Source organism: Drosophila miranda, chromosome XL, assembly GCF_003369915.1.
Source record: "Drosophila miranda strain MSH22 chromosome XL, D.miranda_PacBio2.1, whole genome shotgun sequence".
NCBI classification, from domain to species: Eukaryota; Metazoa; Arthropoda; class Insecta; order Diptera; family Drosophilidae; genus Drosophila; species Drosophila miranda.
Window position 1 is genome coordinate 4,036,685 of NC_046673.1, and position 67,741 is coordinate 4,104,425.

Sequence of the window (67,741 nt, forward strand, 5' to 3'; positions counted from 1 at the left end):
GGCCTAAAGAAAATGCGCAACAGGTGATAGGGATGCACCTCACAAGAGTATTTCGTCCAGCAGCTCCGCCGTAAACGCGCATCCAAAGCAAGGTGGTTCGACACGTGCACCGCACAGAGGGACTGTGGCTTTGACTCTAGCTCTGGCTGGGCCTGGGACTGGGCCTGGACTTTGGCGCACTGAAAGGGGTGACAAGTGCGCGACAGGAAATATACGAAGTCATTCGGGGATGGAGGCTCGGCCTTCGCGCTCCTGCGTGATGCTGCCTGTTGGTTCTGTCGCTGTCGCTGTCCCTCTGACTGTGTTTATGGCTGTTGCTGTTGCTGTTGCAGGTGCTCGCTCGGGTAATGGCAGTGCGTCGTCGTCATCGGCAGAGGGTGCATGGGCAACTGGTGGCCCTCGACAAATATGTACATAGTTCCAGGGCGGCAGCTCTGCTGGGGCCCGAAGCGTGCTATGCTTGAGCTTTCGTAGGCGTGCACGTTTCGGGACGGATGATGGCTGTGGGTGCTGGCGCTGAGGTGCAGGCGCGCCCATCCTCCCACCTGCATCGGCAACACCGAATGACGTCAAACAGGGCCAGCCGTCGGGTTGGCAGTGTCTGTTCTTGTCATTGCACAGCAGTTTCCCGGAGCGCTTGCCCGTCAGATGCTGCAGCCATTTTCGGATCCGCTGCCTCTCGAAGAGGTTGCGCTGGCAAGCCTCCTGCAGGCGCCCCATTCTGCTGGGATCCAAACCAAAAAAATTGTGTTTATATATACATACATACATACATATGATATGTATGTATTTACACCGCTCGAATTTACAAAAGTTGCCAAAGTAGCCAAAGTAGCCAAAGTAGCCAAAGTTGCCAAAGTTGCCAAAATTGCCAAAGTTGCCCGACATTTTCCCAATTTCGCCGGCACGGAAATCTATCGCTATCGATATAGTTGTTTCGATATACCATAACGTTTCATCAAATTGACAGTTCCAGATCTTCCTGACATTTCAAATTCCCCGGAAGTGCGGAGTCTAATTGTGTCACTTGAATACGACGAACGAGGCGAGCGCAAGTGTCGAGCGCAGTCGAACAAAAAATCCGAGAAATCTTCAACCATCTCTTCTCGGTTCCCAAAATAACGCGAGTGCAAGGGGAGCCGAAGTTTTTGTGATCGAATCGGCTTAATCTTTTTAGTTGATTGCCCCCGGTGCGCTTTCTGTGAAACTTAAATCGGCGAAATCACCGAAATGTCGAAAAAAAACGTAGGGCTTCGTAAGAAAATGGCCGGCTATCAGGCTTTCGCGCAGCAAACAGGTAATCCCCTCTCCCATATCGCAAACACGCACAAATAATAATAATCTGAATAAAAACACGCGTTCAGGTCTTGATCTGGACCCGGAACTGGACATCCTAATCCCCGGATCGACTAACGAGAGGAACTCGCTGATCTGCTGCCAGCACGTGCACAGTTTGATGCATTCAATGAACTCGCTCTCAAGGGCAAAGCTGCGATATGTGCCGAATCTGCGGAACTTGGTGGTGCCGAAGAGCACAGATCTTGCGGTGCTGATGCTGCTGTCCGTGGAGCATTATCCACACGATCCGGACGCCGCCAAATTGCTGAAGGAGGAGAAGAATTGCCTGTGCTTCGAGCTGCCGGTCGAACGCTTTCCGGTGCACACGCCCATCAGCAGGATGATCTTCCTGTCGCCGAAGCTACTGCCGCCGAGCTTCGATGCTGGCGGTGTTTTCGGACCCGGGGTGCTGCCGCGCAAGTTTTACCCCATCGGGATGCTGCCGTCGCAGCACAAGGGACCGACACCGGCACTGTTCGTCGGCCGGCGCGTCCTTAAGGAGATCCTAAAGGGCCTGGAGACTGACCTCATATGTCCGCTCTCCACCACCGTGGGCATGTCGTCGGCTGACACCCAACAGCGCCTATCGCGCTGCAAGGTGGCGATGGGCTTTGTGGGGGCCGATCCCAACACAATGGCTATGATGAAGAAATACATCGACAATCCCGTTCCGACTCAGTACAACATCTACGTGCCGGACCTGACCGACATGAGAGTGGTAATGGCCAATGCTACTGATGCCATGATGCCATACGCCATGACGGTGATCTCGACGGTGGTTCAGCCACATGTCCCGAACGTATCCCTGGACACCATGAACGCTCCAGGGCCTAAATTCCAGCTGCCCAAGGAGCTCTTTCCGCCGGAAATCATCGGCAGAAAGCCTGTTTTTATACCCACCCGCTATCTGCCAAAGAACTTCGATGCCGGCTGTGTCTTTGCGCCCGGCGCACTGCCATACGCTTGGTTCCAGGGACTCCTGCTGCCCCATACGGCACCGGTTCAGCACAGCTCCGTGATGTCGCCGCCCCTGTTCTTCGGGCGCTGGAAGGCCAAGCAGCAGAAGCTCAAGGACAGTGCTTACGTGCCACCTGGTCAGCCGGTGCCTTCGGTCTCCAATCCACCGGTCTCAAGTCCTCCGAGCAGCGTCAAACCCGAGAAAGAGCTAGTGGATCTAATCTTCGGCTTGTATGGCAACGAGAAGGAAATCGAGGTGGGTTCCATGACTATCCGCCGTTTGGCACTAGATCTGGTGGCCAAAAATAAGGTGCCAGCTGGTACCGACGTGGAGGTGGTCGTCGGTCAATACCGCTCCATTATGCGCAGCCGTGCGGCCAAGCGCGATAACCCGGCGCCTCCACCTCCACCTCCAACTCAGCCTCAGCCTCAGCCGCAGGGCGCCCAAGTCGGCTCAGCCGACATCCAGCCGCTGCAGAAGATGTCAAAGTGTAAGCAGCGGTTCCGTGGAACCTGCTGCCATTGTGGAAAGAGCCAGTAACTCTACACATCTGGAGACATTGAAACACGGATTTCCTTCATTTATACTTTTTTTTTTATTATTTTTTTTCTAAATTTTCTGCGTTTTGTTTGAATTGATTCCATGATTTTCGGTTTGTTTTGCTAATCAGAATGGATACATATTTCGAGTTGCGTGCTGCTTGCGTGCTATGTGCCATCGAATCCTGCGGATTATCCGCCAAGATTATAGGCCCAAACCGAACCGAAAAGTCTAGATTTACGTAACTACTAAAAAAAAAAGAAAAAACTTTGTGATTTATATTATATATAGTATACATATATATGTATATAATATGTATTATGTGTGTACACAAATATGCATCTATGCATCACTCCGGCTCCGCCCCTTGTCACATTTACAAAATGATCCTTCGCTTAGTTGTATTTACAATGCGCAACAGACCCGGGAGTACAAATTTTTCGGAGTAGAGAGAACAATAAAAAAGAATAACACTGAATCAACCATTGAGTGGGTATTGGGGATTAAGAGAGCATGGTATGGTATGACTGCCTCCGAAGTTCTGTTGGATTATTGGCACCGATGGAACGAGGCAGCAGAGTCCAGAGCAAGTAAGTAAATACATATGTATGTATGTACATATGTACATATATTCAAAGTAGATTCAATTGGTTTGCAAATAACTTTAAGGAATAGGAATAGGAATAGCAGATGCGGCTGCTGCTGCTGCTGCTTCGTTTGGCCCAGTGCTTAACGAGATGAAAAATAAATGGATGGAGAGCTTGCGGATCGATGCGATCGATTGCGATCTTGCCCTGCCCACTGTCCCGTGCACTCCTGTCCCTTTACAATATTTAATTACAATAATAGATTTATAGTACAGTTTGTATATTAAAAAATATCAATTTGCCATAGCAGCGCGTTATAATAACTATTAAACAATATCAATTTGCAAATTGCAGCTTCGCCAGCGCCGAGGACAAGTCCTACACGCCTAAACGCCTAAACGCCTACACGCCTACATATGTATGTAACACACAATCGGTAAAAACTAATAACAAATTCACCCTAACACCTCTCCTAGTCCTCTGGCTAGTCGCCCAGCTAGTCAGCGCTCGCTCTCTCCATTGTCCTCTGTTTGCCCATTGCACACTCTGCTCTTCTCCTCTCTCCCTGCTCTCTATATATCCTAGATATATGCATATATCATATGCATGTTCAGCTCTATTTTCTACGCATTTCACAATTCGCTTTTCATTTCATTTCGTTTTGTTTTGCTTCTCAATTTTCTTTAACTGTAGTATTTATCATCGCATTTAAGTATGGAATAGACATACTATAAATTAACTATCTCATCTCATATATATATATATATATATTTATATGTATATGTATATGTATATCAATATCATATTCTTTTTCGTTTTTTACATGCACAAACTCATGAGGCCAAAGTAGACAGTTTCGTTTCGTTTCTTTTCTGTTATTTTTGTTAGCTATTTTTCTTGCTGCTGCTGCTGCTGCTTCCTTAGAGATTAAAGATATCGCGATACTAGACTTAAAACTTAAAGGCTTCCATAGGTAGAACACGAAACACAGATATCTATATATATATCTATATATATATATATATATATGTATATGTATATATGCATATTATTCGAATATATTAAATAATTTCTTAGATCTTGCTGCAGAGATTCACATACATAGATGCGGGGTGCGATCGGTAACAGGCAGATATATATTTACTCGTACATATGCACATACATATATGCGATCATATAGGCGTAATCGTAATCGTAATCGTAATCGTGTGTGTTTTGTGTGGTTGTGTTTGTGTTTATGTTGTGTGTGCGAGTGTGTGTGTTTTCTTATCAATTAACTTGGACCTGGAGCCCATAAACAGTTACATTTTACAACATATGTCATTTGCATTGATTAATAATTATTTGATACAGATAATATCATTGATTTGATGCCTTTGTTGACGGTGCGGTTTGCTATGTGCGGTGCCAGTACGAGTTGAGATGCGTATAACGACAGATTACGACCGATTAGTGTCATGTGGGGCTCGTCGCCATGTACATACATATGTGTAGATGCATCCGATATATCCAATATATATATATAGTAGTCTGTCTTGAGTGCACACTTCTCCTCCTCCTTCCACAATTTGGAAATATGCTGCTTGGGGGGGGGGGGGGGGCAAATAACGAACTAACTTAAACCTAAGGGGGCGGGGGAAGAAGAGACAATTTTGAGGAGAAGCCTCAGATCAGATCAGATCAGATCGGTTTGAGTCGGGTCGGGTCGGTTTCTTGGGTTTCTGGGGTTTTTTGGGGGTTGTTGACTGGTGATGGACGACTAGGCGTGGCGCAGACAGCAAACAGGAAACTGGTAACTGAAAACTTGACTTGACTTGGCTTTTTCCCGCTAGATCTGGCCAACCAGCTCCTGTATGCTGCGCAGTAAATCTTCCATATTTCACAAGAGATCGCGATGAAACACCCAGGTGTGATTTGTGTGAGCAAACTTATGCGAAAGCCACTGCGACTCCAGCAAATTGAACCGATCCTGGCTCAGATACAATGGTTTGCCGCGCCTAAAGACAGGGAAGCAATCATTTAAATAATCTCGTGCTCACTCATGCTCATTCGTGCAACATTCAACTCACTTGAGATCGCGATCCTCCTCGTCAAAGTCATCCAAGTAGAGCGATCCCCACAGGCAAGCGCGTCGACCGCGTATGACAATGATGTACGTGGAGGTGACCACCAGGAAGATGCCAATGCCGCCGCCACAGGACAGCGTGTGCTGAGAACGGCGCGACACGTATAATTAGTGAGTGTGCAGGGCGATAGAAACTGTGAACAACTCACCCGTACAGCCTCACAGCAATCGTTCTCCGCACAGCAGTTCTGCTTGAGGCACACAATCGTCCCGCACAGCAGGCAAATGGAGCTTTCCTTTGGAACTTTGTAGCAATTGAGGCAGGGCCGCTCGTGGTAGTACTGCAACGACAAAAATATGTAAAGGTGCATGAGTCGCACGAGTCGAATGCAATGGAATGGCAGTGCAGTGCAGCGTACCGTGAACAGACGCTCGTACTCGCGTGGCAGCTCGAGCAGTCGCGGCTGCTGCCAAAGCGAATGCTGGTTGATCAGCACCAGCTCCCGGATGGTGTCCGAGGGCGGGCGTACCTCCCGCAGCTGTTTGCACCAGAACTGGGGCAGTGTGTGCTCGGTGCCCGGTATGAAGCACAGGCCTTTGCTGGCATTGAAACAGTCCCAGTCCATCGAGTCGGTGACCAGCTCCAGGTAGTAGACCAGACGCACAAACTCCAGACCCGGCGCCGATATCTCCGGCATCTCATGGCGATACAAATGCTGACGCAGCAGGGCCGCCACCCGCAGGAATGGTAGGCACAGCGACTGCAGCTGCAGCTCCATCGATTTTAGATTCACATCTGACGACGATGCTGTCCCTCCGCTCGTTCCGGGGCCCGGGCCGGGGCCGTGGCCGTGGCCGCTGGCGCTGCTGCTGGCGCTGCTGCTGCTCGCTGCCGCAGAAGTGCTGGCTATGCTGTCGCGACGCAGATTGATCAGACAATCGGTCTCGCCCAACACCAGTGCCATGGCCCGTCCCAGCTGGGAGGCGCTCTGCTGCTGATGGCCGCTGAAGCGGCTCGAGCTGCTGCGGCGGCTGTAGGACGAGAGCACAGAGCCGGCGGAGGCGGAGGCAGATGCAGAGGCGCTGGAGCTGACAACGGCTGCAGTTTCCGCTGTTTCCGCTGTTGCCGGTGTTGCCGTCTCCGACGGCTGGCTGCCGGCGTTGTCGTTGGCGCTGGCGCTGGCGCTGGTGTTGGTGCTGGTAGTGCTGCTGCTCCCAGAGCTGCCGTATAGTGTCAGAATGTTTTCGCACTCGAGATCCGTCAGGGTGACGCACAGCTGAACGACAATTTGGTAGTACAACAAATTGTACATCACCTTCACCATGCAGGTGAAGTAGTCTGTTGGGAAAAGAGATTGGTAAACAATAGATGAGATGAGCGCCCGTCATCGGTGCAATTTGTTCCCTGCAATACTTGCCCTGGTCCAAGTGCAGCGGTGCCAAAAGAATGAACTTCAGGAGCAGTGCAATGGGATCCGCTAGCACACTAGGTATCAGCTCCTGGCAATGGGCCGGCAACGGCTCCGCATCGCTCACGGGTAGTCCCGCAAGCGAGGCCCAGCTGCTCCACAGCGGCCACTCGACCAGGACCCGCACATGCACCGATAGCACATGCAGAAGCGGCACAATGCAGTCCCTCTTCGGCTTATAGCGCGTGGCATTCGATGTGCACAGTGATCCGCCGCGTTGGATGATCTCCGCCTCCAGATTGGTGCGCGCTATCGACGTCACGAAGATGAACAGCTTGCGGAACGTGATGGAGGCGCACTTCACCTTTCGCTGCGAAATGTTGGTCATCACCTCCATGGCATGGCCCATGGCCTCCGTCAGTTTTGTGGGTGGCTGTGCGGATGAGACAATGTACACATATATATTTGATGGATGATAGATGATGGAACGAGAAGCACTCCTAACCCTTCTTACCGGTATCGTTTCATTCTCCTTGATCAGGTCCGAGAGATCGGCGACCAGCTGCTCGAACGGCTGATTGCCCGACCTGACCAGATGCGTGGGCCGGTCCAGTTGTGGACTGAGGGGCAGCACCGAGTTGGACAGCTGCCGACACACCGGGCAATAGAACTCGCCGCGGTCCTGTACCGGCTGCCGCTGGGTGGTGTACAACGTCTTGAGGTACGCCTCCAGGCAGCTCAGATGCACGTGGTGGCCGCACGACTGCACATGGACGCCGTTGTCGTAGGACATGTTGTTGGACAGATACCAGGACTCGTCGCCAAACTTCAAACTGAGCAGCTCGGTGCGGCGGCTGAACTCTGAGGCCAGGCGGGTGGTGCGGGCCAGCCGTTGCTCTTCCCCGGCGTCGAGGGGGAGCGGCAGACGCTCGGCAATGCGCCGACGATGGCCAACAATGCCGCTGGACTCGACAAGGACCACCAGGCCAATTGGATTGGTTTCAGTGCTGGGCGTCGTGCAGTTGCAGATGATGCAGTCGTACTCCTTCTCGCGCGGCTGCTCCTCGTACAGATCCTCATCGTCGTCGTCCTCCAACCCGTTGTCCATGTTATTGGCCGCCGCTGCCGCCGATTGCATGAACTGCATCTGCTTGTTGGCAAAGTCCTGCATCATCTTTTGCTGCCGCTCGCGCGCCTTCTTGCGGCGCTCTTCCTTCTCCTTGCTCTCCCGCGCCCTCGCCTCCGCCTGCTTCTCGCGCTGATTGGGCCAGAGGCGGGCCCGTATCTCGTCGATGCTCACTGCGCACAGCTCGTCCCGTTTGGCAATCTTGCGCAGCAAATTCCCAATGAAGAAGGGCCCGTCGCCGATCCGAGAAGCGGACACATAGATGTTGTTGTAGTTGCGACGCCCCCGCCCATGCCGTTCGGCCAGGGAAGTGCTCTCGGCAGCTGCCGCGGCCGTCGATGTGCTCGCCTCATTGCAGTCCACATCCATAGACTGCTGATCCGATGCCGATGCCGTTGCTGATCCTAGTTCCGAGTTTTCCTCACCATCGCTAAGCGAAAAGCTGTCAAGGGTGCCGCTCAGCTGGGAGTGCAGCTTCAGCAGCAGCGACAGAATGCTCTCGTCCATGTGCAGGTCGTCTTTGTTGTTGCCCCCAATGGCAATGTCGACGGACCGCTTGCGAGTCCCAGTGGCATCGTAGTTCATGCGCCGCCCGCTGCCGGCAAAGCTGCCCATCCCGAGGGCGTTCGAGGGTACAATGTCCATGTTGCCGCTGCTCGGCACCGCCACCGGTTGGACGCGCTGGAACGGCAGCAGCATACCGCTGCCGGTGGGAGTCGTGGGAGAGAACATCTCGCTGGGCGCAGCCAGCGCCGGGGGTCCAGTGCCAATGCCAATGCCAGCGCCCGCTCCAGCTCCTCCAGCCACATGATTGCTCTCGGCCAGGAGGAGGTCACGTCGTATGGCCACCTCCATGCCGCTCTCTGGGAGCGTGATCTGCTGCATGGGGAAGTGAAAGTCGAGGGCGGCGGGACCCAAATCCATGGCTGTATCCCGATCTCGCAGCAGGTCATCCTCGTTACTGTCCTGCCGGATGATCACTCCGGTCTCCGGCACAACGGACAGATCCGGCGGTAGGGCCACTTCCATTCCGGGCATTCGCATTGGCACCAGAGCCTGCGACATGTTCCTGCGCGCCACAGTCATGGCACCCGCTCCAGGTCCCGTTCCCACTCCTGCTCCTGCTCCCGCTCTCGGTCCGCCTCCGCCAGCCACCTCATCACCATCGGACTCTATCTGTCCGATCATCCGCATGCCCATTCCCGAGTCCGGCTCCACGTCGAACTCTAGATCGGAGTAGAACGGATTGGAGCGGTAGCTGGACCCAATCACTTGCGGATCGCGCGACTTCAGGGACAGCTTCTTGACCACGTGCCGCAGGTTGCAGCTGAGATTGTCCGTGGGATAGCACTGGAACAGTCGCGGAGGCTCCTGCCTGCCCTGGTTGTATCCGTGATGGTATCCCCCTCCGCCTCCACCACCACCTCCGCACTCAACCATGGCGGCCGCGGCCGCCGGCGGGCTGTCGCTGACATCGCTGCTCGTCTCCACCGCCATCTCCAGCAGAAAGACGGCCAGGGCCAGCAGGTGCTCGGAGACATCGCGCGTGTGCACGGCCCGGAAAAAGATCGAGAGGATGGTGGAGTGGAAGACGCGCGAGTTCAGTATGCGGCAGGGATCGGTGAAGGAGCTGGACGTGGGCAGGGCTTGTGGCAGACGGAACGGCGGCCAGAGGTTGCCACTGGCGGGCATCTTCTCCTTGGACATGACATAGTTTGTGAAGCGGTCCAGAGAGGACTGAAAGTCGCGCCGGTGCACAGCCCGCAGGAGGACGTGCAGCGGATCATAGTACTTCTCCCACACCTCGTCGATGGGTGTGAAGAGCCCCTGCTCGAGGTTCTCGGACCCACTCGACGGCGCCTTGTACACCGACAGCTTCTTGAGGAAGGTCTCAAAGTTCTTGGTATGGACATTGCCCGACCGCTCCGGCATCAGCTCGAGCAGCTGCGAGTGTGTCTTGTTCTCGGTGGCCAGCAGGGCGCTGATCTCGATGATGCATTGGGTGGCCTCATCGTTGCCCAGATTGGTGCGACTGGTGACCAGGGTGGCGAGGAATGTGAGGAAACCCTCCAGCATGGAGGACTGCTCTGCCTTTTGGGGCTGCTTCAGCGGTGCCGTCTCCAGCCACTGGGACACGTCGAACAGCTCGATAGTGTTCTGCAGGAAAAAGTATTGCGGCAGATTGGTTGCGCAGATCTGTAGGAAAAACAGGTCCATGTCAGCCATCGAGTTGCAGAAATTGGCCTGTATGTAGGTCATGGCCTGGCCCTTGATCTGGAGGCCATTTCGCACCCATTTGCCAGCCAGAATCTCGTAGAAGAAGCTCTGAAAAAAGGAAAAAATTGTACAAATTAGTGATTTGAAAATAACGGAAATATCGTTCAGTGTGCGATATATCCCCTCTATTGATGACAGAGCCATCAGTTATCGAAACGAGTTTGGAATGCAACTCTAAACTGCCCAAGCCAAGCAGACATACTGCTGGCTCACTTACACTTATGCTGCGACCCATGCTTGCATGCTCTCCCTTCCGAGCAGAAAGAACTGTAAACTGCAAACCAAAAGAGAAACACACAACCAACATAGTAATAACAGCACACAGACGCATTTCACATCCATGTGAATTGAAACTGTCTCGTGCCTGTCTGTATGCGTGCATTTTAATCAATCTAAGTTAGTATCAGTCGCAACAGCGAGAGCATCTCTGCTGTCTCTCCGTTGTTGTGGTATCCCGCATTCGTTTTTCAGATTTCAACGGGTGCAGTCGCGTGCGAGCGTTTGCGTGTGTGTCCGTCTCCATCTCCATCTCCGTGTCCCCGTATATAACAAATTTTCGTATAGTCAATCTCAACATTATAATTTCTAAGCGCACACACACCCGAACCCACACACGCAGCAGCTCAGCCCACACACCTGCCCAACTCAAGATGCCAGCAGCAATGAAATGGTGGATTTCCTTGTCTCTGGCCTTGCTGGTAACACTCCAGCAGCCCGCCCCAACAACGGCCGTGATCGAGGATGTGCTGGACATCATACACGTGGTGAAGGAGGTGTCCACGGGCATACTGAAGGCCTGGGACATTGTACAGTCCTCGCCTTTGGCGGCCAACATAGACTTTCCTCTAATGCGCGAAAAGCAGCGTAAGGTGCTGCAGCGCCTTAAAGAGGTCACCCGGCAGATAGACCAGACCGAGGAGCAAGTAATGCATTGAGAGATTAACCACTCATCATCGTAAAGTAATCCACCATCCGACCACTTTCAGCACGCGGAGTATGTGGCCCTGGCCATAGATACGGTGACCAGCCACATGAATCTGAATGCCCCCATCCTGGCCAAGATGAATGACATCGGGGACACTGTCAACCGGATTTCGTCGCGCTACCAGCAGATGCAGAAGTACGAGGCCCACAAGGACAAACTCGAGATGTCCACCCTGGTCACTTTTGCAGAGTGGACAGTCTCGCCGAATGCCCATTCGGTGCACCACCTGATGGACCGCCTGCATCTCACGCTCTTCGGAAGCGAGGAAAAGGCAAACACGACGGGCACCAGCAGCAGCCTGCTCGCCCATCTGGCGACCAGCTATGAGGTAACTCTTCCTAGACACTGATAATATGTAATTCCAGGCGGCATCAATCTGCAGAGTGTGTGCGAATAGTGAATTCATTTCCTAGATGATTCATTCGCGTTAGGTTAAGTTGTTTCCCAGAATTGGGCGGGCGTCTGGGTCCCCTAAACTAAACTCGACTTTCCGGTTGTGTCTTCGTGACGATCTGTTTGTATATTCCGTATTCTCTGGATCTCATCCCTCTTCATTTTCGACTTTCGGCTGGGCAAAAGAAAGTCCGCGCCGCCGATTAGTCATCATCGGCTTCGTCATAACGGTCAGCAAAACCAAGACAAAGCTGAAAGCTCTGAAAGCTCACGCACTTTATTCATTAATTTTGCTGTCCAAAAACTGGTACGCGAAAATCGTTGCAATTTTTCGCCCCCTCATTTCTTTGTGTGTATGTATACGCACAAAGAGGTCAAAGGTCTGGTGTCAACAAAGACTACACAGTCAACAAACAAACAAACAAAATGACAACAACACACGACAGAGGGCATTGCAGCAACGCCGCCCCCATGCAGAGCAGAGCAGAGCATAGGCTACAGCTCTTTGTTTGCATTGCGTCAAAGAGAGATGGATACATCGAGAGAGAACGAATGCTGAGGGAGAGCTTACGCACTGCAGTACAAGACCTGAGAGAGCGCAGACCAACAGAGTGAGGTGCTTGCACCTGAGAGAGCTAGCGAACAGCTGTTGTCCATGCCAATTAGATGGCGTGACGTCACTAAAACCCACTTTCTAGATATCGACTGGATTATTTCATGCGATGTGGTGCGGGGTGCGGTGCCAAAGTGATCGCAGAAAATAAAACAATCGTACAGCACGTAGGGGATACGAAATCTGCTCGAAATGTAGCGTACGGGAACAGTCTTTTCAACCGAATAAGAATCAAACGATTTTGCTCAATTTTTTTGTGGCATGGAATTACACACTGGGATTGCGGACGTTCGCTCACTCATCCATACACCAAACGCTGTCGATGTATGCGGGCGTGTCTGTGTCTGTGTCTGTGTGTTTACGCTTCCCATCGTCTGGCAAGAAAACAGAAACAGCTACAACAATACAAAAAGAGCTTCAGTCAGCGATTTTTAAACGCACCAATACAAACAAGCGAGCACTCTCAAACGAGCAAGCACACACCAACACACAGGCACTGGGAGCGGAGCCAAGAGCGGAGCGCTTTGAAACAGAAACAGAAAAATGACAGTGGCAGAACGGCACCAGCACTCAGAACACACACAGAACAAACCGAAAAAGTGAGCGAATTAAAATAAATCGCAAAAAGTGCGGACACACATTTATCCGTTTTGCTTTGGAATACAAAAAAAATATACAACTGCAAATGTGCCTGCACTGTGCTGTTGCCCACATTCCAGCCTCGTCGCCTCACACAGCAGCAAGCTACAAGCAACAAACAATACACAAATTGCAGCTATAAAAGCCTGCTACGGTCTTTGTCTTAAAACGAGACTCGACTCCAGTGCCGAGCTGGCCAGAGAGACAGAGATTCCACATCAACGACGAAAAGTAGTTGTGTCCAGCAGGAAGCACTGGCCAACTAGCAAGCAGAGCAACTGAACGGCCTTCCTGCCTTCCACGCAGAGTGTGAGGAAATCGTGTACAAAATAAACGAAAGAGTCGCGGAAACCCCCAGTATTTGCTGCGGATAAGTGGCTGCCTATCAGCACAGCACAGCACAGAACCGACGAACCAAGATGGCGGCAGCGTCGGCCGCTTTCCAGGGCCACAGACCCATGGATCTGGTCGTATTCGTATTCGTATTGCTTGCCCTGGCCACATTGGGGGGAGTCGTCAGCGTAAAACGCACACCCATGCTGCAGGTGGATGCCCTGCGCACCGAATATGTAAGCCTGGAGCGGGATCTCTGGGAGTATCTGAAGAAGACGGCCAACAGTCAGAACAACAAGCAAACGCAGCTGCGCAAGATCTTTGTCTCGCACCGTGACTTCAATGCGAAACCCTTCATGGAGCACACCTTTGGGGTGCAGCGCTACGAGATTCTTAAACACTACGAATGGTCGGTTCTGGAGCGAGAGCTGGAGCACATAAGCCAACTATTCGAGGAGTACAAGGTACAAAAGACGATCAAACACACGAGAGATGAGAAGTTAACTTTCTTTCTTTTGAATGGTACCGCCACCCCACAGGACACATTGGCCAAGCAGAACAACAGCGGCCAGCTGGATGAGAGTGACATTCTTGATCTGACCCAGAAGGTCTTTCGCGAGAGTAACACTGCCCGCATCCTGCAGGAGATACATCGTGTGATGGTCCAGCAAACACTCTACTACAGAGCCATGGTGGTTAGTCAGCAGCCAAGATCCGTTCCCTCCGTTCGCTCCGTTCGCTCCGTTCCCCTAGGCGACGCGAGGTACCAGGTACCACAGTGTCGGGCTCTGGGGAACATTCCGATAATTGGCATGTTATTTCAAAAATTTAACAGCCAGATGTGCGCTGATTAGGTGTTCCGTAATCAATAGGGGGGAATGCATGCGCGCCGCGCCTCACGGTTAATGGCTCTGCGGCCGGAACGGCAGAAACAGATGGCACAGGGCTGTTGATATCGTTTCGAGTAAATGCATTTTGTCCATTTTCCAGGCCTCCACGAACGAAATATGCAACACCCAGCAGTCGGCGCAGCAGTTTGTGCACTCTCTTTATGCGGACATCGCTCTGACCGAACTGAAGGCCTACACCATGATGGAGTTCTCGTGGATGATGCTCCGGGTCTATGGCAAGGGCAATTTCACGCAAGAGGCTGAACTGATGCGCACCGACTACGAGCGGCGCACGGAACGGACGCTGAAGCTGCTCAAGGACGTGATGACGCGGGCCGATCGTATTGTCTGGCGCTGTGATCCCAAAAAGCATGAGGCTGGCGTCACCTACGACGAAGTGACGCGCCTGCTCCAGGGCTACATCGAGAACGAGGTGGATCTAAACAACGAGGAGACATGCCGCGAGACCTGCTCCTTCTATCAGTCGACCCGCAGCGAAGGCTGCTACAAGGATCTCTACTGCGCCCGTCAGCCCAGGTGCTCGGGGCGGCTGTACGACTGCCAGTTTGTCGATTCGGACATGTGGGTGTGCCCCTCGCCCAAGAACAGCACTAGGCGCTACGAGTACATCGAGTACGAGAACGGACGCACGCTGGGCCGGCGGGCAAACTGTGTGCGTGGCACCACCAAGGTTGACAGCTGGTGGCGGTACATCTTGTGGCATTGCAGCTACTGCTTCTGCATGTGCGACGAGCAGGGCCTCAAGTCCGATCGTTTCTTCAATCTGCGCGAGGCAGTGTCCGATGTGAAGCGCAACAGGTGAGCAGAGATCCCATCCAGAAGGAGGGAGAAGGATCAAACAAGGCTAGCCTAACTCCCTAACTTTGATACTGATGTACTTTCTAGGGTCGTAACTGGACTGCGTTTTGTGAAGAAGAACCGCATTTTCCATCTGCAGATACAGGAGGGAGAGCTGCTGCCGCGCGGCGGCATCAACCATACGACTCTGTCGTGGAAGCCCGTCGAGAATTATAACATCTTCGACCGGGACGTGAAGAAGGGCACCGACTATCACACCCTCAGCTACGAGAGCCGCTCCGTTGATCTCGACGATGTCAACACGGACGACAACAGCTTTGTGGTCACCGGCGTGCGTTTTCGTGTGGTGGGGGCCCATCTAAATCTGGAGGCCTGCTACAGCGAGTTCGATTTCAAGACGGGCCAGCTGCTGCAGCCGGAGGCGAACAGCTATTGGAAGTCCAACGACAACACCGATGTCAGCGGCGACAGCAAGACGCGCAGGTGATTATCCATCATCCATCCAAGGCAGCATTCTTGAGCCAGAATCTGACGATCTCTCTATCTCTATCTATCTGTGCAGGGAAAAAGTGAGCCTTTCTAATGCGGACGTGTCCACTCGTACCATCACCTACTCCATACCTCAGTCGCGCCACAACCAGTACATCGAGTTCACAAACACGGGCCTCGATAAGGACGCGGCCCAGAGCACAGTCCCATTCATGGATGTCCAGGATGTGATCTCGAATCCCGCAGTGCCCCTGTCAGGCATTGGCATCTACTACAAGGGTCGCAACGGCTATGGCGGCTTCCTGGGGCCCAAGATCATCACCTACGACTTTACGCCCCATGTCCAGGTGCCCAAGAACAAATATTAGGGAGATCAGATCGAATGATCCACGTATTTCCATAGCTTTCCTACTTGTAATACTACTACCTACAGAATACACACCTTTTGCAATTACTTTCGTGTGGTCTTAGTGAGAGGACTCGAATCAAAGACAAGAACAAGAGAATATTAACTACAAAATATTGGAATTAGCCATAAATAAAGAGAACAAAACAAGCCTCGAAATAAGCTTCTACCAAGGACCATCATGCGGGTAGTACTGATCTCTCAGCTGTATATAACGTGGCGGTTTCACAGGGAGGGATTTCAACCACGGCGTCTAATATGTACGGCTTAGCCTCGATTAGTGCGATATATGTATATATATCACGCCATCACGCACCACCGCACACATACGCAGGAACCTGAATGAGGGTAGTACTGCAAGATATTGCAGGAGGAACGGGTACGGTACCGGCGCACGGGGTACTGGGCACTGGGCTATCCTTCGCCTCGCTTCGAGCAGCAATTTGTATACTGTTTTTGGATTCTTGGGACCGAATCAGCTGCCCAAGGCAGCCTCGAGTATTGAGAGGGACCCCGCCATAGAATATTGTGTAGTCTTTCACGGAGTGCAAACTGCAACCGAAAACTCACCTGAACACGGAGCGGATGAATCATCAACAGCGGCAAGAGGTAAGGACGCGAGGGCAGCACTTCGCTCAGGGGAATGCCCATTTTGGTGACCGCCTGACAGACAAAGGCGGCCAGATACCGATGCAGCGGAAAATGGAATGAGGCCTGCATCATTTCCTCCTGCAAAAACAAGTATGAGAAAAAGTATGTAAGAGATGAAGAGCAGAAGAGCAGCAGAAACGCACCATTGAGATTCTGACCTCCATAAAGTAAATCGAATCGAGCCACTCGTGCAGCGTCGTCACACAATAGTTGATGATCTTTTTGGCCAGATGGGCATGAGTGCCGTCCTGCAGATGGGATATGATCGACCACATGGGATAGGCGCTGGCCTCCAGTTCGCAGGAGAAGGCCGCATAGTAGCTGTTAGGTTCGAATTCCACATGGGAGCCCGTCTCCCGGACATTCACGTTCATGCCCTGAAGCATTTGGAGGAACTGAAACCACATGTCGATGAGGTTGTCGTCCCGAAGAAAGACCAAGGCCACCGACTCGTGCGATAGCACGTTATTGAAGTCCGAGACAAGCGGCCAATAGCAATGATCCTTCATCACCTGGCGCGTACAGTCGATGACAAAGTGAAAGTTCTTGGCGGGATCTACCAAATACAAGATACAGATACAGATACAGGTTCAGTGTGCTCTCTGGCGCTTCCCTTACCGTGCAGTGTATTCTGGATGAGAATCTTGGACATCATTAGCTTCAGGCTGATAATCATAACATGCAACAGCGACAGCTCGTTGACCATCTTGAGGGCCAAGCTCTCGTTGGAGAAGAGCTGAACGCTCATGTGGACCACGCGGTTGCTTAGCGTGTCCGGATCGCGTGACATCTCCAGCACGGACGGAATTCGGCTGTAGTGCATCACAAAGGTGCGGGTCAAGTGTTCCTTGAAATGGAAAAAAGTCAAATCGAAAAGTCAATGCATATGCTCGAGCTATCACTCACTTTGTAGTCCTGGTCGGGTAGCATATTGAGCAGAAAGCAGACGAGCGTCTGGGGGAACTCGAACTTGAATGTCCAGAATATGAACTCCTCGAGTAGAGTGGTGTGGACCAGCTTTTCGCAGAGCGCCGGCAGGTCACGGTACTCGTCGGGTGGCTCCGGATTGGGGAACCGATTGACCGCGTCCTCGTACTTTTCGCGATTCGCCTTCAGGAATCGTCCGTTGCGTGTGTCCTGACAGGGCGTCTCCATAAAGTAGGCGTACACCTCGTGATTGATCAGGGTGCGCGTCATCACCTTGCGCATGATCTCGCCCATGTTGTTCAGGTCGATCAGCATATTGGCGAACTCCTCGCACGAGTAAGAGGTCATGGCGTGCACCTGCAGTGAGGTGTCGCTATGCTCACGAAAGTGCTGCAACAGGCGGAAGAGCAGCTTCGGCATGATGGCCTCGGCCACGGCCAGCAGATTGTTGGGCACGGGATCGCGATTCACGCGATTATTGATGCCATGGTCACTGCAGAATCCTTCGGCCTTCATCACGGACGTGTCGCCGCAGTCGCAGGCGCCGCCAGCCTGGGACAAGAACATGTTAAAGTCATGGTTGGTGTGGTTGCCCTTCTTGAAGCAGTCCCGACAGATGGACATGCAGGGCGAGATCCCGCAGGTGCGGCACCGATAGGCCACCACATGGGGCACCCACACAAGGCCGCACTTGGCGTGGTTGTCATAGCTGCGCACTGCAAATGGAAATCAAGAATCGCTTAGTTTTTGGTATTGGTATTGGTATTGGTTTTGGTTTTGGTTTTGCTTTTTGGGGTAAATGTTTGATGATGCGGCAAGGCTGCGCTGCGTGCGAGTGTGTATGGCGCTGCCTTTGCCTCTTGCCATGGCTATTGCCATTGATTTGATAGGGTTCCTAAAATAAATGATGCACTCATTTCGGATTGCTTAGTTAATTTCTTCGTTTGTAGCTTGTTGCGTGACTTGTTGTTGTCTTGGGGCGTAGCGGACCTTGCTCGCTGTGGATGTGGCTGTGGCTGTCGCCATATCGCCATCGACGATAAAAAGGTCATGCGGAAGGAAATCAGTCGAAAGCAGCAACCAGTAAAGACAATAGCGAGCGCAGCGAAAAATTGATTGACAATTTTCGAAATGGCAATCGATCGCTCGATCGATCGCCAGACAAGTTGGCAACTCTCCGCACTAGCACACACACACACGCACACACGAAAATCCATACGCATACGCACACTCACTATACCCATCCCGCTCTGTTCAAGCAAAAGAACTTTTGGACAGAGAGTGAAATCCGAATGAATCAAAAAACGGCGAAAGCGCATTGGAGGTAACGGTGTGACAGGGCGGGGCGTGAGGCGGTACGGTGCGGGGGCCATGGGAACGGCGCATACAGAGGCAAGCAGAAACAATGAAATAACGGTCAGGCAATTTCTGTACACATGTATAAGCGTGTGAGTGATAAGGATGACATGATGTTGATGACAAACCGCAATATGCAATGGCAGTCTGATAACATTTTGGATTGTCGAAATCTACGCAGCAATGGACGGACGAACATGCGACAGAGTCGGGGTAAAGTTAGAGAGTCCCACAAGTGTCTGTGTGTCGTCTGAATGTTGGTACATTTTACATATGCAATTGTATAGATCTCACAAATGTTCTTCATTTCTAGCCATTAACATTCACACACACACACACACAGGCAAATACACGTTTTTTTAGTAAAACAATTGAAAACAAACACAAAAGGTAGGACACCTTCCAATGCTCTTTCGCCCTTTATTCGCCGCACAATGGGTGCAATCATGCGCGCTGCACGAACCTCATCTCCCCCAGTCGAGTGTACTATTTTCTGTAAAATAGAGCAACACTCCAGCAAAACGGTGACAGAGAGGTGCCAGATCCAGATGCTAGATGTGCATGCTTGTATGTATGTGTGCCTACGGTGGACGGATGCGCCTAGATGGGACGCTGCCTGCTGCTGCTTCTGCTGCTGGATAAGAATATTACGCAAGGCAAAACTGCACAAGAACAGCTGACACGGCGGCAGCGGGCGGACGGACGGCTACAAGGTGTCAAGCTGCAGTCCCCACTGTGCGTTTAGGGTATGTGTACACACACATGCATGCACACATTGAGTTAGTGTGTGAGCGAGTGAGCTGACAAGTGGGACAAACAACAGAAAAAAGCGCAACGATAAAAGCAACCTAGAGTTTGGCGACTTACGCAGCCTGGCACCAAAAATTATAATAATAATAATAAAATTGTCTGCAGCAGCAAATGCAGGAAAGCAGAGCATTGGCAAATAGATGATTAGTCGCGATTAAATTGGGCAAATTTGCGAGAGTGAACTCTGTAAATGCGGGATAAACTTATATGTACATACATATATTTTCATGTATTTGTTATGTATATGTTTGTAGGTATGTTTTTCTGTTGCCATGGTGGTGCACTCTTCACGCTGCCTTGCACCTTGGCTACCTTGCTGTTCACTCCCTTGCGTGCCCTTTACCATTTACCACAGACACGACACCACACACGCACACACTTGCACACACTCCAACTCATATATATGCTGCATAGAGCGCAGGCACATATGCAAGTGTGTATATCCCATCCCACTCACACCTCGGGGTCCCTCTTAGGGGCAACGGACTGCCTGCCGCCAACCGCCTGCCGATCAGCTGACACATGGATATGAACCAGTCGCCGCACTCTCCTCTCTCTCTCTCTCTCATCCTTCTTACTACGAATGAGTACTCACCAATCTTGACAAACTCCTGCGGTGTACGACCACCGGCGATTAGCCAGCGTATCCACTCGATGTTGTCGGGATTATCGATGGGCGTGCCTGGATTGAAGAGCGTATCCATAATGGAGTCCAGATCGGGTGTGGGACTGCCGCGGCAGCACTCTGTGTTGATGAGGGCGGCCACCTCCTTGCGGCTGCGTAGGCTGAATGAGGAGGTGCCAAAGAAAAAGCTCGGCTTGGCGCCAGCATCCTCGCCAGCTGCTGCTGCTCCAGCAGCCGAACTCCCGGTTCCATAGTGTCCACTGCTATTTGAGCTGCTGCCACTGCCAGTTGCACCGCCCGCCGCAGAAGCTGCTGCGGCGCTTGAGTAGTTGTCATGCAACGGCGAACGAGAATTGCCAGCTCTAGCTCCTGTGGCAGTGGCAGTGGCAGTGCCGCTCCCTTCCCCAATCGTGCGGGCAGAGGCGGCGGTAGCAGCGGCACCGCCACCGGCACCGGTTGCACTATCACCCGAACCTACGGACACATGGCCCGCCGCCTGCACATAATCCGATGACAAATCCATATCGGAATCGTCATCCTCATCCTCGTCCACCATGGGCTGGACCATGGCCCGTGCCCTGTCCCCATCATCGTCCTCGTCATCGATGCTGATATCGGCATTTGACAGGTTGTCATCCTCGTCCATGCCTGTTCCTGTTTGTGGACCACCTTCTGCTTCTGCGTTGTTTTGTATTTTGGTGACGTCGCGGACGACGTCGCTACTCTCGGGCGATTCTCTAGGAAAAGATGCCCAGAGATCCACGCCGATTCTGCTTCAGCTTCTTTGGGCGTCTCGTCTTGCGTCCGTCTTTTCGTTCCGTTCGGACTTTTCTTTCTTTTTTTTCAAACAAGTTTTTTTCTTTGCCGTTCTTCTTCTTCTTCCTATACTACTGCCTCGTTGAGCAGCAGTCGGTGATTCTTTTCTGGTTTTTTTTTTTTTTTTTGTGTGTTTGGCTCGGCTTAAACTTGAGTATAGAATTCACTTGAGAATTTAGACGTTTAGATGCATGGGAATGTAATCCCTAAAAGTGATTACGGAGAATTTCACAACACCGAACGAGAACACACTTGACTTTGACTCACTACTCACTGACACTGGGGATTGCTCAGCTCGAGCCGCTCCAACATCTCCGCCTTCTGTGTTCTATGTTCTTCGCTCTCTTGACGTTGTTCGCCCGACCTGCTACATCCCGTCCGTCCTGTGAATGGGGACGGTACGACACGGTGCAGTCGCACTCTGGACTCGGACTCGGTCTCGGTCTCGGTCTCAGACGCGGACTCGGATGGGGTCCGTCGCGTGGGAGGATTTCGATTTTACGCACTTTTCACGGCACTTTATCCAGGAGTTTTAGTGAATAAGAAATCGACACATATACTTATCAAGCACCAATACACTCACGCACACTCACAAATATAACCAAATATATTATTCGTGCATTGAACTTGCCAATTACGATTATTTTCTCGTATTATCCATCAATTGGCTGCACTCGTCGGCTGTCCCGTGTCTGATGCTATCAATTGCGTATTATTGATGTTGCTAAGGTCCTCGCTAGTGCCTTTATTACTGCAAATTTTGATTTGCTCTACGAACCTACACACCACAGGCTGTATAATTGTATATGTATATGAATTTTATCTGCAATGCTATGCGGAGCTGATGGCCAAATAGCCAGTCACAGAGAGGCGTCGACACGATGACGAAAAGAAGAAGAACTGCTCGATAAAAGTAACCTGCTATCGAAATAAAGGTGCCGATTCGTGGTAAATACCACCCTGCTACTTGGTCTGGCCAGGTTACCGGTAATCAAAATGCAGCTCGCCTAGCATTCCACTCCATTCCCCCATCAACAGATTCAAATTCCGAGTTCCCGCCCAAGACTCTCCAATGCCGAATTGCACTCACTTTTCAGATTTTTTGTGTTTCTTCTACATTATCAGATGTATTCATAGTTATATAAAAAAATAACGCAGCACCTTGCTTCTATTGAATCGCGTACATGCGAGTGCATATAAGACCAGAGCCGATACAATGAGGAACAAGCAATGTACAGACGTTTACAGACGGCGACCACGACGACCGCCCTTCCTGCGGGTGGAATCGGATGGAATTGGAGTGACATCCTCAATGCGGCCGATCTTCATCGACGAGCGGGCCAAAGCGCGCAGAGCGGACTGGGCACCGGGTCCGGGGGTCTTGGTCTTGTTGCCTCCAGTAGCGCGCAGCTTGATGTTCAGGGCAGTGATCCCAAGTAACTTGCACTTCTCAGCAACGTCCTAAAAAGGAAAGAAAGGCTGATTAGAAGGATATTTCTTCTGAATTGTGGGCAATAATTACCTGAGCAGCCAACATAGCGGCGTAGGGAGACGCCTCGTCGCGATCAGCCTTGACCTTCATGCCGCCGGTGACGCGGGCAATGGTTTCGCGCCCGGACAAGTCCGTAACGTGCACAAATGTGTCGTTGAAGCTGGCATAGATGTGGGCCACTCCGAAGACGATCTCACCGTCGCGCACCTGGGGTCCCAGCGAGACCTGCACTTCCTCCTTCTGAACTTTAGCCTTTCTGGGAGCCATTCTGCAGTGTGTGGTCGATCAGCAGCTGTTGAGGAGAAGTAAATGCGAAACACACAGTTCAGTTGTCTGCTTTTAGGTCAGTATGCGGCGATGTCACTAGCAAAACAACAACAAAAATTCGGCACCATAACAAAAATATAACAAAATAATTTGGCGGCATCGACCCTGCCCAATGGCATTTTGTCAGTTTTAAATTTATGTTTGCATAGTCAATCGTTAGCACTAGTTGCTGCATATTGCCGTTTGTGCCGATCAGTTCGAAAACCGTATTATTTTTATAAATGTAAGAGGGAGAGAATCACAAACGAACCAAATGCGTTAACCGGATACGAAAAAAGAAAGCGACAACTTCACAGCTGATTCAGCGATGGAATGGATGTCATGACAGGGCTGCATTTCAGGGCTGCAACTTCTATCGGTGGTTGGTGCAAAATACGACAGCCCTGCAAAATATGGCCAAATTTGTAAACATTCGCAAAAATGTTAACAAAAACCAATATTTTACCCCAAATAATGTGTAAAAATTTTATTTACCGCTTACATAGGGTTCTTCAGCTTTATTACAACGTATATATGCATGGAAAATCTATTTTTACATACATAAACGCGATATTTTTGTAGTTTCAATAATGAAAAACACTTCAAAGAATTCGCACCGCTTAGAGACGGCGACCACGACGACCGCCCTTCCTGCGGGTGGAATCGGATGGAATTGGTGTGACATCCTCAATGCGACCAATTTTCATCGACGAGCGGGCCAAAGCGCGCAGAGCGGACTGGGCACCGGGTCCGGGGGTCTTGGTCTTGTTGCCACCAGTAGCACGCAGCTTGATGTGCAAGGCAGTAATGCCGAGGGTCTTGCACTTCTCAGCAACATCCTGGGAAGACAAACACGCGCTTAGATTTGGCTTGCACTTGATTTAGATTGACACTAACCTGAGCAGCCAACATAGCGGCGTAGGGAGAAGCCTCGTCACGATCAGCCTTGACCTTCATGCCGCCGGTGACGCGGGCAATGGTTTCGCGCCCGGACAAGTCCGTAACGTGGACAAAGGTGTCGTTGAAGCTGGCATAGATATGGGCCACTCCGAAGACGATCTCACCGTCGCGCACCTGGGGTCCCAGCGAGACCTGCACTTCCTCCTTCTGAACTTTAGCCTTTCTGGGAGCCATTGTGAAGTTGTAAGTCGATCAGTAGCTGCATGGAAAGTATAATGGAATGCAAATGTTTTTATAAATGGGTCTGACATAGATCACAAACAAAACAAAAAAAAAAATTGCACAACAAAAATTAACCAAATACGTTCATGCTGGGCATTTTGGGTTGGTTTTTCATTAGGGCCACCAAGGAGCCGCCACCGGCACATATTAATTGAGCCTTAAGCGGCTTTAAAGTGCATTTTTTTACAAAAAATTGGTAGAAAAAACATTAAACAAACCACTTGCGTGAACCGGATATCAAAAAAGGAAGCTGTCGTAGCTGTCAGAAATCCAGGGTTGATTTTCAGTCACATAGGTATGGGTAGATGGCCCGCTCATGGTTGCATTTTACTATCGAACATATTTAATCCACACAATTTCTGCAATAGTATCGATATGAACCGCAACTCTTACTTTCGATAGATATTTTCCATTATCACAAGACTCAAAAAACCAAAACAATACAAATTAAGTCTTAACCTGGACAACGGCCTGCCTACGTGCGTGGAAAAATAATAAAATAAAAAAGCATAAGTATAATGTCGTGGGTTGCCGACTACGAATATACATGGGCAGAGAGGATTTCTATGCGGGCCCTTAGGACTTGTGGCCACATACCCAAACACGTCGCCTTCGTCATGGACGGCAATCGTAGATTTGCCCGCTCTCAGCAGATAGATAAGATAGAGGGACACTCGCGTGGCTTCTCGAAGTTAGCGGACTGCCTCCGCTGGTGCCTGGACCTGGGAATAAGCGAGGTGACCACTTTTGCCTTCAGCATCGAGAACTTTAAGCGGTCCAGCGAAGAGGTCGAGGGCCTGTTCAACCTTGCTCGGGACAAGTTTGCAAAGCTGCTGAAGGAGACTGACCGTCTGAACCAGCACGGGATTCGTATCCGGGTGATCGGCAACATTGGACTGCTGCCGCTGGACCTGCAGAAACTCGTTGCCACTGCCATGCTGAGTACGGAGGTCAACGACAAGCTCTTTCTGAACGTAGCCTTTTCCTACACCTCTCGCGACGAGATCACCCAGGCGCTGGAGACGGTGCTACAGCAGGGCAATAATTTCATCAGCGGGAGTAACATAAGCGAGCGCCTCCTGGAGGAGTGTATGTACACGCGGCACTCGCCTGCCCCGGATCTGATCTTTCGCACCTCGGGCGAGACCAGGCTGAGCGATTTCATGATGTGGCAGGTGGGTAAAAGTCACAGTACCCGACTATTGCATCGGCATTCATTGGGTTCATTGTTTCAGCTAAGCGGATCGGTTCTGTACTTCAGCAATGTCCTGTGGCCGCAGATAACGTTCTGGAACTTTTTGGCCAGCATCCTAGCCTACCAGCGGGACAGATACCGGCTGGAAAAGTTTAGGCGGGCGGAACAAATTCAGAGCGCACAATTGGCCAGGACGAGCGACTTCCACAGCGAGCGGGTGCAGCAGTTTCTGCAAAGCATGGATGAGGATCGGCGGAAACTGCTTGTCCGGCTGGCCTCCAGCAAAATGTGTTAGATAATTGTACATAAACTAATAAAAAATATTGAAATGCCACACATATTGTGTTTTTGTTTTGAACAACGAGGTTGCCACTGCTCTGCGATAGTCCGTGGGGACGTACTATCGCGGTGTAGCAGATGGTGTATACATCGCTAGTAGTGATGTAAATTTGAATGAAAACATCGATGTCGATGTCCATCGATGTTGTCAAAATCAAACATCGATGTTGGATTGATACATCGGATTTATTCTTCGATGCATCGATGTATGACCGCGAAATCAGGATCTGAAGACACGGCGACAGCCTCTGATGATTGCGATGGGAAAATTAGTGACAGGCAGTTGTGGTACTGTTTCTGATACGGAGTTTTATTGAACAAATGGATCTCCTTATATAGCTAGCAGTATAACTCTTGTTGTATGGGAAGGAACGCACAGGCTCCATGTGAGTGTATTTTTAGATAGGGTGCACTTACTCTGTACGGGGGTTACATTTCAGTGCATTTACTTAGGTACTTGGCAGCAATAGAGTAAATAGTTTATTGCTTCACCCTTTTTGTTGGGTTCGAGTTTACAAGTGCAATTGTCTATTCTTAGTTGCTAATGTAATTTTCGTGTCGTCATATTCATTGACATGAAGTTACATGGACAATTGTATTTATGAGTATTTGTGTATGAGATTGTACTGTATATTCTGTAATATTAATAAGGTATATGTCTGTGACTGAACAGTACTCTTCATACCTTCCCAAACACACAACGGGTTGCCTTCGAATGATGTTAACGGCGTTCGCAGTTTCATATTTAAACAAATGTATACCATCTATAGTAAATTTGATTCATTTTAAGTCAAATATGTTTACTTTATTTGACATTGCTGTGTTGCTGCTTACAGAAGACAAATACGCAATGATTTGAAATTAAACGATCGATGTTTTGCAAAACATCGATGCATCGCTCAACATCGGTACCAGCAAAAACACCGGAAAACATCGGTAAACATCGGCAAAAAAACATCGATGCTCGATGCAGCGATGGGTTTTTACATCACTAATCGATAGTAGCAACGATTGTTTTACAACTCAACTTGCTGCTACAAACGCGTTTTTTTTTGTTGTACAAATCTTAAATAGAATTAGTTTCGAGCTCATTGTTACCACCTCCGTAAACTTTAGATAGTTTTAATACAACTTTCTAGTGAAAGATTGAAAAATAATTAAATACCTCGCCAATCCACGGGCGTGAGCGTAACGACGACGGAGAGTACAAAAAAAAAACCGAAGAGGTAACGAGCAAATCGGACGAAAAAAAGCATAAAACCAAATACCAATATAAGCGTACGCATACATGCAAAAAAAGTCATCAAGTCGAGTTTAAAAGAGCTGGGAAAATTTCGCAAAGTGCAACCACAGGAAAAAAGGTAAGTCAAATGCATTTCTTGTATGTGCGGCTGTTCTCGGCCTTTACTCTCTCACTGGTGCTCTCGTCTACTCTATCCCTTTCTCGCTCAGACCATGCATTTTGCCGTAGCGATGCTGTATTGATTTTTTCTCCGTGGTGGGTGGGTTCGGGATGCGGTCAACCTGAGCCACACGCTTTCCTTGCCAGCGAATCAATTTTGGGCAGAGTTGCGTTTCATCCGCTGCATCTTCCTAATCATATTTGTGCTCAGGCGGGCAGGAATAGAGAGAGAGAGAAACAGAGATGGATGGCATGCAAGAGTGCTGATGGCTGAACAGTTATAAAAGTGCAAAGTCGCACTCTCTCTTTAATTCCGTTACGTCTCTCTCTATCCCACTCTTACGCTGTGTGTTTTGTGTTGTGTGTGTGTGCGTGCGTGCGTACGTGCGTGTGTGTCGTGTGAGCGGGTGTTTGTGTGTTTATTTCACTTGACTCTTCCTCTCTCTCTCTTTTGTCCCGTTTTACTAGCAACAGGAGCAGACGCGCCATCATTCACAAATCGATCGCAAAAGCCGAGCATAAAACACAGACATGTATGCCGGAGCATATGCACCCAACACTGGCGGCGTACAGCAGCACACAGGAGGCGGCTACTACGGCAATGGGGCCGTGGCTGGTGCTGGCGGCAATGGTCAGCGTCGCGACCGTCTTTGCTATCCACGCAACAATTTTGCCGGCGCTGGCAGCGGGGCCGCTTCGTTGAACGGAGCCGCTGGGGCGGCTGGCGGCATGCACTTTAGCCAGCACTATGGTGTGATGGCCTACGGCATACAGAGCGGCATCAGTATGGGTGGCGGTGGTGCCGGTACCGGAGGCAATCCGTATCGCGGCGGAAACACCGTACAGAATGGCGGTGCCTTTGGCAATGGAGTGGCTGGCGGTGGCGCCGGCTTCCAAGGCGGACTGCACGGAAAGAGTCCCAACTACACACAACGCTACCAGAAGCCGCACAACGGAGGCCTCGGCAACGGGGGCGGCGGCGGTGGTGGCTATCAGGCCGGCGGCTACAACGCCGCGGCGCTGGGCATGCTTTCCAAAGAGGAGCGTGCCGAAATCCAGCGCGAGAAGGCCAAGAATCCGGGCCGCAACCTGGTCAAGCCCAAGTGGGAGCAGCTGCAGCCCTTCCCCAAGAACTTTTATGTCATCCACCCGAATACGTTGAACATGTCGGAGCAGGCCGTGGCCGAGCTGCGTCGCGAGCTGGAGATAACTGTCTCTGGCAATGACCTGCCACACCCGGTGGCCAATTTTGAGGAGTGCTCGCTGCCGGCGCACGTCATCGACGAGATGAAGCGACAGGGCTTTACCAAGCCCACGGCCATCCAGTCCCAAGGCTGGCCCATCGCCCTCAGCGGCCGCGACCTGGTCGGCATTGCTCAGACCGGGTCGGGCAAGACGCTGGCCTACATGCTGCCGGCCATTGTGCACATTAGCAAACAGCCGCCGATACTGCGCGGCGAGGGACCCATCGCCCTGGTGCTGGCACCCACTCGGGAGCTGGCCCAGCAGATCCAGTCGGTGGTGCGTGACTACGGCCACCTGTGCCAGCCGGAGATCCGTCACACTTGCATTTTCGGTGGCTCCTCGAAGGTGCCGCAAGCCCGCGACTTAGAGCGCGGCGTCGAGGTTATTATTGCCACGCCGGGACGGCTGATCGACTTCTTGGAGAACCGCAACACCAACCTGGCCCGCTGCACCTACCTGGTGCTGGACGAGGCCGATCGCATGCTCGACATGGGCTTCGAGCCGCAGATCCGCAAGATAATCGAACAGATCCGCCCCGATCGACAGGTGGTCATGTGGTCTGCCACCTGGCCGAAGGAGGTGCAGGCCCTGGCCGGAGATTTCCTCAACGACTACATCCAGATCAACATTGGGTCAATGAACCTCTCGGCCAACCACAACATTCGCCAGATCGTCGAAATCTGCACGGAGATGGAGAAGCCGCAGCGCATGGTGCGGCTGCTCAAGGAGATCGCTCCGACCAACAATTCGGCCAACAATGGCAACAAGATCATCATCTTTGTGGAGACCAAGATCAAGGTGGGTTGTGGAAACTTTCGCAAGCTCAAGTACGCGTACAGGCTGTCGGCTAACGTTATTTTCCCTCCTTTCCCGTTTCTGTTCTGTTTAGGTGGAGGACATCTTGCAGATCATCCGCACCGAGGGCTATATTGCCACTTCGATACACGGGGACAAGACACAGAATGAGCGCGACTCGGTGCTGAAGGACTTCCGCAATGGCAAGTCCAACATATTGATTGCCACAGATGTGGCCTCGCGCGGTCTCGATGTCGAGGATCTGCAGTATGTGATCAATTACGATTATCCAAACTCGTCCGAGAACTATGTGCATCGCATCGGACGAACCGGACGCTGCCAGCAGCTGGGCACTGCCTACACTTTTTTCACGCCCGACAACGCGAAGCAGGCCCGTGAGCTCATCTCGGTTTTGGAGGAGGCGGGTCAGACGCCCTCGCAGGCCCTGCTCGATCTCGCCCGCTCGATGCCCAGCTCGGGCAACTATCGTGGCAATAAGCGCTGGAACAGCGCCGGCAACACCGGCGGCGGCGGCGGAGGTGGCAGCTACAACAACGGTGTCTATCAGCAGCGTGGAAATCCGCTCAACTATCAGGCCGGTGGAGGATACAACAATCGCGGGGGTGCCGCAACCGGTGGCTACCAGCAGTATGCAGCTGGCGGCAACGGTTACCAGCAGAATGGAATCAGCGCCGGAAACTGGAACCGCATGAACCAGCTGGGACAGGATGGCGGCAGCCGCAACGGGAGCACTTACCGCCCACGCGCCCCCTTCAACAATGGGGGACCGCGTGCCATTATGGGACATCAGGGCGGTGGCGCCGGTGGTACAGGAGGGGGCAGCCCACAGCCGCATTTGGGCCAGCAGGGCGGACCCTTCATACAGCAGGCGTACCGCAGTCGCGGCCAGTTCGTACCGCCGAATGCCGCCACCGGAGGCATGCCACCGCGCTTCCAGCAGTTCCCCAAGCGCGATTACCAGCAGCAGGGTGTGCCCCAGCAGCACTACCAGCCGCAGCAGCAGCAGCAGCAGGCGGGCCAGCAACAGCAGAAGTCCTCGAAGGATGAGACGTACGCACAGCAGCCGGCCGCAGTGGCCGGCTCCATGGTACACTATACGCCCACCAATTCGCCGCCGATTGCGACCGTGACCGCAGCAGCAGCAGCTGTGGCTGGACGCGCCACCGTGTCCGCTGGGCCGGGGGCTGCTTACATGTACGACGCCAACGGTGTGCTGACCACCACCGCTGCTCCGGGCACCAATCCGTATGCCAATCAGTTCAGCATGCCGGCCACCTACTATACGGCCCAGCATCACCAGTTCACGGCGACCGTGGCTGGTCCGGGACCGGGTCCGGCGGCTGCCATTGAGCAGGCGGGTCAGCATTAGGACTGCCTTATTATGCAGCCACCCACACAACAGCCGTAAGAATGACACCAATAACCAATAACAGCAGCAACAACAACAACATCAACATCAACAACACGGACACAAAATGGCAACAATTACTGAAGGAAGGAAAGAAAAAGGAAAAACATTAGCAGGAGGAGCACGAGCACGAGCACTCGCTAATAGCTACTCGCTAATCGCCGCTACTCCACACACACTCGATAGATAGCTCGTTCGATCGGACATTTTGGTTTCGTTTATCAATCTTAGTTATATTTCCGTCTCACTCAACCTATTCATATTCTCTGTTGGCTGTATATATGTATATGAGCAAGCGGGATGACAGCAGTGCAGAAGCTGCTGCGGCCACACAACATCAACAAAACACGGGGTAAGAGACCGCGAGTGCAGCCGTACATAATGCTTTAATAATCGTATACTCTATACATCCCCATTCCATCCATTCCCCCAACCCATTCCAGAGCAGGCGCAACAGTAGCAGCAGCAGCAGCAGCAGCAACAGCAGCAGAATCTGGAGCAGCACTTTATCATCGCCATCCTCGACCTCCATGATGAGGTAACGAATCAAAAGAAAAACAAAAAGAACGTTGATAATTATTAGTTATAGTTTCCCACTCTCGCATGTCCTTTGAATGCTTCGTAACGCTCTCGGTTAAGTAGGGTTTTTTACTTTTCGGAACGCACAGCAGACGCGAATCTAAAATGTAATCAAAATTGTTTCATTTGTTTTGTTTTTTAATGTGTAAACGAAAACCAAACCTACACAAACTCACAGACAAACACACACAAATACACAAACACCGTTATACCGTTATACCGTTGATAACAAAAGTTATATTCATGTTTAATCATGTACAAAAAACCACAAGAAAGTAACTTTTGTTGTTACTTTTCAATGTAATATACATTGGAGGGGGACTTCCCTTTCAACAAAGCCACTTGGTTGGTAGGAAATTAACGGTTTACTTGAAAAACAACAACACCCATACAAACACAGAAATTTGTAACAAACAGACACACAATTACAACAAAATGAAAACCGATCGAACAGCTCGACCAAAGAATGCAAGGTATAAGGCATATTTTGTCCTAAAAAATCAATAATAATAATGAAATGAAATGAAAAACCACAAAAGAAAATAGTTCAGATTTTGGGCAAAGGTTGAGGACAGGCAGCGCTGCTTTGGTAAAAAAAAAAAAAACAGTATGTAGAAATGGATAAAACAAAATCGAAAGAAACACATGCACACATATACATATACACACACATACAACATACATGTACACGAACACCAAAGCCAACACGCACGCGTATTACGGTTATCGTTTAGTTCCCGTTTTAAAGGCATATCATATGAAGAAATACCATATGCCCATGCCACCCATTCAAGCTTGATTTAATATGAAGATTGCAATACAACAAAAACGCTCATTTTTGAAACGAATTCGATTGTCCAACCAAACCCAAATCCAATCCCAATCCCACAACCAGAACCAGACCCAACGCCCAAATACTTCCCACAGAACATTCGCCTAAATTAATGATGTTTTTTCAAAAGTTCTATGCAAATACTTGACAAACAAAAACTACCAAGAAGCAAGAAGAAATTCAAATACAAATTTCAATTTCAACCATTCCAAGTTTAACACGAGATTTGAGTCAAAGAACAGGAAAGAACGTATAAAAAGAAAAGACGCCACATTCATCCATAAAGACAAGAAAAGCGAAAACGAAGAAAGTATTCGACGAAGACGAGGACAAAGACAAAGAAGAAGAAGTTGTGGAGAATCGAATGAAAATAATGATAATGATAATACAGTACAGCCAACATAATGCATATTCCAGATTATTCCAATTGAATGATTTTCCTTTAGCCAAATTTATTTGATTTGAAATTTTGATTTCGGTTTTCGAGTACGAGTTCGAGTTCGGTTTCGGTTTCGATATCGATTTTTCCTTTCCCGATTTCGAAGAAAAAACAGATCATTAAGAGTTTCATTGAAGTAGCAGTAAGTGGCGATAGCACCAGTAATACCAGTAATACATAGCTAGCAAGAAACCAGAGTAGAGTGGGCCTTCAGCAGTTGTCGCCTGTCGTCCAGTAGTAGATGCTGGCGCCTCGATCATCAGCAGCGTCGCCACACCACAGTACACCACAGCACACCATTTTCTACCCACAAATCAGTACAAAAGATGACGGAAAGATTTTTTTTTTCATTTAGCCGTAGGACAGAACAGAAACGAAACAAGGGATTATACAACAACAAAAAAGTAAAAGTAGATTAAATGATATACTACATGCATACATACAAACATATGTATATTCGTATATATTCGTTAGCCGAACCAAGTTTCCTTGAAACATTTCTCATTTTTAGTCCTCTATATACATAATACGTTTCTGTTTAGTAAATAGCAAAAGGGAAATAAGGGCAACCAGAGAGGGAGGAGGGTTAATGATGTGCATAAACACAATATACATTGTACACCTGTATGTACTACTCGTCTGTATCGAATCGTATCGTATGCCAACACAAGGATCTCTTTGAAAACAACCCACAAACCACAAAATGGGAAGGAAAACTAGATTTTTTACAAACAATAGATACTTAGTATCGATCGATGGACGACGGACGGATGGATGGTATAGAAGAGACATTGTTTGGATTATTGATAACGATTCAAATTGTTACCATTACATTACATTTCATTTCGTTTCGTTTCGTTACGTTGAGTACTGAATACATTTTGGGGTCTTTTTGAGTTACCGTTTTGAAGGGAGTATAGTACATATAGACAGGGTCCACTAAAATACTATTATTATTATTGTTATTATTCTTTGTATGTAGGGAGGATCCTCGAGGACACATATGCCAGGCGTAAGGAAGGTTTTGTTTTGTATTTTGTATTATTTCTTATTTCTTAATTATTATTTCGATGCAACCGAATTGTGATGATGTGATAGACTTATATAAACAAACAAAAATACAAAAAATACCAATTAATAACCAGTTTAAATGCAGCTTAGCAGAGCAAACCGCTGCAGGAGAATATGAGAATACGAATATGAATATGAATATTAATATGGATATATGTTATGTATTTGTATTATTGTCGTTGTCGCTAAATAGACAATGTCTGATGGCTATATATATGTATTATGGATGACTTGAGGCAAACATTCTTTTTTGAAGAAATAAAACTATAGAGCGCGATATTTGTATTGTATTTATCTATAAGTTGTTGTGTACACACTGCGAGACGGGGAAATCAAACAACAAATGACAAATCACAAACAAACAAAACAAAAAAAATCGAAAAACACTAAAACACGAAAAAATGAGAAAAAAAAGAGCAAAAGCCGTTGAAACTGATAAAATTTAAGAGAGTTACTAAAACTGAAATCCCCGAGTCCCGATTCCCGATCTCCGACCCCCTACTCCCCCCACCAAAAACAAAACAGAAAACGAAATGAAAAAATAACAAAAACAAAAAGAAGTTCCAATCCCCAAAATGGATGGGATTTATTGTTGTTGTTATTTCCTTTTTGTATGTTGGGGCACACTCTTCCACCTTGTCTTGATCGCTCTCTCTCTCTCTCTCTCTCTCTCTTCATCTCCCACTTACTCCGTCAGTCTCTCTCTCTCTCTCGCACTCTCCCAGTCTCCCTAGTCTCTCAATCTTCTTAATGATTTATGTATATATACATATGTACATATACAAGGACGATCGTGAATCGCAGATCCATATATACATACATACATACATGCATATATTTTTGAAAGTATAGAAATGCAACTTTTGAAAAACATTCAACCAAAAAGTATAAAACAACGTAACTAGAACCAAAAACAAATTGAACTCAATCGCCTGCGTGCCGCGTCCTGTCGCGTCACGTCGCGTCGTTTCGCCATGTGTTCAGAAAGCTTTCAGAAAGAAAGCACAGAAACACACAAACACAAAGTAAAACACGAGAAATTAAAAGGAAGACCGTTATTTCGTTAATTTGTTGTACAACTCTGTTTTGTGTTCGCTGAAACGCATAAATCTAAAATCGTTTCTCCACGCTTTTCGTTTAGTTTTTGCGTTGTAGCTGTTTGTTTTTACGTTTACGTTTTCTTGATTTTAGTTTCGGTTCAGTTTTCAACAAAAAAATGGAAAAACCAATATATATGTACATATGTGCATGCCTATGCATGCAAGCCAGGGCTGCCAGAGCCAGGGCTAAAAAACAAAAAACAAAAAGTGAATTGCATTTACCGTTACGATGCGGAGGTCGCCGCCAGACAGTGCGCGTCTCGCACAAGTGCCAAAATGCAAAAGAGAACGTGAACAAACTCTCGCACATGCCCACACACAGACGCACATACACACACACACACACACAAGAAACATACATACATACATACATAAATGCATAATTACCTAAAAGCATAATTTTAAGCGCCAAAGTTAGGAGTGGCTTGTGAGGGTACTGTACCACATACACTCGATGATTAGCAATGGACGCAAGAGCATTAGAAACTGTTGACAGAACAGTGCTGCTTGTTGCATTGTAAGTTATACACACATACATACATACATACATACATACATACGTTATATGAAAATTTGTATTCGGCCATAAATTGAATCAAATTGAAGCGGAAAGCTTACAAGTAACGTCAAAGAGTGGAAGTAAAAAGTAAACCAAAACCCATTGTGATACAGCTGCAAAATATAAAGAAAACAAAACACGTTAGAACCTAACGACGATAACAAGATGGTTTTATTGTCATTTACATACTTGTATTTCGATAGCGATTCGAAAAAGTAAGCAACCTACTGAGTCGAATCTATTATGAATTCAATCAAAAAACAACAACAAAAAGAACAAGAAAGCCAACAATTTATCCAAACTTGTTAAAAACATAACAAACAAAAACAAAAACAGAAGAAAGCACACACAGATACTCTGTTGATTTCGAATTTCGAACAATGAAAATAATGGTATGGAATGCAATGCAATGGAGAGCGCATGCGCGAATTTTTCTAGATTTTCATTTGTTGTGTTGAGCATTGCAAATTTTATCATCAAGTTGAGGAAAATGCAAACTCTTAGCCATTTTGAGGTAGCGTGCATTTAGAAGATAGCAACCATATTATACACAAACAAAAACGAAACATGGAGTACGAGTAATTTCGAAATCGTTAGCTTAAGATTACCACCACATAAATAGATGCAACATGCAACTGGTGGATCGGTGGACAAGTACTCGATTCTATTTGCAATCGATGCAAATTATACTATGAAGAGCTGAGCAAACATGTTTGAAGTAAATGTTAACAGCTTATAGTTAAGAACCCACAGAACACAAACACACACACACACAGACACATTCACCTATACCTACTTATATTTAAACACATTATTATAATAATTATAACAACAAAACATATATGTATACATATATATATATATATGTTCATATACATATACATACATATGTACGAGTATGTATGTATTTTATGCAATTCAATGCATATTCGCAAACAGTTGATTCGCCCGCCTCGCCTCGCCTCGAATTCGATTTGGAATTTTGCGAGCAGCATACCGGAAGCGGAGATAAGGAGAAACTACTGAAGAAGCCTAAATTGTAATCAATTTATCTTATGTACTAGTTATTAGGCAACACGAACACGTACACCCAGCCACGTACCCTGCCCAAGTCCCAAGTCCCCAGTCCCCAGCCAACAACCAAGCGCCTTTCCCCTAGCCTCCCCCATCCCCACCAGTCGACTAATGTTGAACACAAAAGCGTATAAAATGCATCAATATGAATATGTAACGATCATGTTTACAGCAAGCAAAATGGATATCTTCTTTGTAATAAACAAAAAAACTAAAAAAAAAAATATCACTTTTAAAACCACAGATTTATTCAATTTTATTTTATATGTGGTTGGGTATTATTATAAATGCTTCCAGATCTATTATTATTCGACGCCAGCAAGTCGTAGATGCACACAGTTCAAAAGGTATTGCACGAGAACCCGAGAATGCAAAGACATTATATGTACATGATGTGTGCAAAACGTCTGCTCGTTAATGCCCTGGCCAGCTCCTACAACAAGTACACAGTCTTTGGTAATGTGCAGCCGATCGCAGTCTCCGATCCCAGAAAATATACTTCAAATATGTTATACTCTTCATGTCCAAGACATACAATTTGCTATTGTATTACTCGTCATTTCGTTTTGAATTATTCGCTCATGCGAGAAAACCGACTTATTTGTTGTAGAATTCTGGGACCGACTCAGCTGCCAGACGAGCTGAACAGAGTAGGTAACGGTCAGAGACGAAGCATAGGTGAAAAGAGAATTGATACCCCGCGCAGAGGGCGTGCGTTATGGAAAACCCCGCCATAGAAGAGCTTTTTGGTCCCTAATGCAACATCTTGGTATTGTACATATATTCTTTGGTGCTACCCTACCATATAGCTTTGCAGCACCATCTGGTAATCCTGGTGGGACTTAATGCCATTTTGTACAACAAAAATTGGTTGGTTAATGTACCAATAAAGTATAAAGTATGATTGTAACTATTTTAAAGAGAATAAGCCTCATATGTTAATAAAATATTATTTTTAATTTAGACTAACTCCCTTCGATTGCAAAATACCCAACACCAGAACCCAACAGAATTTGATGCAACATCTCCCCCAGAAGTCTTCGGCTCACGTCTTCTGTGCTAGCGAACGCATATGATTGGGATACGGTTTGACGGAGAATAATTCCAGTTGGACGTGACTGCTTTTTGGTGCGAGTCGCTAAGCTTCGAAGCCCCCTATTATAATAATATAAAATATAAATGCATCATTGGCGTTCACCAGCACTCGAATACATGACACTGTAAAGTCGTTGGGTTGGCGTGATTTTGACTACGCCTCGTATATGAGTCAAAAAATTTTTGGATTTTTATTTATTAGAACTGAATAAAAAATGTTTTTATACCCGATACTCAAAATGAGTATTGGGGTATATTAGATTTGTGGTAAAAGTGGATGTGTGTAACGTCCAGAAGGAATCGTTTCCGACCCCATAAAGTATATATATGCTTGATCAGCATCAATAGCCGAGTCGATTGAGCCCTGTCTGTCTGTCCGTCCGTCCGTCTGTCCGTCCCCTTCAGCGCCTAGTGCTCAAAGACTATAAGAGCTAGAGCAACGATGTTTTGGATCCAGACTTCTGTGATATGTCACTGCTACAAAAATATTTCAAAACTTCGCCCCGCCCACTTCCGCCCCCACAAAGGACGAAAATCTGTGGCATCCACAATTTTAAAGATATGAGAAAACCAAAAACGTAGAATTGTAGAGAATGACCATATCTTTAAGACTGCGGAATCTGAATTGGATCGTATTATTATTATAGCCAGCATCAAGAAAACAATTTCATTTTTTCTCGCCCTGTCTCTCTCTAACACTCACGTAGCATAGGCGGCTTTGCTTAGAGTAAAACATTAGCGCCTAGATCTCAGAGACTACAAAAGCTAGAGCAACCAAATTTGGTATCCACACTCCTAATATATCGGACCGAGACGAGTTTGTTTCAAAATTTCGCCACACCCCCTTCCGCCCCCGCAAAGGACGAAAATCTGGGGATATTCAAAAATCTCAGAGACTATTAAGGCTAGAGTAACCAAATTTGGTATCCGCACTCCTGTTAGATGTAACTATAAAACGTGTATCTCAAAATTTCGCCCCACCCCCTTCCGCCCACACAAAGGACGAAAATCTGTTGCATCCACAATATTGCACATTCGAGAAAACTAAAAACGCAGAACAAATCAATTTGCAGTGGCTACGCAGTGCCCGACGTCACGCTCAGACTGATTTTCTGTCTCTCTCGCACGCACTCTTTGTCGTGTCGTTTAATATTAGCGGCGTCTGCCGGAGGAGAGCCATACTGACTTAGTATCGGGTATAACTGTAGAGTTGCGGTCTCCGCAGCAACTCACAACGTTCCCCCTCGTTTTTTTTTACTTCCAGCTTTTAATATTTTTATTATGGAGCCCAGAGTTTGACTGAAATAAAAAATAAAAATACATATAGAAGTGTTTATATTACTTAGAGTCCTTGTATTAGACATTACCTTGCTTTTGGAATCATTCTCGACAGTATTTTTCGAAAGCAGTCCGCTGTGGCCATGTATCAGACATTAACTTGATTGTGAAATCATTTTCGGCAGCTTTCAGCAATACCAACACTTTTTTGGCAACTTCTACCGGATTGGCCGTTTTGCAATCGCTTAGAGTCATACCAAGCGCTTCACCTACAAACATACCCCTCTTTGGTTTTCTTTCGCCGTGGCCGTTCGAATTCACGGGTCCTGGATTATTCGAGATAAACCCGCCGTTGCCGTTCGCATCGGAGGTATTGATATGATTGTAGCGCAAATTTAAATTATTAGTATAGAAACTGTCATTAAAGCTGGGTCCATTGCGACCAAAGTTTTCAATATGAACATGATTATTTGTGATGTTTAATACGTTTTGCGATTGATCAAAGCTTTCGTTACGCTCACGTAATTCTTGACCACGATGGAAACTGTTGCCCTCGCCAAGCCGCGATTTTCCGATCCGACGAGTGCGTTGTTTTTTGTGAATTTCGTTTTTGCGTACTTTAATGTCGATGTATTCATCTGCGAAAAGAATTATTTAATATAAGCATACAAGCTTCGGAGTGTGTTTAATTTTATATAGCGAAAACTAATATAAAATTGGCTTACCCAAGCTCTGCAGTATGATTGTTGAATTGAACTTCGTCGTTTTGTTACAAAACTCAGTCTTATGAAGCGTCCGAGATTTAGGTTAGACTATTTGTTCTTTTCTGCAAAGAGAGAAACAGATAGATAGCATGAGGGGAGAAAACACACAGACGACCAGTAAAATTTCATTTGAATATCGATTTCTGCGTAGGCGCTGCTACAGATAAACGGGCAATCCGAGCTGAGGCAAATATATCTCTCGCTATCACTGCATTCTTCTCCCATAAGGCTTACTTTGTACATCCAGTTAGTCAGCTAGCAAATTCTAATGTGTGTTGCATGCGAAGATATCGATAGGTGATACCCCATAGAAGCGGTGAGGAGGAAAGAAGTTTGAACAGAGCGGCAAGGCCAAAATTTAAGGGGAAAAGGTTAGCGAAGAGTGGCGCCACCTGGTCCTGGAGAGTGAGAGTTCCGCGCGCTCTCCGGAGCCGTTAGGAGAGAGGATTTCCGATCTCATCCCATAACGGAGTCCCGAAGCCAACTCACCCACACCCCAAAGAAAGAGAGCCGCCAGCAGCCCGAATCAGGCCATGCCCTTGAACCTAGTTCAAGGGCGATAGAAAAGAGCGATGGGGATCAGCGGCCCAGGAGCATCATACAGAGCAGCTAAGCAAAGAGGGGGTTCAGAGTAAAAATTTCCCGCAACGGAGGAGCATGCGCGCCGGTTGACGGAGAAAGTGCCGTGATTTTTTAGTTTTGAAAGAAAAAGTGAGTGGGATGAGGATAGAGTAGTGGCCATCACCCGATAAAAAGATAAATAAATCTGTGATTCCAGGGGATCAAGATCAGTGAAACACCAGGAACTTTAGAGGTGACCAGCGGGACGGAAAGTAGACCCAGAAAGCACAAGAGTGAGTCCGCTCCAAAGGGGGAGTAAAGAAACCCCAAATTTATTCTTTTCATTGGCAAATCCATAGGGAATAGGTGACAGCTCCGCCATCCTGGCTTGCTTTTTGCTGGTCTCGAAGAAACTATCCCGGCCACGTAGTGCGGGTCCCTCGCCCATTTAGGGAGAGAGAAAAAATCATCAATTAACATATTTACTCCCTTTATTTATTTTTGTTAGACGTCTCCATTTATATGTATATGTTAATCCCCTAATTTAAGTCCGTCCATATCTATTTATATATGTAACTTATTTATTTTTATTATATATATTATTCCTATTTATCTATTTATTTATTAACCGCCCGTAATGATAAGATGAAGGGGGAATGAATAGGCAGGCTTAGTTTAGCAATGTAAAAGTAGGAAATTAACGTGAAAATTATAAGAAAGAAAATGAATTGCTAATCGTTTCGTATGGGGGGAAGAGGAGCCACAGCATCGGGAGGGTAAGGCTGCTGCACATGGCAGGGAGATCCAGAACGTTGTGATTCGGATCTCAGGTAGGGTGGGTACGTCAGAGGTAAAAAAAATCGACACCTCGACCTGGTCCACGTCTGTGTTGAAGGAAGTTACTGTAATATTGTTTGTCGATTAGAGTCCGTTTGCAGTTTTTTTTTGTCGGTTACTTTTGTTGTTTCAATTTGTTCGAGATGTCCAATTAGTTGGTGTATTGTGCGACCTGAGGGCTTGGGAAGTACCCAGCCCTGGGATGACTGGCTAGAAAACAGAGGTTCGTAACATGTGATATGACATTGTCATAGCTAAACATCGATGTTCGTCCCAAGCAATCGATGTTTATAGTGGGACGATAGTGGCATCGATGTTTCTCCACCTCTATTTATGAACGACAAATCCAACACTAAGAGAAATGGTGTAGAAAAATTGTTCGGCAAAATTTTAAGCATAGAAATATCGTAGATTCGGAAGTGACGGGCGAAAATGAGCCACGCGATGCCATCAATGTTTCCCCTGCATCCCAAAATCGATGAGCAAGTGGCTCTGGCTTTTTCCGCCAACGAAGATGAGGAAGAGCAGCACATTCAGAAGGTCCAGAATGCCTTTCTATACTATGGGTGAGTGTTTGCCTTTATTGCTGTCAGTGAAATGGTCTCCGGCCAACTGTGATTGAATGCTGATCGAGAGAAGTAGGGTCGGGGTGAAGAAGCGCTGTGACATGTGCAGACAAGTCCGCCGGCACCTTAACAAATTACCGTAGTTTTGCGCTGTGTGTGGGTGCATTTTTGAGCGTTCGTGCGTGCGTGTGTGTGTGTACATGATAAGCAGCCTGCATGTCTGTTCTTGTACGGGACATGCAGTTGTCCCAACATGATTCGTACCACCAAACACACGGCGTCAATGACTGATAATGAAAATCAATTAATTTATCTGCCACTCATCCGCACCCCGTATCCACAGACCATATGCATGCCAGCGGCTGAGAAGAACCCTGGATTACCTCAACAGCCTGCCAGCCGATGATCAGCGTCTGCTCTCCAAATACCGGGCCCATCTGGACTGTGTACGCACGTGCATTGACCGCAACCAGGCCGTGATCCGACAGATTCTCCGCGAACGGCTCCTCTATCCGGCGGATGGCTCAAGCAGCCCCACATCAGAGGGGGACAGCGAGTTTGATGAGCCGCCAGCCCACGTTCGACATGGCGACATGGACCAGGTAGCCACCCAGCGAGCAGGATTTGGGCTTAAGCTCGAAGACGCTTTCATTTCCATTCTCTCTGCCTTTTACTCCTTTACTCTGCTACTGTCCTCTGCTCTCTTCCTCTGACCCTCCGATCCTCTGAAACTACTGCTGATCTATAACTGAATACGAAACAAAATCTTTACATGTGCATGTGTGCATCTCTCCTAAATCTATCCCCGAATGATATGGTCCCTCCTGATCCCGAATCTGAAACGCAGTATGATTTTGTTCTTGATGATGCTGATGTTGAACCTCTGAAAATTTTAAAGGCCCAGTCGACATTGAAGTTGATTGCGCGTGACTGGAGCACGGACGGGGCACTGGAGCGCGAGCAATCCTACAAGCCGATCATTGACAGCATCATGGAGTACTATAAGCCGAGCGACTAGTGAGTAATCCATCCGCCATCATACTCCCAACCCATTATTCATCTCTCTGCTATTTGTATGCACAGCGAGCTGAACGAGATTAAGATTCTGGTGCCAGGAGCTGGCCTGGGACGGCTTACCTACGAGCTGGCCTGCCTGGGCTACTCATGCGAGGGCAATGAGTTCTCCTACTTCATGTTGATTGCCTCTAACTTTGTCCTGAATCTGTGAGTACCATATTCACAGTCTTCTCACAGTCACAGTCACTACCCACACATATATAGTATTTAACTGTATCTCCATTGGATCTCTCCATAGATGCGACTATGAGAACAAGTATGTGCTGTACCCCTGGGTTCATCAGTATGTGAACAACCTGAGACGCGAGGATCAGGTGGCGGCTGTGCGATTTCCCGACGTTTGCCCCCTGAAGAATCCACCCAAGGGCAATATAGAGATGGCGGCTGGAGACTTTCTCGAGGTCTATAAGACACCGCACAGCTACAACTGTGTGGCCACGTGCTTCTTCATTGATTGTGCGAACAATGTCATCGACTTTATACGAACCATCTACAAGTAAATACGCCTTCTGCTAGCCTCATTTCCTATTCTGATGAAATTCTCCTCCTCCTCTCGCTGTCTCTCACTTTCGTTTTTACAGAATCCTCGTTCCCGGCGGCATCTGGGTGAATCTCGGCCCTTTGCTATACCACTACAGCGATGTTAATGGTCAGAATAGCATCGAGCCAACGTACGAGGATCTGTGCATCATAATTGAGAGTGTGGGCTTTGTGATTGAGTGCTCGCGGTCGGGAATTCGCACTAAATACGCCCAGAATCCGTCATCGATGAAGCAGAGCGAGTATCAGAGCCTGTTCTGGGTCTGTCGCAAGCCGGGCCCCTACGAGGAGCATTGCGGCAAGATGAACTCCAAGTCGAAAGGATCCAAAGAGCCCCATGATCTCATTATGCGCGAGGACAACGACATGGAGGACGCAATCATTGTTAATCATTACGATGATGGAAACGCAGACGCAATTGACGCGCAAAATGAGACTGAGACGGACGACGACACTGTTGCCACAACACCACAAACGTGATACGGCCAATTGTCAATTGGCGATCGAGAAGAATCAGGCTAAATCCCCAAAACCAAAACCAAAACCTAGTTCGAAACCCACCTACAGATGCCATAGCCAAAACGTCACAGACGATAGACAGACACTCTTTCCGTCGTCAATCGAAACGACAGACAAAGGAGGTTCCAATAAAGGTTTAATGTATTTCTATATATCTTTTGTTCACATGGTGATATCTCTGTCTAATTGGCGTCATTGCCAAAGTTGCGCCAGGTCTCGGCCCGCCGCTGGCAGCGTGGGTCCAGATGGCGATGCTTGATCTCCGCATAGATCTTCTCAAAGTGCGGCGTTGCCCGGCGCACACTTTCCGCCAGCAGCTCGAACCAAATGGCCTCGCTGAGGTCGTTGCTCTGGCACATGGAGACGCGCGTCGTGCTGAATACCCGCTCGCGGAACTGGCGTACCAGCTCGCCCAGGCAGGCATGGTGGGCCGTTGCCCCGTTGCCGTATACCTCGGGCAGCAGGAAGCTGTTCAGGCATCGGGCATCGCCGCGGCCCCGATAGATGTGCAATCCGGTGCTGCCAAACAGATGGACCAACTGCTTATCGAGTCGCTCCCGCTGGCGGGGCTCAAAGTGCTGGCGATGTGCGCGTGTGCGCACGAACATGACATGGGGCAGGTAGTCGCGGACGTAGCCCTTGCAGGGTGTGCGCGGGCGCAGGCGCAGGGCGGTATGCAGCAAATGCAGCTGCTCGAGACTCACTTCGTCGATGGCCAGCAGTAGGATGTGGCAGATGGTGAGCATTTGCGACATGGGGGCCAGAGAGTGCAGCTCCAGGTAGTCTGCCTCCTTCCCGTTGGCAACCAGCAGCGGCGGCGTGTCCAACAGAATGAAACGTTCCCTGGTGATGAAAAACTGCAGCGCCTCAGTGCGCGGGCGCAGGATGCTCTTTTGGTTCTGCCCGGAGGAGGGCTTGTGCTTGTGCCTTGTGTGGAATGTGCACTCGTCTGCCTTTGGGCTGAACAGGTGCTGGTAGTAGTCGTAGTCCAGGGGCCGCTCGGCAGCCAGCAGATTGAGCAGTGTGGACTTGCCCACACCCTGGCCACCTAGGACACCTATCACAGTGAAGTCCGTGTTTGTCTTGTGGAAGAGCTTGCGGGCACTGGCGTTGAACACCCCGTTTGACACTATTAGAGGGGTGGTTCGCATCATTCGTGGCGGCTGAAGATCTTGAGCTGGCAGGAGCGCTGCTCCCGATCCGGAGCCCGAGCTGGTCTTGTCCCGATCATTGGACGTGCCACTGGCCAGGGCCGCGCAAACTGATGTGGAGTGTACTGAGGCTACTGACGGCAGCAGGCATCCGACTGGATGGTACCCAGATGCAGCAGCACTACCGCCCGAGGGTCTGCATTTTTCGGAGCGCCCATCGCTGCAGCGATTGATGATGAGCGTCTTGGGGAAGCAGGACAGATCTTGGTTGCTGCTACCGCTGCAAGGATCCGACACTTTGTCCTTCTTGAGTAGTATTTTCGGCTGGACGCAGCGTGGATCCTCCCGTCGAGCAATGGTGACCGGTGCTGCCTGTCCTGCACCCTGCATCGGACGATGATCATCCCGCTTCTTATTCCGGTAACGCCGGCGTGCGTCAGACATTACAAATAAGATGTTAAAAAGGAAGTTTCTTTCAAATTGTGCACGTTCAGCCCCGGTTGGCAGTTTTCAAACAGCTGGTCCGACAATGGGACAATATCGATAGGCGTTCGGGTCAGTTTCTTTCAAATTGTGCACGTTCAGCCCCGGTTGGCAGTTTTCAAACAGCTGGTCCGACAATGGGACAATATCGATAGGCGTTCGGGTCAGCTGGAGAGCTCGAGCAGTGCTGTAAAGTGGACCTTTGTCATGTGGCATTGACCAGCACTGCAGCGAAGGCGTGCACAGGAATATAAATATTTATTAAGCCGCCTCTTAGCATGCCAATTGTTGTGATTACGGGCTTGCCGGCCAGCGGTAAATCCACGAGAGCTCGCCAGCTTCAGGAGCACCTCGCCGGCCTGGGGAAGAAGGTACATCTAATCAGCGAGAACGAGGCGGTACCCAAGGCTTTGTACGAGAAGAACTCCTTTTTTGGAGACTCGCAAAAGGAGAAGGTGGTGCGCAGCGACCTCAAGTCGGAAGCGTTGCGGCACCTCAACAAGGAGGATGTTGTCATTCTGGACGCTGGAAACTACATAAAGGGTGAGAGCGCAAAAGGCATCTGCTTAATTTTTCTTAACCTGATCGATTCGATCCCCCGCAGGCTATCGCTATGAGTTGTACTGTATAACAAAGTCGGCGCGGACCACGCAGTGCACACTTTTCTGCTGCATATCCCAGGAGCAGGCATGGTCATTTAACGAACAACGCCAGGAGCCGGACGAGCTTCCAGGCGACGGGCAGACGACGCAGCTGCTTAACAACTCGAATGTGCCATACACCCGCGAGATCTTCGATGCACTATGCATGCGCTACGAAGAGCCCCACAGCAATAGCCGCTGGGACTGTCCGCTCACAGTGGCCCTACCCGAAGACAGGCTCGACGTGGAGGACATCTACAAGGACCTGTACGAGACGCAGCCTCTGTCGCCCAACCAGAGCACCCAAAACGTAGGTCACCCCTTGTTAATAATCCACAAACCCATGCAAGTCTAATCACAGTCATTCTCTCCGCCATTCAGCCGCCTCTCTGCGCCACAAACTACCTCTTTGAACTGGACAACATCATGCAGGCAATCATCAAGGAGATCCTGGGCGCCATTAAGATCAAGGCCTTCGGCCAGCTGCGCATCGAGGGCAGCACCAGCCCCGTCAAGGTAACCACCACGATGAACGCCATTCAGCTGAATCGCCTGCGGCAGAAGTTCATTACGAGCAGGTGCCGGGCCTCCCAGACGGCAGCCACTCCGTTGGCTCAGGTGCCCCAGATGTTTGTCCAGTTCATCAATGCCAACACAATTGGCTGCTAGGCTTCCCAATTTAACCTGCGATATCGTGCTGTTTTCTTCCTTTTTTCCCCTAATTTCTAATTTCTTAAATAAACTACAGAAATGTAATATCGTAGAAACTTGTAACCCTTTTGATACCATTTTCATGTGTGTAATGTCTGATAGGAATCGCACTTGAATTCATTTAAAACATATGTCGTTTACTTAGTATTTGTTTGATGCCAGGAATTTCATATAAAGCTAAGTCTAAGACGAGATCCTAATTGTGTTAGCTGCCAGGAGCTGCCGTCTGTTGAGTTATTTAAGTATGTTTACACACATATGTATGTTATGTACATGTGTTTTAAGGCTTGATTATTAGGTTCATGCTGGTTAAAGCACAATAATTTCAGATATTTATTGGTTGTCGGAAGTTTTTTGAGTAATATTGTTGTTTAAATTAAGTGTTTGGATGTAATGGTACATTGCATGAACCGTTTAGGGTCTTATACTCGGATTATGATTCCCTCTACCGTATAATATCTACAACTAATTCCCCTCCTCTTCTTAAATCACTAATATTGGCATATCTTTCTCGTAGTTAGTATTTGAATTTATATTTTGAATGCATGCTTAGCAAGTCTTTTTTGCCTGGGTTTGCCTGGGATCCGCGCGTAACAGCCTTCTCTGGTGTCACACGGGCCTCTTGATGGTGCAGTAATTGCATCGTTCTAGTTCTAGTTCTGTGGAGTTGTACAAAAATCCATTTCAGAAATCCTCCAATGGTCACAAAAGAATCTCAGAAGAAAATCAATCTGAATTTGTACATACGTACAGCTATGCCGTTAATACTTCAGCTATACCTATGATTCCTGATTTTAAGCTTTGACTGTGATAAAATGCTATATCTATATACATATATGATATAGGGGTCCCATTAGCCAACGAATGTCTTATTCATGAGAGAATGAATCACTATGTATTTTTTTTTATATTTAACTTAATTTAACGGACAAGAGTATGTTGGGACTAGGGGCCCCGCGGACTGCGGTACTGCCGCAAAGCATTGCTTCGCAGTGGCGTGGACACCTACTCCGTCTGCTCCTTCCGCCTTCTCTCCAAGGACCTAAGCGTTCGCATCACGCTAGAGGCGAACTCCGCGGCCGCTTCGCACACCTTCGGGTCTGCCAGCATCAGCGGCACCAGAGTCTCGGTGCTGACCCTAGACCCTGCTGCTGTCTCCAATGTCTGACGCTCGAGGTCAAACCTGTGGCAGTCGAAGAGGACGTGGCGAGCGTCCTCCTCTATGCCTGTGCCACACTCGGGGCACCAGTCCTCTGTCTCGTGGCCGAAGCGCTTGAGGTAGCCGCGGAAGCAGCCATGTCCGCTCAGTGCCTGGGTAAGGTAGAAATCCACCTGGCCGTGCTTCCTTTCAACCCAGCATGCTATGCTTGGGATGAGGGTGTGGGTCCATCGGCCTTTGGGTGAGTGGTCCCATCGAGTCTGCCATCTGTCTATGCTGGTCCTTCTGGCGGCGTCCTTAATTTCTGCTTTGGAGCGTACCTCGGCTGCACTGTCCGTCATGGCATCATGGATCTCCTTCCTCTCCCTTATCAGCTCCCTGAGCGGAACTTGCCCGGCAATGACTAACGCGGCTTCGTCTGAGATGGTCCGGAACGAGCACGCGATCCTAATGGCGCACAGTCTGTACGTTGCCTCAACTCCTCGCATGTAGCTCCTCACCTTCGCGGCTTCTGCCCACACCGGGGCGGCGTAGAGCATCTGCGACGTCACGACGCTCGTCAGCAGTTTCCTCGTTGCCTGCTTTGGCCCTCTGGTGTTTAGCAGCATCCTGGATAGCGCTCCCGCGGTCCCACCGGCCTTCGTGTGGACGTATTCCAGATGCTCTTTGAAGGACAGGCGCGTGTCGATGAGGACTCCAAGGTACTTGATGGACCTCTGCGATTCGATCGCGGTCCCACCGACCTGCACTCTGGCGGCCTCGACCACTTTACGGCTGGATATCAGGACCGCCTCCGTTTTTTGGGCCGCCAGCTCCAGCCCCGCGGCGGCTAGCCACGCCTCGACGGCTTGTATGGCGACGTTGGCAAGCTCCTCCACTGCGGCAAGTTTCTTCGCTACCGCCACTATTGCGACGTCGTCAGCGAAACCCACCAGGTTAGTGTTGGCTGGCATCGGGAGCCGTAGGACCCCGTCGTACATGGCGTTCCAGAGCAGAGGTCCCAAAACGGAGCCCTGCGGGACTCCGGCTGAGACTTCGTATGCCCTAGAGCCCTGACATGTGTCCATTGTCAGCACCCTATTGCTGAAATAGCTGCGCGCTATATTCAGTAGGTAGCCCGGGATGTTGAAGGACCTCAGTGCCTCCAGCGTCCGGGTCCAGTCGGCCGAGTTGAAGGCGTTCCTTATGTCCAGTGTCACCACCAGACAATAGGACTTGGTTCCGCCTCTCCACCTAGTCCCAGCAATGGCTTCCTCCGCCGTTTGTACGACCCTCAAGATGGCGTCCAGCGTCGACCTCCCTTTCCTGAACCCGTATTGGTTCTGGGAGAGACCGCCTGCTACTTCGATGGCTGCGCTCAGCCTCGCACCGATCACCCTTTCGAAGACTTTTCCCATGGAGTCCAGAAGGCAGATGGGCCTGTAGGAAGAGGCCACCCCTGGCGGCTTGCCCGGCTTGGTTAATAGTAGCAGCCGTTGCCTTTTCCACCTCTCGGGGAACGTCCCCTCCTGGAGGCATTTGTTGAAAAGGCCCACAACTTCCCTCGGGAGTAGAAGAAGTGCCAGCTTCAACGCGCTGTTGGGGATCGCATCCGGACCCGGAGCCTTCCTAGGTATCAGGTTTCTGCCTGCCTGCAACACCTCGGCTTCCGTAACTTCGCAGATGTCGCTCGGGCTATGCTCGAACCGCAGGGAGCTAGGGATCTGCCGTCCTCGAGGAAACAATGCCCTGACTATACCCTCCAGTGCCTCTGGATCTGTTGGAGCTTTACTGCCCGCGTTCAGCCTCTTCACCACCATCCTGTACGCGCCTCCCCAGGGGTCCTCTTCGGCGGCATCACACAGCTTTAGGAAGCATTCCCTCTTGCTGTTCCTTATGGCGGTCTTCAGATCCTTCCTCGCCGCTTTGTAGGTCTCGCTGCATCGGGCCAAGCGTGGTGTGCCTCTGGTTCGCTGGAGCAGCCTTCTGGCCCGGTGGCAGGTTCTACGGAGAACCGCAATCGCTTCGCTCCACCAGAAAACTGGATCCTTGTGCTTCCGGAACGTCCCTCTCGGTAGCATGCTCTGGTCGCAGGCGCCTTCAAGTGCGTCCGCCAATTTGGTCGCCATATCGTTGGCTCCGTCTGCATCGTTTGCAGAGTAGCTCTCAAGGGCGCTTGCGAAGGCTTGGGCCCTCAGCGTGTCCTGGCGGTACGCCTTCCCATGCCGGAACGGGGTACCTCTCGATCGGGCAAGGGTGCCCAGGGTGCATAGTATGGCCTCGTGGTCGCTGGCAGTATATACGCCGCTGATCCTCCATCGGGCGTTCCGGGCCAGCGTGCTGCTGGCATAGGTGAGATCGATGATCGACCCTACACCTGCCCTGCTGAAAGTTTGCTGGGACCCTTCGTTCAGAAGGACGACGTCCAGAGAGGCAAAAGCCTCCAACACCGTGCGGCCTCTGGCGTTTGTACGGGAGGACCCCCATTCCAGGGCCCAGGCGTTGAAGTCGCCTCCGACTACGACGTTGTTCCGTCCTCGCAGATCGCAGCTCAGCTCGTCCATAATGCGGCTGAAAGTCTCCAGTGAGAGGCTGGGTGCCAGGTAGCAGCTGTAGAACCATATGCCGCCTACATACCCTCGGACGAACCCGTCTGCCGACTTGGTGTCGCGCAATTGTGGCGCGTCGACGCCACAGAGCCACAGGGCCGCTTTGCCAGTAAGGTCCGTGGCCCAATCGCTGCTGCTGCCCACCTTATGTGGTTCGCTGAGGAGTGCCACCTCAGAGCCAAGCTCGCGCACCGTCTGCGTCAGGAGATCCTGTGCGGCCCTGCAGTGATTCAGGTTGAGTTGAATCAACTGCATGGCTGGGCAGTTTTTAGTGCCTGCCTGGTGCGTGACCTCCTTCTTTCCAGCTGCTGAGCAGATGAAGCACGCAGGCTCTTTTTTGCATTCGGCAACTTTGTGCCCTTTCTCCCCGCATTTGATGCAGCAGCCACTCCTGTCCACTGTACTCTTGCAGTTCCGTGCGATATGCCCGGGTTCCAGGCATCGGTAGCACCTTGGGAGTCCATCTCTTTCCCGGATCCTACATATGGTCCAGCCAATCCTCACCTTGCCGCCTTTCAGGACCGCTTGGCCCAGGGAGAAGGGCAAGCTGACCACCGCCAGCTGGGACTCCGCGTATCCGCGGCGCAGACTGCGGACTCTTACTCGACCCTCGTCAATGTTGAATTGGCGAGTTAGAGCGGCACAGATATCCTGCTCTGTCGCGAGGGAGTCGATGTCCCGTATCTCCAATATGACCACCTTCGAGTCTTCCGTCATCACTATGTATGTACATATATGTGTGTGTGGGTGTGTGCGCAAATTGTGAGAGAGACTATAGTCTCTAAATGGGCCAGGCTTGTTTAAGTGAACTTTTATATAATGGAAGTCCATCCACATTAGTATTTAGGCTAACGTTTGCAGATTCATACAAAAAACTACTAAGAAAATCAGTTAGCGCGTCTTTTACACCGTAGCGCACATATGTATGTAGCTTCCTGGAGCCACATTCTATTTAATAACCCCACGTGGAGAAAAGCTAAAGCAAATCATTAGCTGGTCTCTTCCAAATATTATTTTCGGACATCCACTTCCTAGGCGCACATTTAAATTGGTTGATTCGAAATTCTCAATTAAAACATTTGAAAAATTAGAAAAATCATTACATGGAAATGAAATGTGGAAAACTAAAGTCTGCTGCATTTTCTTCAATAATATTAATGTTATTAATATTATATATTAGTATTATTATTAATATATTTCCGGCTTTTACGCTTAAATGGCATTTTTATTAATATTAGTACTCCCCTGTGTATAACAAACGAGGGGGAACGTTGTGAGTTGCTGCGGAGACCGCAACTCTACAGTTATACCCGATACTAAGTCAGTATGGCTCTCCTCCGGCAGACGCCGCTAATATTAAACGACACGACAAGGAGTGCGTGCGAGAGAGACAGAAAATCAGTCTGAGCGTGACGTCGGGTGCTGCGTAGCCAGTGCAAATTGATATGTTCCTTTTGGCTATAAAAATGATCTGATCCAGATTCAGCAATCTGATAGATATGGTCATTATCTATGATTCTGCGTTTTTAGTTTTCTCGAATGTGCAATATTGTGGATGCAACAGATTTTCGTCTTTTGTGGGGGCGAAAAAGGGTGGGGCGAAATTCTGAGATATACGTTTTATAGTGAGATCTAACAGAAGTGCGGATACCAAATTTGGTTACTCTAGCCTTAATAGTCTCTGAGATTTGTGGATGCCCCAGATTTTCGTCCTTTGCGGGGGCGGAAGGGGGTGTGGCGAAATTTGGACACGAAACGGTCAAGGTCCGATATCACAGGAGTGTGGATACCAAATTTGGTTGCTCTGGCTCTTATAGGTTCTGAGATCCTTGAACCCATATTTTGCAATTGGCAAAGCCGACTATGAAACCTGTGTGTTAGAGAGAGACAGAGCGAGAAAGAATGAAATTGTTTTCTTGATTCTGGCTATAATAATTATACGATCTGGTTGAGATTTTAAACTCTAGAACATATAGTCATCCTCTACGATTCTGCGTTTTTGGTTTTATCGTATCTTTAAAAATGTGGATGCCACAGATTTTCGTCCTTTGTGGGGGCGGAAGTGGGCGGGGCGAAGTTTTGAAATATTTTTGTAGCAGTGACATATCACAGAAGTCTGGATCCAAAACATCGTTGCTCTAGCTCTTATAGTCTTTGAGAACTAGGCGCTGAAGGGGACGGACGGACGGACGGACAGACGGACAGACAGACAGGGCTCAATCGACTCGGCTATTGATGCTGATCAAAAATATATATACTTTATGGGGTCGGAAACGATTCCTTCTGGACGTTACACACATCCACTTTTACCACAAATCTAATATACCCCAATACTCATTTTGAGTATCGGGTATAAAAATGGTGCGCAAAGTCAGTTCCAGAGAAAATTGTTATTTTCGTTGGCTCAGATGGCCTGATGCACAAGAAGATGGCTAGAAAAAAATATATACACAGAACGTGTAGATATTTGTCTTTTTGGGCTTTCTGCTGCTCCCAAACTCAAATTTTTAAGCACTATCCTATACTATTGAATAAAGAATAATTTACTTACCGATTTTTCCTTTATTTTTCAAGATTTTTTTAAGATTTTACTCCCCGTTTAAGTCTTTCCCCTGCGCTTTTCAATCACAAAATAACACACAAACGAAAAAATGGCGGCGTTGTGCCGGGCCGCAGTTTGACATGTTCGTTCATGTTCCGTGATCCGGCGTTTCTTGCGTATCGTGCCCGTTTTTAAGTCCGTTTGTGATAGTTTTGCGAGACTTTGGTCGTCGCACGGTTTTTGTCCGGTTAAGGATCTGTTCCAGGTCCGTCTGCGAGCATTTAGCGAGACTTCACTCATCGCTCCCGGATTTTTATCATTTCTAAGTCCGTTTCCGGACATTTTATGATAGTTCCGGATAGTTTTACGATAGTTCCCTCTTTGGTCCACTGGGTAGTTTGCATAGACATACCATAAACGGGCAGACATGCATAGCTATATATGTAGTCTTGGCTGATCTAGAATTTAGATTATATTCTTACATATCCCCAGTACTCTTTGCGCACCGGTTATGAAAATGTATAAATTGCTAAGATTTGAAACAGATATGGCACAATAAAAATGATTATCTCCCATAAAAAAAAAAATTATTCCTGATTAAAGTCTCTCATACTTATTCAACTATGTACTATGTAAGTACATATGTACAAAAAAAATGTATCCAAAAAACAATCAAAGTCTCAGCCAATTGTATAATTTGTAGCTTCTATTAACCCACGAAAGTTTTGCGCTGCGCGACACGCGCTTAAAATTACATTTAAAATTATATAAGTATGTAGTTTATTTATAAGTAAAATCAAAACCCACTTTAAGATATGTATACCAATGCACAACATCCTAAAATTGTTCACATTTAAATATTGCCTTGGGTTTGGGGTATATTTGATTTGGGGTGAAAATGGATGTGTGCAAAGTCCAGAAGGAAGCGTTTCCGATCCCATAAAGTATATATTTTCCTGATCAGCACCAACAGCCGAGTCGTTATAGCAATGTCTCCTGCTATATCCCTCTGTTACAAGTGTATCCATACCATACTGACTGAGTATCGTAACATTAATATTGGCTTAGAAAATATATGAAACTCTGATACAGGTTCGAGGTTAATTGCACAATTATTCGTGTCTTTATTCGTTCTTTTTAGTTGCTATTTAATCAATGGTAGTCAGCTTGGATTCTCTCCAAGCCACTGGCTTGGGATATGCTTCGCGGCTATGCGCTGGCTCCGTGATCATTTCGTCTCGGTAATGTTAAACTCCTTTAACGAACCAGGGTGGGCTGGTCGATGGCCTTCTGCTGCTCCTCTCTCCCCCTAAGCGCCGAGCTGGCCTTCCACAACGGAGGAGGCCTTCCCCGGACACCTTGACAGCGCGGCAGCACTACGACCCGCCGACACTCCGAGCTTTCGCCCGGAACTGGTGCCGGCTGAACCCGCACCCAACGCATCCGGTTCCAGTTGATGACGCCCTGCTGTCTCAGCACTGCTGAGATCTTACGAGAACTGACTGAACTCAAAGTGTCTCAGTCTTCGGACTCTTCTAAACCTCTTACCGATCACCACCATGGCCATGGCGTTGGCATCCTTTTTCGGCCTAGTCCTCCAGTGTGTGGTTCCTCTTGCTCCGGTGCTGGTGGATTACAGCATCACCCGCTGGCGGCGACTTCCGTGCGCATGCCGGCCCTTCACGTCGATCTCCAGTCCTTGACTCCCTCCTCGAGACTCCGGTCTTCCGACTCCTTCGCGAACGCGCAAACGTGAGATATACCACAGCTATATGTATGGGAACGTTGGTTCTACATTTTTACCGGATACTGTATGTGTGTTGCTATCTCGCTCTTCTCCGCCAGAGGGCGCACACTGCACGAGGTGGTGTGTGTGTGAGAGATAGAGACAGAGAATGAGTAAGCGCGTGGAAGGCCTTGCGTAGCCACTGCAGTTTCATTTGTTCCTTCTGGCTACAAAAATAATCAGATCTTTTACCAAAAATAGTATACCCCTATACTCTTTGAGTATCGGGTATAAACACTGCACCTTATATGGGCGGTAAAGGTGGGCGTGGTCGGATCGATCTGAAATTTATCTCAGTTCTTATGTACTCGTATGTATATCATTACATCATTCATTTTCAAGTCTCTTACCTAATTTTTCGAATTTATGCAAAAATATCAGCTGTCTGGCCCAATGTGCATTGGACGAACAAAATATATCAACATTTGACAATTCAAATCAAACGGTCACTGTTCCACCCAGCAACAACAAGAAGAAGAGAACGGGGAAAAAGAAAAATGTACATACATTTGAACATTAAATCGAACGGCGTTCCATCGATGAACGGAGCGCAGGCAGAGCAAAGCCCTATGCCCAGCAGAGGCTGAGGCTGAGGCAGTGGCAGTGGCAGCGGCAGCGGCAGAGAAAAGAGCAATAACACACAGCGCGGGCAGAGAGCGCAGCGACCACGCAGCAGCGTGAACTTCAAGTGAATGAACTTTTCTCTTATTGTTTTTGTTTTTCCGCATGGCTCACTTACACGGCGCTGCTCACGCACACCACTAAAGCAAACTCTCTCTTAAGAGCGCTCTCTTAGAGTGAGTATTTTCTGATAAAAGTAAAATATTTTTATGAATGTTAAACAATTTGAATTTTTGTTAGGATTATGGTTTACTTGAAGCTGAATCATTTCGACCTGTAGAGAGTGTGTATTTTCAATTGAAGAGAGCGAGCGTGCGGACTCTAGACGGACTCGACTCTGCATCACCGTTTTCGTTCCCAACGAGGAAGAGAGAGAAAGAGATAGCCGTATTTTTGCGTGAGAGAGTGAGAGAGAGAGATACTCATACTTGAAACGCAAAATTGTGTAGTCAGAGCGTAAAACGCTCTCTTTGGCTACAAGCCTTGTAAACCTTCACTGTATATTAAGTGTTGGGGTGGGTTTTACGTTGCGTGCGCTGAATTTTCTGGGCCGTTTTGTGTGTTGCCCATACCTTTTTTACCCTGCTTGCAGCACGTTTTCTAGCAGCATGTAGCCGAGCAACATTTTTAAGCACCAGCAACATTTAAAGGCGGGGCGGGCGTATTTGAAACGGCCTTGCCTCGATTAAACATGTCCAATCGTTCGCCGTCAGCTTTCCAATCGCCGGAAAGCGCACGCATCGAACGCCGCCGCCGTTTTCCCGGTTCCCGCTTCCCACCTCACACTCACTCACTCTGCGTGTATGCGTTTATGCGTCTGTGTTTGTTTGTGTGTGTGTGTGCTGGCCTCTGTTGTGGGTTAACAGTATTTTTTTTACGTTTTTGTTGATGCCTCTACTTCTATGGTTCCATAGTTCTACAATATATGTATACCCCCCGCCCCACCCGCTGCAAATAAGCTTCAAATGCCACAGATTGGATATACCGCCAAAGTGCAGCAAAAGAGTGCAGTTTGTGTGTGTGTGTGTGTGTGAAGCAATAATAATAATATTCGAAATAATAGTAAAAGTGGAGATCGTTGAAGTAGAGAGATATTGGGGCACGCCTCCCGCCTCTTGCCTTTTGCCTTTTGCTTTATTTTTGTTTTGTGTGGAACCTCTTACTGGGTTTTTGGGCAAGGACGCAGCCCCAGCTGGCGTTGACTGCAGCAGCAGCAGCAGCAGCAACAGCAGCAGCAACAGCAACAGCATCAGTGGCCAATGCAAATCCAATTGACATTTGGCCTCTCTTCGTCTTTAGATCGCCTCAAAATTAACCGTATTTTTTTTCTTTTTTCCTTTCTCTGTGTGTGCGTGTGTGTACATGTGCGTGCAGCCAACAACAGCAACAAAAGCAACAGCAACAACAAAATTTTTAAATAACAAAAAATTGTGCAAAAAATAAGGAAGAAAAATCAACAGCTGCTGCATTTGCAGAAATCAAACCAAAAGGATAAGGGAAAACCAACACCCTCCCAAAAATCTGATCTGAAAATAAACGAAAAGTGAATCCCCTAAAAGTATACCAAATTAAAGAAAAGGGATCCCCCCCCAAGGAATATATAGCATAAAAATAAAATAAAAGTAAAGCTCTAAAATATTTACAAAAATAATATACGATTTTAAGTGATAATTTTCTTACCCCCAAAAGAGTTTACCCTAAAAAATATACAATAATAAAAAAATGCGCTAAAAGTTCTGGGAAAACTTCAGCAAAAAGTGCTCTCAAAGAAAGAAGAAAGAAGTGCTTAAAAGAATTACTTCAAAACCAGAAGGAAAAATATCCAAAAATACAAAAAAAGAACGTGAAAACCTAAAGGAAAACAAAAGAGAATAAGAGTAAGAAGTGATCCCAAAACATGAAGAAAAAGTGAAGAAGGAGGAAAACAGGAATAAGAAATAGCAGGAAAAAGTGTTAGCAACAGGAAGAAACCCAAAAAGAAGATTGTATTCTAAGTAGATTTATTTCTAGCATATTCTTCCTTCAAAAAAAATAATAATATTACTATTAAATAAAAAGAGAGCGGGAAAGAGAGGTAGAGAGCTCTCTCTGCTAATGTGTGCGCGTGTGACTGCGTGGAGAGGGTAAAACTACAAGCTGAAAGTGCTTGGTGGCAGAATATGGATAGCGTCTGCCACCACTCCACCTCGCCAACCCGCTACCTCGCCGCTCAACGACATCATTATCATCACCTTCAGAGTCAGAATCAGAATCAGCATCAGCATCAGCATCTGCACCAGAAGCAGCATCAACAGCAGCTTCAACATCGACAGCAGCAGCTGAGCGACAACATAGCAACGGATCCACGTGCCACGTATCACCTGAGCAGCAAGCTGGCCATTGCAGGAGCGCTAGCAGGCCACAAAGATGCCACCGCTGCAACATGAACAATTGATGTAAGTCCCTACGAAAAAAGTAGTCCCACCGGCAAAACCCCTAGGAATAAGAAATGATCTAAATACTAAAGGATCCCCAAGCGCTATATTGTTAAAGAATGGAGCAACATTACGCAGTATCGAGTTATTGGGCGGCTCTATCCCAGTCTTAGGAGAGAGAATACCATCTTTGCCAGAATTTGAATGAGATATTCCCCCTTTGCCACCCGTGGCTGTCCGTCTGCACTGCAGGCTGTAAAGCCTGAAAGAAAGCTAAGCTCAAACATCATTAGAATTATAGAATTATGTAGAAATTGAAATATAGAATAGAAGAAAGAAATAATAAGTCATTTGAAGGTGAGTTTCCTTTTTGGTGGCTCCAAAGGTAATGAATAAATGCCGATTTCCAATAAGAATCCGAATAAAAGATACAAAAATAGTATTTCTCCAAATGGTCAAAGGTTCAGAACTAGATATGCGTGCTATATCAGGTAGAATACCACCTGAATTTGGCACAAATATGTATAACCCACCGATTCTGGAAGGGAAATGATGAATGGACTTCCTAAAATAGGTAAAACCAGCTCCCTATGATTTAGATTAGGAATTTCCCTAGTCGATAGAGAAAGAGTATCTTAAAGCGTCCAAAGGAGTAACCGAAATCTAAAGAAATTTCCCCATTGGGGGCTAGCAATGTGCCCCCTCCCCACCAACACATGGGTGCAGCAGTTCAGCAGTTTTATTGAAATATTGACCAATCGATTCCAGAAATTAGAATAGTACATGTAATTGCTCTGCCCTGTCCATGTGTGTGTGCGCGCTCATAGACATACGACTGGGTTAAGTTTAAGAGGGCAGGAACCGTGGGCGCTTTGTCAGCCAGCACCTCCCTGCACCCAACACCAAAGAGGTGCGGAGGGGTGGGGAGGGGAGGGGAGGGGAACGGGACCCAAGCACATGTCAAGCCTGGTTCGTTGGCCTGGCCGAGATATCGCTCTCTGTTTATGAATGAAACGCAACGAGGAAGCGCGCGCAAATTCAACAACATTCAACGCAGCAAAAAGCAGCAGAGGCCGCGGAAGCCGCGGCAGCAGCAGCAGCAGCGCGAGAGAAAGAGCACGGGAAAGAAAGAGCGCCTCATCGAAGAGTAAAGAGAGTGCATACACGGAACGGCAAGCATGCGGAAAGCATTGCTCTCTCTCTTTCGCTGCAGCTGCCATCTCTCTCTCTCTCTCTCTCTCTCTCTCTGTCCGGTTGGGCTCTGTGCGGCGTGAGTTCATCGACCTTTGCTATTGAAATTTTTGGGCACTGATACAAACACACTAATATACGCACACACACACACACACACACACACTTATTTACACATTGATAAACAATCGTTGACGTTGACGCGCACGGAGCGTCGTGGTCGACGTCGACTTCGATTGAACCGCAGAAAATAAAAAAAAACGTAGCTGCTATTCGAATACCCTTTCTGGGGAACGGAACCTAAAAACCAAAGAGCAGTTCAGCTTAAGAAGACCCTCCATAGAAGTATAGTATGGTGTCCGGTATCTACGATAAAGCATTTCGGTTTTCCCTACATGAAATACATCTTTTAGACAGGAGAAAATGGTGGAAATCCCTTTATATTGCTGCAATATCAAAAACAAGCTCCCAGTACGCTCAAATACTGTACTGCTAATGATGATACCAGCCAGTAGAACAGCTGTAAAAATTCGGCTGGGGAGCCGGAATTCTGCGGAATGCTTGGCATTGATCTTCATCTTGAATCATCGAAATGAAGAAAAAATATTGCCCTGGGCAGGGTATCAGTATTGCGGTGAAAGCTTAATACAGAGCTTTATTCCCTGGTTTCTTCTTCCTGATTGCTCTCTCTCTCTCTCTCTCTCTCTCTCTCTCTCTCTGGCAGTCTGTGTGTGTGTGTGTGTGGGTGGGTTGGCTAACGCACGATAACAGCGCCTGGAACTCCGCTTGTGGCTCCCAAGATATGGCAAATGCGTGGCACAGGGGGCTGGATAGGAAAGAAGGGCCATTGTTTTGCTTTGCTTTCTGCTTCTGTCTCTGTCTCTGTCTCTGCTTTTGCTTCTGCTGTTCTACTGCTTTTCCCGCTGTTACCAAGTCCCAAAAGAGCGTGTGTTACTGTGTGTATCCGTGTGTTTGTGCGGTAGTGTGCGTGAGGCCAATGACCAAAATGTAGTGACAAGGGCGTCAAAGAGAGATAGAGACAGAAAGAGACAGAGAGAGAGAGAGAGAGAGAGTCCAAAAATTTTGCCGTATTTCGCCATTACATGAGGCTCCTAAAAACACGAAAAAAAGGGAAACACTTTAATCTTGTTTTACTCTTTTGTTTTTGCTTTTGGATGGGTGTTTTTTTTTTTCTGTTCTGGAAGGTACGTTTGTATATGTGTGTGTGTGTGTAGTAGAAGCAGGAACCTCAAGAGCAGTCCAACAACAACAAACATCGACATCATCAACCACTTTACCATTCCCAGAGACACACCAAAACGTTGAACCTTCAAATTTGGTTTCAATGTCATGTAACCCCCGTTTTACAAGAAACACACACACACACACACACACACACAAACACACGAACACGCACGCAGAAGGGTGTGAGGAGAGAGTGGGAATGGAAAGGGAAGGTAAGCGGGCAGGGCAGGGCAGGGCAGGGCACCCAATTATGTATAAAAATAGGGTAACCGGGGAGGAATGGAGCGGGGCGGGGGGGGAACGACGACGACGACGAAATGCCCATGCATGCACCCAAGCAAAAATTAACGGCATTCGATGCTTGTGTGTGTGTGTCGTTGGTGATTGATGATGTGGTGCTCCTTCTCAAGCAGCTTTTAAACGATACGTATTTAACCAGCGAACGGTATTTTGGGAAAGACAAACCCTCTTCGACCCCCGCTCTCCGTTTACTTGATTTCATTTTGTGCCGTGATCCGTGCATTTCATTGCATGGCGTTTCCTATTCCTTACTACGTTCCAATTGCCGGTGTTCCATTCCATTACGTTCCAAATTCAAGTTCGAATGGAAGTGGAAATGTTAGTGGGAGTGTGGAAAAGGCACCTGAGGAGCGCACTCAGCGTACAGCGCACACGTCTGGCGTCGTTTTGAAAGCCAAGACTGTCCAGCGCCTGCTTAAACCCGAACGCAACGCATGCCCATATGATACACCACGGCCATAGATGGTCACCCTTCGCGGAATTGACTACTTTTTACACACAACAAGTACATACTGGATGCTACAAATTGAAACAGAAAGGTGGAGACGGTCCAATATGTATGGGGGCTAGGGAGCAAAGAAACAAAGATTATAAAGCTACCAAGACTTAGCACAAAGCTTTTCTAGCCTGACATGCGATATGGACAGACTGAAACGGTACCAATATACGAGTATAGTCTTGCAATTTGGACGAATACAAAACATGAAAATCGTGCTGAATATTTTGAGAGTTTAGCTACAAATCGTTATATGTTCCACATTCCACTTGGTGCGTATAGCTATTCAATTTTACTTCTTTCCACCATTCCACCATTGAGGTTCATTACACTTCAGTTTGTTCCAATTTCACGTTCCAACCAAGACAAAGGCTCGAGAGCTCGTAACTTTGTGAATCGAATACAAATATTATCCTCTAATGGCTGGCCGAGTCCCCAAGAGTCCTTTATAGAAAGGTTAGGAATAGAAATACAGATGAATGGTATGTTGTCCGGGTACATAATATATACAGACATAGCATGTAAGTCGCCGCAGGGTCAGCGCCACGATAAAGTTCTCATTGTCCCCCCATCACTCACACAAACAAACTCTCTCTCTCTCGCTCTCTTTCTATCACTTAGTCATCGTTACTAATTAGTACTAGCTATCGGATTGGATTGTTTCCTTACGATGTGATGAATACTTACAATCTATCATTCCTCCGTTGCAGGAGTCCTGAACGCTTCCTGCAAGGAATATTTAATTTATCTGCTCGGGCAGGACAGTGGGTGCACATACAAATGGCTCCTACTGGAGCGGGATGGTAGTCGCCAAGGTTGGATCCAAGGCGAGCCAATCCTAGCAGTGCCCTTTGCCCATCGAAAACTAATAATTTGGCAATTACTAATCAACTCGTTCCGAGATTATGCAAAGGCTTTCCAGAAGTCTTTCAGTGGCGAAATATTCTCTTTTCGTTTCGTTCGTGTTCGCTCGCATTTCGATTTGACTTCCGCATGGAATGCACTTTCAATACGGGAGGGAGTTATTCACTTTCCCAGTACGAGTATTCAGCGTATTCACGGCATGACTCATGCCCCTCCTCACTTCCCACTCCGTGGGGTCACAATTGGACACCTTTTGTTGCATATGACATTTATTGGTTTGGATTTGCATTCCTGGTCCCGCGATCACTTTATTTCAGTTCATTTTAGCCAGGTTTGCTGAATTTCGCTTGTGTGCCTTCCCTCTCTCCCTCACTCGCCCTCTTCTCTTTTCTTTGCGGTTCTTCATGTTTTTTGTTGCCTTTTGCGCGACTTTTGCAACTTCGAGACAAAGAAATGGAAAAGAGCCCGATCACGCCTCGGCCTTTGGACTCGACTCAGATATGCCTCCGATCCAAACCCCATCCCATCAGATCCGATCTGATCTGATCTGCTGCTGTCCCCCAGATAAGACCTGACAAATGCGGTACTTGTACGCTCAGAAATGTTGAATCTGTGAGCAGAGTCTTTCTCTGCCAAGAATTTCTTAAATTTCTCCACTCTTTCGTTAGTCGAGTCCGGAATACCAAAAGCCATTGCCTCTAACTGTTTGCCCCCTCCCTCTCTCTCTCTCTCTCTCTCTCTCTCGAGTGGTTGAGGCTGATTAGCTGGGCCTACGCTTTGAGCCAGATCATCAAGTGAACCTTTAATCATACATATGTACATACATATATCATATCTGGAGTGAATGATCATGCAGGGGTTCAGTGGCAGATAAGATAAGAAAACTTATGGAGAAAACTTCTAAGGGTTGGGCTGGTCCGTTGGGTAAGAGCTGTTCAGCTTTGTTTGCTTTTCCAGACTATAAAGAAACATCAAAGATCATCGAATGTCAAGAAATAGGTTTCGCAAGAAAAGAGGACGAAGAACCTCAATCAGATTCAATCGAATCTATTAGAATTCCTTATCAGAAATATACAATTTTCTAAGAATTATTATTTATTCGGTTACAATTTAAATAAGTAATTATTACATCATATTATATGTAAATACCATTATTAGGGTATGCAGATCTTCGTTGCTTTTTTTGTTGCTCATGAAATTGGGGCCTTCTCAATTTGCACACACTATTATAATACCAACACTGTTGTCTGTGTGCAGAAATAGGTACAATGTTCGTTCAATGACCTTTTACTTTTACACTATTCCCCCATTACCATTCCGTCTAGCTAGGCACCCCCTCTTAATGCCTTCCCCACACCACAATTCCCGCACACCGCACCGCACTATCAACCAGCAGGCTACACCTCTTACTCCTCCTCCTCCTCCTCCTCCTCCTCCACCCCTTCCTCCTGGTGAAACCATCCTCCTTGTATTTCTTCCTAGTTGCTCTATCTCTCCCGCTCTCTCTCTCCCTGTCTCTGGCTTCAAACAGATATGCTTTAATTAGTCAGCGCCGGATGATAATGATAAAGACGCTAACGATGACGCTGACGAGGGTTCCCAAGTCTGCCAAAAAAAATTGCGTAATCCGTTCCAACAATGACGTCAATCGGTGGCGATGTTTGCCGCCGCAGAACGCTGTAAGAGAATGCAAGCTGCACTTCCTCTGCACACTGTGCACCCCCCACGCATCGTTGTGCCATTACGAATTCATAAATGAAACATTGTTTGCTTTTTGTTATTGAAATGTTAATCGTCAAGTTTAAGTTGAAGTTTCTGCTGCCCTCATCCTTCGATGGTGGTACTGCTGCGGCTGTTGCTACACACACACACACACACACCGACAGCAGTCTCTCTTACGCTCACGCACATTCAAGCTTACTCAAAGCGCGCACACTGGTAGCTCACTCTAACTCACACACACACACACACCAGCACAAGCTGAAGCTCACCCAAAGAGAGCGAGAGACCCACAGCAGACAGAGAGAGAGCGCAATGAACTACTCTCGAAAGGGCACGTTCGGTGTGAATGACCGCCAACTAACACACATTTGCGAGCGCGCTAAAACAAAAGCAGCGAAAAAAATAAAGAAAAAACAAAAGCAAAAGCAAAAGCAAAACCCCAACAGGCAGCGCGGCCAGCGTCACAGCACATGAGGAAGCAAGCCAGCGGCAGAGACAGAGACAGCGGCAAAAGCAGCAGAGACGGCGACAGAGACAACAACTTAAAAGTAAAAATACAGCACAGCAGATAGTTGCAGCCAGAGTTGCGGCACACCCCACGCAGTTGTCGATTGCACTTTCAGTGGCCGCGTGAGTCATGCCTCCGATTTGGAGTTGAGGGGCAACCCGGTAACATCTAATGGAATTTACACATATGTACATCCGCATAAGGGAAGTGAGTCTGGCCGTTGAATCTGTCTGGCTAAATTAGGAATAGAAGCGAAGCGTCGTATGATAATTCTGTGTGAGTAAAACACGGTTCGTTTTTAAACCTAAAAAAAATACGCCCCTGTAGGGCATATTAAATATAAAGGTATACATATGTATTATGTAACTGCGAACTATGTGTAAGGACCGGATGGTATTTCGTTGCTCTGGGTTAATGGATATGTCATTGGGTGGAAATAGGATAAACGGAGGATTTCAGTAAATATCGATACTACGAGAATGCCAAATTGTAACATTTGCAAAGTTTGGCACATGGATTCTTGTTATTGAAATCAATTACTAGCAAATGTTGCATTCATTCAAGTTTTTTCAGCAAAGCTGTGGCCCCAATACGCCAGAGTAGGGACATATCGGTTATTCGATGAATTCTCTAGCCTATTCCGTTTAAAAGATACTTTTTATTTACCCAAATGAATTGGAAACGCCATGCAAGTAGTCATCAGGTGTTAGCATAGCATTCCTGCCCAATTTGTCGGGTGCACCGTTCGAGTGGGCAATGCTGTACATTTATTTGGGGATTGCCGTTTCCGTGGCCGCTGCTTTTGCATCTGCATCTGCCTGGGCACACACTTTCCGAGGACACTGTGCATTCGGGGAAAGTGTGGTTTGATTAGTAGTGTGCTTTGGCTGCCTGGGCACGCCCCGGCGAGCTTTAGCCTCCGCTTATTTATACATTTTGCATGCATTTGGTATACAGTCGGGTGTCTGTCTGTCGGAGATTGGGACTCGGGCTGGGCTCTGCTTGTCTTGGGGCTCCAGTGGAGTAGAGTGGAGGGCCGATAGCAACTGGTCTGCCCAGTGGCTACTGTTTTTCTCTAGCCATTGCAGAGCTACCCTCTCAGAGGACCACAAGGGCACATTCGTCGAACTTCGAATGGGAAGGACATCGATTCGCTGTACAAATGTTCCATAAGCAAACGGACACATGTGTTGCGATTGACCCAAATAAAGATCGATGTTGCCTACAAATTTATTTACTTTATAAACTAAGGAATACATGGGAGCCTATGGAGCCTACTATGGCCTTTGGCCTTTGGCCAATGGATACAAAATCCATCGAAATGGTTTAAAATTGCCCAAATTTTTGGGCTCTTAATTAAAAAAAAAATTAACAAACCAGATTTTCAATTAAATATGATTTTCGTGAGGAATTCCTATTATTTGTTCAGGCTCAAAAAGCTGAAGTGCCCGTGTCATTCTTTATAGTGCATCAAAATTTGATAAATAATGGATCTACATGGAGGGTATGAAAAGCTTCGACCTCGGTTATAGATACATATGTTGCTTGCCTATTTGTTTTGTGTTGTTGTTGTTCTGGTTGTAGTTTTGTTTTTATTTTATTCTGTTGCAAGAATAAATAAACAAGCAGCGTCTGAGGCTACAGCAGAGCGGCAGTAACACAGCAGCGACAGCGGGCAGAGCGTAGGGCAAAGAGAATCAGAAAAGAAGAATAAAAATAAGAAAAACAGAAACAGAAACAGCAACAGCAACAGAAAGAAAAAATAAAAAAAAAAAACGGCAATGTCATTAAACCCTAAACAAGAGCGAAAGCAACAACACAATAACGACGACGTCGACGGCGATAGAACATTGACACGAAACCAGAAGCGTTATGAAATACTCGAACGAACGTAAGAGAGTTCCCGAGAGCAACGAACCGACCGGCCGGCCCGCACACAGGCGCACAAGCACACAACACACCACACACACTCGCTCATACACTGGCACTCTTAATCTGTGGGGGCGCGCATTGGTTGGCTGGCGGCCTCGCTCTCTCTCTCACTCTGTCTCTTTCTCTTCAGCTGTTTCTCTCTCAGCTGGTCTCTCTTAGGCCGCAATCAAAGCAGAGGCAGGTGAACGACCGACCTAGCCATTTGTTTTCCTTTTGTATGGCTGGCTCGCTTCTCTGTGTGCGTGTGTGTCAGATAGGGGGAGAGAGAGAGAGATAGAGAGAGAGAGTAGCTGAGTGTGACAGAGAGTGGGCCTGTGTGTGTGTGTGTGTGTGTGTGTGTGCATTGGGGATCAAGTGAGTCATTTTTTACGGCTGCTTTTTCTGCCTGGCTATTCCTCTTCCCTTTTCCGATACATTTACATACATTTTCAATACATACATACATATGTCAAAACGAAATTACTTTTGACTTTATTTCATTTATTTGCGTGCTCTTCTGCTTTCCCTACCCTTTTCTTAGCCTTTTACGGATTCGATTTGCTTCCCCTTCCTCGTTCCTCGTTCCTCGTTCCTCGACATTCTTCGGAGGGTTCTGCTTCTGCTTCTGCTTTTGCTCTTCTTCCACCTTCTGCTGATTTCATCGGGTTCGTTTTCTTCTTGGTCACAATCCTGTTACAGGTACGTTCTGTTCTGCTTAAATTTCGATGTTCGATGACGACATCCCTCCATCAGCGTACACTTCCTTGTTGGCCTGGCCTGGCTGCTGGCCCCCGAACCGATCGTTGTCATCTCTGCCTCTGGTCGCACCCACAATCTCCGCTACCTGCCGCCGACACATGCATACGCCGCCATACGTATGTGTGTACGTATGTACATGCTGTATCTCCCATCTCCCTCTTGCTCTTGAAAACACATTCTTGGATGGCTTTCGCGCTTATCATAGACGCAGACGGCGCGTGAAAGCAGGCGGAAGGCGGAATAAGCGAAACAACAAAGAGATCTCTCGCTCACACTCAGTCTTTCTTTTGTGTCGCTCTCTCTCCCACTCTCTCTATCTCTCTCGCCTGGTGCTGGCGCTGTTCCGCACGCATGTTGACCTTGACTGTGACTTTCATAAAATTTGTCGTTGTTTTTGTTGCTGTTGCTCTTGAGCTTTAGCTCTCATTGTTGTTGTTGTACTCTTTGTCCTCGCTCATGAATTTCATTTTGTTCACAAATAATTACATATGTAGTACAATGTAGAACACACATGCATAAGCATGCACACACTTGTACTGTCATGTCTGCCATGTCTGTCTGTAGAGTACTTAACCGATTCCGTTAGTCTCCGCTGCTTTCCGCTTATCTTTTGGCCATTTTAATGGACGGAATTTCTCTTTTAAATGTGTGCGAATCGAATAATTAAATTTAGAATCATTTGTGAACGAAGCTCATCCACAGTGATTGATGGACACAACTTACGGTACAGGAAGGCATTCCATGTTTCCATGAGGCAAGTAAAATGTACATGCAATACATGTACATATGTATGTACGTGTATTCAATATTCGGTTCCTTCGGTTCCAAAAAGCTCACCCATAACGGCCCTGAACGAACCGAACCTACATGTCGTCCTCTTTACTGTGCTGTATCCGAATATCTCGTGAGAATATCTCCTGAGAGAGCGAGAAGGAGTGATTCCTAATGATCGAAAACATCAAACAGGAATGAGTTTAGTTCTGATAGTTCTGCTGTGGATTTGTGCTGGGCCTCTTCGGATTGTCGATTATTATAACATTCTTGGCTAGTGTTCAATATTATTTGGAATGTTTAAGCTGATTCTTATGAAACCCACCGAAAACTACTGTAACGGAGGTTACTTAAATCGATTTTGAATTTTGTCATCGGCATAGACCCCAAAGCCAAGGTTCAGATAGTTATCTTGCCTAATTCGATCAATTTCGATCAGCAATTAGTTGATCTTAGTTTATTGATTAATTTTCTCAAGGTTTACATTAAATATGGAAGAAGGAGAATCTTATCTTATCTTTGGAGAGGACTGTATCCCAACTACACCAAA

At 47.9% G+C, this 67,741-nt stretch overlaps 11 protein-coding genes across 15 annotated transcripts; 7 read left to right on the forward strand and 4 right to left on the reverse strand.

The window, feature by feature from the left end:
• The first annotated feature begins 890 nt into the window (after positions 1-890).
• Positions 891-3,314, forward strand: LOC108164929 (DM7 family protein GG17591). The gene is made up of 2 exons (XM_017300917.2): positions 891-1,297; positions 1,365-3,314. The coding sequence occupies exons 1-2, from the start codon at positions 1,231-1,233 to the stop codon at positions 2,834-2,836; spliced, it is 1,539 nt and encodes a 512-aa protein (XP_017156406.1). The 5' UTR covers positions 891-1,230; the 3' UTR covers positions 2,837-3,314.
• A 379-nt stretch (positions 3,315-3,693) lies between these two features.
• LOC108153923 (E3 ubiquitin-protein ligase Ubr3) lies at positions 3,694-22,043 on the reverse strand. Its single transcript, XM_017284022.2, has 12 exons — positions 21,320-22,043; positions 20,207-21,258; positions 17,425-18,161; positions 17,137-17,365; positions 16,662-17,074; positions 16,438-16,596; positions 7,412-10,348; positions 6,907-7,330; positions 5,908-6,827; positions 5,698-5,829; positions 5,493-5,632; positions 3,694-5,420 (listed from the first exon to the last, which is right to left on the reverse strand). The coding sequence occupies exons 2-12, from the start codon at positions 20,880-20,882 to the stop codon at positions 5,303-5,305; spliced, it is 6,885 nt and encodes a 2,294-aa protein (XP_017139511.1). The 5' UTR covers positions 20,883-21,258; positions 21,320-22,043; the 3' UTR covers positions 3,694-5,302.
• On the forward strand, positions 10,721-16,026 carry LOC108153940. Of its 2 annotated transcripts, none has more exons than XM_017284040.2 (5): positions 10,721-11,223; positions 11,287-11,613; positions 14,254-14,972; positions 15,060-15,455; positions 15,535-16,026. In XM_017284040.2, the coding sequence occupies exons 1-5, from the start codon at positions 10,951-10,953 to the stop codon at positions 15,827-15,829; spliced, it is 2,010 nt and encodes a 669-aa protein (XP_017139529.1). In that variant the 5' UTR covers positions 10,721-10,950; the 3' UTR covers positions 15,830-16,026. The 2 variants fall into 2 exon arrangements, with proteins under 2 accessions (XP_017139529.1, XP_017139537.1); XM_017284048.2 differs by lacking the exons at positions 10,721-11,223; positions 11,287-11,613 and adding exons at positions 12,823-13,727; positions 13,803-13,958.
• Positions 22,044-22,142: 99 nt separating the features above from the next.
• On the reverse strand, positions 22,143-23,224 carry LOC108153969 (40S ribosomal protein S14a-like). Its single transcript, XM_017284069.2, has 3 exons — positions 23,122-23,224; positions 22,575-22,836; positions 22,143-22,513 (listed from the first exon to the last, which is right to left on the reverse strand). The coding sequence occupies exons 2-3, from the start codon at positions 22,809-22,811 to the stop codon at positions 22,295-22,297; spliced, it is 456 nt and encodes a 151-aa protein (XP_017139558.1). The 5' UTR covers positions 22,812-22,836; positions 23,122-23,224; the 3' UTR covers positions 22,143-22,294.
• Positions 23,225-23,340: 116 nt separating this feature from the next.
• Positions 23,341-24,358, reverse strand: LOC108153979 (40S ribosomal protein S14a). Its single transcript, XM_017284078.2, has 3 exons — positions 24,251-24,358; positions 23,748-24,009; positions 23,341-23,689 (listed from the first exon to the last, which is right to left on the reverse strand). The coding sequence occupies exons 2-3, from the start codon at positions 23,982-23,984 to the stop codon at positions 23,471-23,473; spliced, it is 456 nt and encodes a 151-aa protein (XP_017139567.1). The 5' UTR covers positions 23,985-24,009; positions 24,251-24,358; the 3' UTR covers positions 23,341-23,470.
• A 64-nt stretch (positions 24,359-24,422) lies between these two features.
• On the forward strand, positions 24,423-25,563 carry LOC108153958 (dehydrodolichyl diphosphate synthase complex subunit DHDDS). The gene is made up of 2 exons (XM_017284058.2): positions 24,423-25,207; positions 25,268-25,563. The coding sequence occupies exons 1-2, from the start codon at positions 24,551-24,553 to the stop codon at positions 25,520-25,522; spliced, it is 912 nt and encodes a 303-aa protein (XP_017139547.1). The 5' UTR covers positions 24,423-24,550; the 3' UTR covers positions 25,523-25,563.
• A 993-nt stretch (positions 25,564-26,556) lies between these two features.
• On the forward strand, positions 26,557-33,635 carry LOC108164417 (ATP-dependent RNA helicase dbp2). Of its 3 annotated transcripts, none has more exons than XM_017300137.2 (4): positions 26,557-26,927; positions 27,437-29,011; positions 29,103-30,789; positions 30,886-33,635. In XM_017300137.2, exons 2-3 carry the CDS (start codon positions 27,500-27,502, stop codon positions 30,396-30,398), a joined length of 2,808 nt encoding a protein of 935 aa, XP_017155626.1. In that variant the 5' UTR covers positions 26,557-26,927; positions 27,437-27,499; the 3' UTR covers positions 30,399-30,789; positions 30,886-33,635. The 3 variants fall into 3 exon arrangements, with proteins under 3 accessions (XP_017155626.1, XP_017155795.1, XP_017155715.1); XM_017300306.2 differs by having other exon boundaries at positions 27,443-29,011; positions 30,881-33,635; XM_017300226.2 differs by having other exon boundaries at positions 26,557-26,926; positions 27,435-29,011; positions 30,881-33,635.
• A 7,294-nt stretch (positions 33,636-40,929) lies between these two features.
• On the forward strand, positions 40,930-43,480 carry LOC108164589 (carnosine N-methyltransferase). Of its 2 annotated transcripts, none has more exons than XM_017300418.1 (6): positions 40,930-41,192; positions 41,536-41,794; positions 42,040-42,209; positions 42,276-42,416; positions 42,508-42,765; positions 42,851-43,480. In XM_017300418.1, the coding sequence occupies exons 1-6, from the start codon at positions 41,059-41,061 to the stop codon at positions 43,287-43,289; spliced, it is 1,401 nt and encodes a 466-aa protein (XP_017155907.1). In that variant the 5' UTR covers positions 40,930-41,058; the 3' UTR covers positions 43,290-43,480. The 2 variants fall into 2 exon arrangements, with proteins under 2 accessions (XP_017155907.1, XP_017155916.1); XM_017300427.2 differs by having other exon boundaries at positions 42,091-42,209.
• On the reverse strand, positions 43,447-45,059 carry LOC108164582 (protein SMG9). Its single transcript, XM_017300407.2, has one exon. The coding sequence runs from the start codon at positions 44,921-44,923 to the stop codon at positions 43,511-43,513; it is 1,413 nt and encodes a 470-aa protein (XP_017155896.1). The 5' UTR covers positions 44,924-45,059; the 3' UTR covers positions 43,447-43,510.
• A 90-nt stretch (positions 45,060-45,149) lies between these two features.
• LOC108164622 (protein KTI12 homolog) lies at positions 45,150-46,377 on the forward strand. The gene is made up of 3 exons (XM_017300469.2): positions 45,150-45,505; positions 45,567-45,913; positions 45,985-46,377. The coding sequence occupies exons 1-3, from the start codon at positions 45,241-45,243 to the stop codon at positions 46,270-46,272; spliced, it is 900 nt and encodes a 299-aa protein (XP_017155958.1). The 5' UTR covers positions 45,150-45,240; the 3' UTR covers positions 46,273-46,377.
• A 9,314-nt stretch (positions 46,378-55,691) lies between these two features.
• On the forward strand, positions 55,692-57,445 carry LOC117195349 (G-box-binding factor-like). The gene is made up of 2 exons (XM_033399938.1): positions 55,692-55,864; positions 56,385-57,445. Exon 2 carries the CDS (start codon positions 57,170-57,172, stop codon positions 57,434-57,436), a length of 267 nt encoding a protein of 88 aa, XP_033255829.1. The 5' UTR covers positions 55,692-55,864; positions 56,385-57,169; the 3' UTR covers positions 57,437-57,445.
• The last annotated feature ends 10,296 nt before the right edge of the window (positions 57,446-67,741 follow it).

Coding starts and splice junctions, on each gene's coding strand:
- LOC108153969 (XM_017284069.2), bottom strand. CDS start 22,811: ATGGCTCCCAGAAAGGCTAAAGTTCAGAAGGAGGAAGTGCAGGTCTCG. Junction 22,514..22,574: donor CCGCTATGTTGGCTGCTCAG/GTAATTATTGCC, acceptor TTTCCTTTTTAG/GACGTTGCTGAGAAGTGCAA.
- LOC108164929 (XM_017300917.2), top strand. CDS start 1,231: ATGTCGAAAAAAAACGTAGGGCTTCGTAAGAAAATGGCCGGCTATCAG. Junction 1,298..1,364: donor GGCTTTCGCGCAGCAAACAG/GTAATCCCCTCT, acceptor ACACGCGTTCAG/GTCTTGATCTGGACCCGGAA.
- LOC108164622 (XM_017300469.2), top strand. CDS start 45,241: ATGCCAATTGTTGTGATTACGGGCTTGCCGGCCAGCGGTAAATCCACG. Junction 45,506..45,566: donor CGCTGGAAACTACATAAAGG/GTGAGAGCGCAA, acceptor GATCCCCCGCAG/GCTATCGCTATGAGTTGTAC. Junction 45,914..45,984: donor CCAACCAGAGCACCCAAAAC/GTAGGTCACCCC, acceptor TCCGCCATTCAG/CCGCCTCTCTGCGCCACAAA.
- LOC108164417 (XM_017300137.2), top strand. CDS start 27,500: ATGTATGCCGGAGCATATGCACCCAACACTGGCGGCGTACAGCAGCAC. Junction 29,012..29,102: donor TTGTGGAGACCAAGATCAAG/GTGGGTTGTGGA, acceptor TGTTCTGTTTAG/GTGGAGGACATCTTGCAGAT.
- LOC108164589 (XM_017300418.1), top strand. CDS start 41,059: ATGAGCCACGCGATGCCATCAATGTTTCCCCTGCATCCCAAAATCGAT. Junction 42,210..42,275: donor TACTATAAGCCGAGCGACTA/GTGAGTAATCCA, acceptor TTGTATGCACAG/CGAGCTGAACGAGATTAAGA. Junction 42,417..42,507: donor TCTAACTTTGTCCTGAATCT/GTGAGTACCATA, acceptor ATCTCTCCATAG/ATGCGACTATGAGAACAAGT.
- LOC108153923 (XM_017284022.2), bottom strand. CDS start 20,882: ATGGACGAGGATGACAACCTGTCAAATGCCGATATCAGCATCGATGAC. Junction 17,075..17,136: donor CATCCAGAATACACTGCACG/GTAAGGGAAGCG, acceptor TGTATTTGGTAG/ATCCCGCCAAGAACTTTCAC. Junction 6,828..6,906: donor ACCGCTGCACTTGGACCAGG/GCAAGTATTGCA, acceptor TTTTCCCAACAG/ACTACTTCACCTGCATGGTG.
- LOC108153940 (XM_017284040.2), top strand. CDS start 10,951: ATGCCAGCAGCAATGAAATGGTGGATTTCCTTGTCTCTGGCCTTGCTG. Junction 14,973..15,059: donor TCCGATGTGAAGCGCAACAG/GTGAGCAGAGAT, acceptor TGTACTTTCTAG/GGTCGTAACTGGACTGCGTT. Junction 15,456..15,534: donor GGCGACAGCAAGACGCGCAG/GTGATTATCCAT, acceptor CTATCTGTGCAG/GGAAAAAGTGAGCCTTTCTA.
- LOC108153979 (XM_017284078.2), bottom strand. CDS start 23,984: ATGGCTCCCAGAAAGGCTAAAGTTCAGAAGGAGGAAGTGCAGGTCTCG. Junction 23,690..23,747: donor CCGCTATGTTGGCTGCTCAG/GTTAGTGTCAAT, acceptor TTGTCTTCCCAG/GATGTTGCTGAGAAGTGCAA.
- LOC117195349 (XM_033399938.1), top strand. CDS start 57,170: ATGGATAGCGTCTGCCACCACTCCACCTCGCCAACCCGCTACCTCGCC.
- LOC108153958 (XM_017284058.2), top strand. CDS start 24,551: ATGTCGTGGGTTGCCGACTACGAATATACATGGGCAGAGAGGATTTCT. Junction 25,208..25,267: donor GCGATTTCATGATGTGGCAG/GTGGGTAAAAGT, acceptor TCATTGTTTCAG/CTAAGCGGATCGGTTCTGTA.
- LOC108164582 (XM_017300407.2), bottom strand. CDS start 44,923: ATGTCTGACGCACGCCGGCGTTACCGGAATAAGAAGCGGGATGATCAT.